A 72089-nucleotide genomic window follows, 5' to 3' on the forward strand; every position below is an offset into this window, starting at 1 on the left:
AAGAAGGGCCAGAAAATACCCCAAACCCTAAAACTGAGGCTCTAAAGAAGAATAAAAGGGAAGAGATAGCTCCTTGCTGCTTCTTTTTTTTAACTGTATAGTTTCAATGACCAATCAGCAGAATTACTTTTTGCCTTATCCTCTATTGGATTTGCACAATCCTGGTTCATGTACAACTTACAGATATCTGATTTAGCAGGCTGCAATTCTGTAGTGTACACAATACATTCAGAAATGTGTGTCAAGTGTCATTAACTCTGGATTGTTGAGGTAAAATAAATAAATAAATACAAAGTAGGAAATGATCATAAAGATGTCTGTCTGAAGAAAAATGTTTCCAATATAGTTCTGACTGTGAATGCGTGTGTGCACGCATGTGTGAGGAAGAAAATTTTCCTGCTTTTAAGAATTTTAACTTTATAGACTTTCATATGAAACTTATGTGATAATAAGCAAAAAATCCCCAAATTATAATAATAGCGAGCATGACTGCAATACTATTAATGGACACTGGAAGAAGAAACATTGCAGTCTGGTCTTCTATCAAAGACTGCTAATACAAAAATAATAGCCCTCGCTGAACAAAGCCTGAACCCAATAAGGTTTTGTAACATACTAGCAGGATCTACTACAGTAAAGAGGAACAAAATGGAAACAGTTTAAGCCGATACTGACAGATCCTTCTGTTTCTTTTCAAGACACTCCACCTGTTTCAAAAGCATTTCAGACTCTTTTCTTAAAGCCAAATTATTCAGAGTCCATTTTAATATAGAAGTTAAAAAATAGGAAAATAGTATGATAGGAAGCTGCCACAAGTAGAAAGAGAATGATTTTTAAAAGGATTAAAGATAGCAAAATAGTATGCTAGTTCTTTATTAGAGTGACAGACATCTACTCTGAATATGAACTTTAGCATTGACCATTAAAAGTGAGAATCACATGGTTAGCTAACACTTGCAACCAAGACATGCATTTGTGTCTGAAAAGAGAATATTGCACTATAAGAATCACCCTGCAGGCTTTGAACTTTTCCTTCACTGACCTAAAAAAGTAACTAACCATTTTCGATATGCAGTAGCAAATCTGATTTGATCCACGTCTCTACAAGTTGACAAAACTTTGTCAATGAACCTGTATTCCATTTCTGGGCCAAGGGAGTCCTGCATAGGGGCACGCTTCAGACGTTTTGTTTCTTGGGTATAACCTTGCTTGCTGCTGGATTCATTCAAACCATCAACATCCATAGCATGTGCCAGGTGACTGGTCGCAGGACTGGGTTGTGAACTATTCAAAGTTTCATCACTGCTGTCCACAGATGACACCACCACATTTAGAAGAGGAATTTTGTTGTGTAGGTGGTGCTGAAGGTAGAATACACGCCTTCTTCAGAGAAAAAGAAAGGAAGAAAGAAAGAAAAAGTCATACACTGAATATAATCTACTGCCATTGCTGAACATATTTATATTAAATGTCAGTTTGCCATACCAGCAGATTTTCCCACAAACACAGTAAATTCCAGCTGACTGAAAGCAGATAGAGAGTGTGCTAGCTTCAAGTTTAACAAACAGAAATGAATCCTTGCATTTCTCTACGTCTAGCTCAGAAGTAAAAATTACACCACTATCCAACCAACGGTATCTCAAACATCTTTTAAGGAACTGCGAAGTTTACTATTTTCCTTCCAAACGGCTATTACTGCACAAAATCCACTAGCACAGTTCACATGCTACAGACAAGCTCAGAGGCACCATGCACTCAGTTACTTGATGCCAAGGTGAAGATAAGCAGCATAGGCAAAGGTGAGAAACATGTGCTGTTGCTGTCTATGCTAAAATGGTTCCAAAGCCATTCCTTCCAAACAGGAAGGCTTTTTTTTTTCTCTATTTCCAGAACAGATTTAATCTAGGATCGTCAAAAGCATTATGTATCATGTACAGATTCCTGCTATCTCAATGCGCCTGTAATCCTATGATGTCTGATCTCTGACTGAAACCTGACTGAAAACTGTATCAAAAAATATCTATATTTTTGGCATCAGAAGTCATCAGTGCAGTTTCTCTGTTCAGCATAGAAAACATCTGTCAAAGAAATGGATTTAACTGTGAAAGCAACCGTTGCATGTGTATCACAGCAGTTTCTCCCTCAGCCTCTTTCTGTATTTACCACACAGTTGAAATGTGATCCTATAAATGACGAGTCCTGAATTTAAGAAACAGAACAGATTTTGTACTTGGAAAAGGTACAAAACTACTTAATGCAACATACACTTTTCGTAGAAGGTTTGGGTAACATATCAGCACACATCCAAAAGCATAACTAGAGTGAGCCAGGTAACAAAACACTACGCTGAGAGAGAGAATCAAACACAAAAATATGTTATGTATTCATTCATTTGAATGGAATGAAGCAAAAAAAAGAAAAAAAAAGGGGGGGGCTTAGACAATGCTGCTACTACCTATCCAGGGATGAATACCCAGCTGGCAATATGGAGGTTTTCTGCAGTTGATGCATCTTTTGTCTATCTTTTGTCCTTTTAAATATTAAGTGTGAGGAGGTTGATTAACAGTAAGGATGTCTCTGGCACCAGCTGCCCTCTAGAGGGAGGGACACAAGGAGCTTAAGCCTACAAGGTGCTTAAGCTCAATCAAATTATCCATTCAATAGCTCTGGAAAAGGTTCAAGAGAAAAATAAAAGGCTCAGAATACATTAGATTAGAAGTCTGTTAATGAGCAGTACATTTTAAGTTCAGAACAACTATATTTCTGAAAACATTAGGCAAAGAACAATCCAATAATCAGAACAACACTCTTCTGACAAAATCCTCTTACCTATGACACCACAAAGTTTCATGCCCTGGATAAGTATCAATTAAATCAGTGCAGAGTTCTAACTCTTCGTTTAAATGATGGGGGAGATCCATGCTCTGTTCTTCTGCACAGGCAGCCTCTGCCACTTCACCTTCCTCCTCCTTTTGAAGGCTAGGGGTTTGCTCATTTATCATTTGTTTTTGTACTAGCATATTATTGTCAGGCATAGTTCTGCCTATCAAGGACTTCAGCAAGAACTGGCGGTAATGAAATCCGCTATGGTCTGAAACATGTGTGGATACCCAATATTTAGTGGAAGAAAGTTCATCAAGAAGAACCTGAAATAAAAAGCAGTAACAGTAGCCAATCAGTATACAGGAGTAATTTATCAATACATTCCCAGACTGAGGTTCTCTCTCCACTGAATTTCTCAGAACTTACAGTCACTGTGATAATGGTTTTAGAACAGACACAAAGAAAATAAATAATCCATCATCCTTGTCCACTATGCCCTGACAGACACGTAGGCATCCCTGAACAAAAGCACTTGCACTTTCTCCAAACCTTGAAAAGTAGGAGTCTCAGAAATGTTCCCACAGGATCAATTAGAAAAAAAAAGAAAAAGAAAGAAAAAGAAGAATAGAAGGAGAAATAGATATTGATTTAAAATCTCAAAGTGGCTAGGAATAAAGATCATTTTAAGAGAAGTAAAAGGTTCACCAAACTACACTGAAGATACCAGGTAAAGGATTTTAAATTTTTCCTAGCGAATGATATGTCAGAGAACAGGGACTGTTTAAAAAATAAAATAAAATAAAAAAGAGGAGGGAGAAATTTAAAATAATTTATACCTTCATTTTCCAATAAATAATTTATAATATAAGTCCTAGAACCTGTGGAACACAAGACTATGTCTATAATTGCATTGCTTGACTTAAAATAGCTAATGAGTTAACTCCCAGAAAGGCTTTCAGATGAACTGTGATGAATTCCTACAGTGTTGCTGCACACGCATTTATAAAGTATTTGTTACCAAATAATTTTCATTAGGATTTTTTTAAGCCTTCAGAATAACTAGAATTTATTTCTAGGAAGACACAAAAGCCTAGTTACTGGACAAAGCTTACTTTACTTTTTTTTCTCTTCTTACTAGAGCTAATGGATATACTATCTAAAAGACTTAATCTCTTTCTTCATATTGCTCCTGCTTTTCATTTACTTCTATGGACTCTAGAAATAACCTTACTGGCATTTTCTCCCTTTTCATCACTTTTTCTAAGCTGCCTCCTTCACTTAATAGTTTTGATACAAAGAATGTTTCACAGGCAGAATACAGGTCAAAGTACTTCTTTTTTTCTCCTGAGCACAACAGAGACAGCCTCCTGGAAATAAACCATGTCTGTTCTAAAAGGTATTAGAGCAAATACAAGCAGTATAAACAGCATCTGAGACACTCAGTAGCCTTTCTTTGTCTTGACAAGAGATCACCACCATCTTCCTTTTTCATATCAGCAAACTGCTGTGCGCTATAAAGTAAGATACCACATATCTCTCTCAAGGAAGCAAAAACTCTCCATTTTCAGTCCTGCACTTTAAGTCATGTGACCAGCTTCTCTCTTCCCAAAAGACCTGAAGTTACTATCTTAAGTTACTGAACACTACTATTTTAAGATTCTACTAAAAACAACTGAAAACTGAAGAAGTATATGACAAAAATCAAACCAACCTTTACTCAGCTACTAAACACATAATGCGCAACTTAGTTCTTCGAATTACCTGATTTATTTGACTGATATGTTTTAAGCTACAATGTTAGAGGGGTGCATTGTGATTATGCATTTTAATTACTTCTATAAAATAGGGTAAAGGATTCCCAGCACTAAAACACCACTTTTAGAAAAGCAAGACAGAAAAATTCCATCAAATCTTTGGAGATCTACTAATAAAACAAAAAGGCTCTCCTCTAGGAATCTCAGAGGTTCAGTAATGGTGAAGGATGCTCTGAAGAACTAGAGGACTGAAAAATTGTTCTTAAAAAGAATTACTAATGTCTGACTTTAAATTAAAATATCTTTTTTTAAAAAAAAAGTCAACAGTTATCTTCATTTTAACAATAAATAGAACAAGTCCTTTATTATTTTTCCACGAATCAAACAGGAAATATCATGAATAACATGATTCTCTTTCTCTATTACTGACATCTCTTTCAAAGACTTTCTTTTATTTGAGGTGCTAAATAGAGTATAATGGAATCCATATCCTGCTGCAAAGTGCACTCTGTGAACTTCTCTCTCAAACTTCTGGATTTTTGTTCCCTCTTAGACCCTTCCTCTCTCTACCCCTTTCTTTTTTAAGATGGTAACCACCACAAACTTCCTCTTCAATCTTGGACAATAAATGAAAAGGGAGCCCAGTTAGGGAAAAATGTTCATATAATGAGATAAATAAGTCAGCCTCCTCTCATATAAAAAAATCAGGAAGCTGTGGTGGTCCAGTTACTCCAGCAAAAGTCGAAGACTTTCTGGGAATGACTACAGGAAAAAAACTTACTTTGTATCTTATGGCATACTTATGTGTTCAGGGAAGCTCACAAGACTAAGTTGTCTTAGTTTAAAACAGACAAATCTTAACTTAGATTAAAGAAAATGCTTTTTTCACATTCTTTTTGAAGTACACCCTGTTTTTTGCTGAAATACTTCTCCAGCATGTCAAGATGCACTTGAATTTTCACAGACTATACTGATACTACTAATTCTGGTTCTCCAGCTAATTATGTGTTTACGTATTTGTAGGTTCTTCCAGCCCATGTCTCCCCCATTAGCTAACAGCACTGTCATGTGAAAGAACATAAAAATTTAACTAAAGTGTTTTAGCCTTTTATGATGCATGTACTCCAACAATAGAAGGATTAGATTGATTAAGAATAATCCATTCTTGATAAACACAAAACGAATATTAATATTATTCAAAAACTAAACCTGGTAAAATGATTCAAATATTGCAGAAAAAACAAGTTGAGATGTCTATATTTAAACAAGACAGAATACTTTACTATCTAGTGTAAGAGTCAGAAAACAGTATTTTGTAAGAAAATCTTCATATAGGGCCTAACTTTCCACTCCTTTATTTCACATATTTTTCCTAGAGGAAGAGTCCCACCCAGTTTGAACTGAGTTTCAAACTGCTTTGGTTCTAGAAGTAGGATTACACACTAGGATTACAAAAACAAACAAACAAACAAAAAACCTCAATCCTTCCAAAACCAAACAAGCAATCCCCCTCCCCCCCCAACTTCAGGCAACCTTCAGAAATAAACTCAAAAGCAAAAAGTCTTCCCTCTGAGGCAGTTTGACAACTTTGTAATTGGTAAACCTATTTTAGAAGTTTCTATGATTGTACAACATATCCACTATTTTGGCAGGCACCTATTCTCTTGTACACATGTAATAAAAATGCCTAAAAGAAAAAAGAAATCAGGCAAGGTTCATATGCTAACAACAACATGGACTTAAATAATAAAGGTTCTTCCAATCTGAGGCAAACTTCACAGAACTAAATGACTGAAGAGTCGCAGTAATTGTTTTATTGGTCTTTTTTTCATCGTAGGTCTATTTTTCATCTCAATGACATTTACAGTTCTTTTCAGATGTTTAGACACAAAACTGGCTGATGATGCAAAATGAAACACTAAGCAAGAAGAAATCTTTATATATTTGTGAAAATCAGTTATGTTCTTTTTCCTTATTTTCCTTAATTCCTTTTTCTTCCACTGTTTCTGCCCCCATACCAAATCATGCAAATACTCACTTTCTGTCTTTTAAAAACTCCCTAGAAAAATACTGGATCTAAAAGTTATCAACAAAACTATCATCTTTTATGTTCCACACTGTTCCCTAGTTTTCCTGCAATCCAAGCATGTAATACAAGGTTATTTGAGAAGATGCATCAGTGTTGTGGAAAAGTATGTAATCGACATGGGGAATCTGCCCAATGGGTTAAACACATTATTCCATGAGCAGTGATAATAGTGAAATATTGCCAAGGGCTATGAAAGCCAGTTGGATGAAAATAGACAGAACATTCACTTCCTTAGTAACGAGGACAAAGGAGAGATCAGTAGGGGAACTGAGACAGCTGCCAAGGCACACAGTCTTGTGAGTGATCTAATAAATCTACAACATTTCCTACATAGCCATGCTTGTAACCTGTCATTATACAAAGCATTCACAATTGCCAATGAATAAAATCAGACAAATTCTGAGTCTAAAAAGAGTTACTTCTATCAAGTTGCTATTCTTTCCTTTATTCAAATCATTAAAGAATAACAGATGCAAAAAGCACTCGAGATGTTGTCCTTACCTTCAACCTACTGTCAACTAGAGGATAAAGCAATTGAACTTAATTAAAAGTGCTAACATTTTTTCTGTTCCCTCTTTCTTTTTCCTTTTTAATAGAGATATCGAAGATTAACGCAAAAGTCCTTATTTCATATAAACAGATCTCTAACCTCTGATCTATCCTGATCCAGTAATTCTTCTGAATTTTCCATAACTACCTTTCATACAAACTTACTTCGCTGATAAGACCTGATTCTGGGCTGTCTCTGTCAGAACCTAGAACATTCTTTCCATTTACCACTCAGCTCAAAGCATTACTTTTAATATTTGCCAGTTAACAATTAATAGGAAACATCAGCAAAACAACTGCCATCCCTAGTAGTGACCAGTCAGTAACACATGAAAAGAATGGCTCTGCAGACTCAACAACTGCCTAAAAATTCCTTCCTTAATCCCACACTATATTTATATATAGTGGCAATATATAGGCTAAAAGCCACGATTTCTGGTCAAAGTGAGAGTAACGGCCCAGTGAATTCTCCTAACAGCTTAGGAACCACAATATTATCAAACTGCCTAGATCATGTCACATCAATTAATTCCACTTAAAACAGGTGTCTGAATGTTTTAGATGTTACCATGTGACTTGAAATTTTTCCCATTGCATAATACATCCCTGCTGAAGCTGAAATAGCACTCATGCATAAGCTCTGCCAAAAGATGCTCTTGGAGCTAAAGAAACCAGTTATAAACACAATTATGCTTTCTCTAAAATTCCAACTGTTTTCCTAACATTCAATATTCTGACACCATAAGGAAGTAGAATAAAGGAAGCACAACAAGAAATCACATTACACAATGAAAACAGTATCTGTCACATATTATTTTTCTGTTAGGAACTTCAAGTTCAGCACTAGAGATTTAATGTTCAGCTGTCCCTTCTTCTTTTTTTTTTTTTTTTTTTTTTTCAGCTCCTATAGTCCTATCTACCATCTACCAATTAATTAAAACTAACAGCTGGGCAGAAGCTGCACTGGCAAGAAAAATCCAAAATAGCACTCACTGCTGCAGTATTTTGCCCAGTCTTTTAAAAAATCCTATCTGCCTGTACTAGCTTGAAACGATACTCTCCCTCCACGTCATAGACCTGCTTGGCAAACCACTTAAAAAAAAAAAAAACTTAATACTTTATTCATTATTGTATTATACCTTCACAGTCAGTTTTCCCAAGTGCTGCAAAACCCAGATGCGATGGGACCAGGCATTGTAGTTGCTTGGGTATCTCCCAGCAGCTTCAGAGCAGACATCCATTTCTTCCTGCACTATTCGGTGAATTCTCTCCACAGGTGCTGCTCCCAAATTTCCTTTAGTCACAAGAGTGGGTAAGCAGTTTTCCTGAATTAGCTGTTGCAGCACCCATCGTCTGGTTAAATGGTGTACAGCGTTAATGATATGAGCAGAATTTTAAGGGGGAAAAAAAAAGTTTTCATTTATATTGATCAAGCAAGCTTTACTGAGATTTTTTTCTTTATTTGAGCTAAGTTGTAACTACAGGCTGAATAAAAAAGAAGTAAACAATCATCTGAGCTATTCTCATACTGCAAGCTATTGCTTTACAAACACAGTCCACAGTAACCTACATTTCCAGCTGTATTTCTACTTGTTCACCCACTCTAAGTTGTCACAGTTACTTATAGCATACCAAAAGAAAAGGAAATAGCATATTTAGGAAAAATACTGCTAGAACTGGCTGCATGTGATTTCTGGAAAGCACCCTCTTCAGTCACTTATGTAACGTTATAACCAAGTTTAAAAAAAAAAAAAGTCAGAAAAAGTGGTTCAAAAACTATTTATCTGCACTTCATGTTTACTTTTAATATATGTCAGTACTACTCAGAGCAAGCAAAATTAACTTCTGTACATTAAGAGGAGAAAGAAAATGCAACAAGATTGAAGTCTTTAAGGATTATGGTATAAATGAAACATTTTTACTACTGACTCATATACATCTGATTTGAAGTCACTGAGACAAATAGTGATTCCTATAAGGCTTTTTATTTTGGATTTATTTTTAGTTGTTTTTTTTTTAATGAAAAATGCATTTTGAGAGGTGTCTTCAATACTGAGCAAAATGTGTATTGGCAAAATCCTCACAAAACTAGAAAGGATCATAGTCATTAAGACTTTCAGACAGTAGCATGGTGTAAAGAAAATGGCTATGGGACCCCCCCCAGGAAGCCTCTGGAAAGCTGGACATCCTTTGGATAGTGAATCCTTCCCCCTTCCCCTATTTTGTACTGGTTCACAGCAATTTCAGAAATAGCAACAGATACTTTCAGAAAGATTGCAACTTTTAGGCAAAAAAAAAAAAACTTAAAATTACGATAAATTAAATTTAAAAGAATTCTGGCAATCCATCTGCTTTTTCTCCTGTTTGAAAGCATTTACAATATTCCTGTTCTTTAGCATTATTATATGCTTTTTTATAATGTGTTCTTTTTTAAAATTCAGTTAATCATTAGCACAATTTAAATTGAAAGACAATAGTGAGAATAATTTACTGGGATGCAATTTTTGAATTGATCGCTAGCCTCAGCAGAAGCGAAAAGCAGTGGATTCAACCAGCATTCACGCACTAGATTCCTGTATAGTATTCACTTGAACTAAAGATAGAGAGCCAAACAAATCATGCTCTTTGACTGTTACATGATTTTATTTTTTGAAATGAACCGTAATTTTGCAGACTTATTGTTTCTCCTTTAAAAATGTTTTTAATCCAAACTTGACCACTTCGTATTTCTGAACTTCAATTAGCAGATATACAAGAAATGAGAAATTCTAAAAACATTTAAGCTGGAGAATTGAATAGAAAGTCCTTCTTTTTTTAAAAAAAGGATAAATATTATTTAATTAATACCAATTTTTGGAAGATCATAAACTAAAAGAGATAATGAAAGACAGTTTATTTTAATCCTAAAATTATTTGTTTCTTAAACTAAGGACTGTTTATAAAACAAGGAATTTGGATAAATGAGAAATACAGATTTTTTTAAAAAAACAGAAGACTTCACTGTCTCTGATTATAACAAAAATACAAAGCCAAGTCCAAGCTACTTTCTAGACTTTTCCATGGAAAAAAAGAACGCCAAGATCTATCTCAGAATATTTTTAATATATCTCTTTGGTATCTGTTATATATCATTGTGTTATTTCAGAGGTTTTAAAGACATTTTTTGCTCTAACAAATTTGGAGAAAAGAAATGTTTTTTTTCTTTCTCTGCACGTATGTTCCCATTACTATTACTTAAGATATAGCATGCTTCAGAAATGTCTTGGTTTAGGCAAAATGTATCTGAGAAGTTCAGTTTCTGGAATTACAGTAAATGAATGCAGGATTATTTGATGACAATTGTGCAATCAGTAAATACACTGACCATTTATGCACAAGATCTACATAAAACTTCAAAACAGTAATGAGTTGCAAAATGCAGTGCACAACGTATATGGCAAACTAACAGATGCTTGGACAGTGATATTGAGTGTACGTGCCATGTATAAGAAAAGGGATTTGAATATATGTTACTGTATTTAATTGCTCAATTCAATTCTTTTGCAGTTCTGTTTGCAATTTGGTAGCATATGGTAATACAAAATACTAAATAGACCACTACAATGATGCAGAAAATATTCTTGCACAGTGTGTTTTCTAACATGTACTATTAATCATGTTCAGGATAACCAAATCTGAACCAAGTACTTGTAAAATCCATTCTCAAATCCCCTTTTTTGTTTTGATCAATTACGAGAAAGAGCAACTAATTACAACAGGAGTAAAAATATTCCCATTTTAGGATTGTATAGAACTTATAGGCAGAAGTTTTTATTATTTTTAAGATATAAGGATACATTAAGAACTTACAATTCTGATTAATTTAACAAGAATGTATTGTTGATCAAAATATACACACTGCACCAGGTTCAGCATGAGTTACATGCTGAAATTCATTTTCCAATGTTGGGTACGACATAGGTAGGGCTAAATGATGGTAAAGTGCATAGTTTTTCTCCTCTCATTATTTCTACATGCTCCTTTTGCTCCACACAATGCAGTCAGGCAGCATGAATAAGTTGGATATGATAAAAAGCAGTTGGAGAGCAACAAAATGAAAAGTCAAGAGTGCAAAAATTCATTAACTTTGTTGCTATATCAACACTATTAAGAAAAAATAAACATAAATTATACAGGTGCTTGTAAGGTAAATAGAATGTAATGCATTTTACATTACTAAGTTTTATGTTAAAATTCAGAATTATGTCCCTGCACACATAAGAGTTTACCAGTAACTCACACTTCCAAAAATTTGTATGTTATGAGTAAGACTGAAGCTTTATTTAATTCTCAATAAAACCTGAATCCATTGATGAGCTACCAACTTATTGTTGTTCTAACACTGGACACAGTGTAAACTGTGTTTCTAATGTATTACATTCAAATCTCTTGAAAGCTGTCTATGAAAGGATGAATTATTATGTTGAAATATATAAAAAATATGCAGATAGCAAGAATTTTTATAACAAAGTTGAACAATATAGATATACTTTACTCATTTGTGGTACAGGTATTTTATATACAGTCAATCGCAACTGAGATAACTCCATTATTGCTCAAATGCATGAAGCTATCTTTTCAAAAAAGATGTTTTGTTATTTCAATGCTCATTTTGACTTAATGATATTTCATATGTTAGACATGACAAAAATAAATTCACCACACCAAAAAGACCATAATGGAATAGAAAAGAGTCCAACTTCAGTTACAAAAATTAACCGTTTATTGTATTTCTGGAATGTCTGTAAGCAATCAATATGATACTAAATTGATATATGTTGGGGAGGGAACAACAATGCTCAAATGGTCATTCTTACGTGAGTCAGAATTCTCAAACTGAGAATTTTAGGTGCTGCAAGAAATGACAAACCATTAGGAAAAGAGCAATCCTCCCCCTCCAAAGTTGTATTAAAAATATGCAACATAAAAGAATGCATATTATTTTAGCCAAAGTACAAAATACAGAAAGGTATCTTCAAAAGCCAAAACACACAATTTTATGGCTGGATCAAAGAATCTGCTCTATTTCTAGATGTCCTTCGTCTATCACTCTCCCCGACAGAAGGAAAGCTGAGGAAAAAGGTTTGTATTTTGGGAATAGTACAAGGCAACAAAAACAAACCTATGAATCCACGTTTCTGGACTTTTTGGAAACTTGGTTAACGCCAGTTTTCCAAGATGCAAATCTTTAAGTGGATTTAAAGTGCCAGACAGTATTAATTCTTTCCTACAAAAGATAAAATAAATTTGTATGAATAAAAAATGTAACCCAAAACCAAAAGACAAATCCCAGTTACAAACAGAATGGCATTTCCTTTGTAGTATAATACTACTTTACTATTAAACTACAAGATAAAGAGCCCTCAGTGGATTAATCCATTCCATTATATCAATTACACCCTATTCAACTAGTCTCAACAAAAATAAACTCAAATAAAAAAACTGTATCTTAACGTAAACACACACAATCTTTTGATTCCCAAATCTAAGCAAAGATTGAGAGAGTAAACTGTATTTGAGTATTTGTATATTATCTGCATACTCAAAAAGCATCTCAGTAACACAAGCTATCTTTCTTGGATAAACAACTTCAATATAGGGTTGTATATGTGATTAAATATTATTTGAAAGTAGGCCCTTAAGTCACTCTGTACACCTGAAACACAGTCATTCTTCCATGTAGCCTCCTCTTTTCCTCCTTTTTTCTCTCTATGCACACTTTTAAGTACGATTCAAGGTATGATATCAAGGATACTTAAATTTAGAGGAAGGGAAAAATATGTTAAATGTCTGTACTATGTTTTAAGCCTTACCAAAAAAGCAAATGTACTCAAATGTGTAATTTGTAAATCTGCTTAAAAATAATAATAATAGTAATTCAAAGTGAAAAGTCCAAATTTTCTTTTCTTTCTTTCTTTTTTTTTCTTTTCTTTTTTTTTTTTTTTAATGAAACTCCTTGCCCTAAATCCTTTGTCTTTCTAGGTTAATATAAACTCTTATTGCCCTTCCTAAGTGTATTTTAGACACTTTCCTGTCATCCTGCACTCCAAAGAAATTACTCTCCATATCCCATTTTCCAATCTAGCAGATAGCTACTGTGAAGTGAAGATGAGAACTGGTACAGTGAATTTCAAAGCTTCCACACATAGGCAACACAGAATTCCCAGAACCTCCAAGTCAAAATAAAACACGTAATATGGTTTTAAAGTTATGGACGTAGCTGCACAAATAATTTGAAATAGTCTTTTGATGTGAATATTTACTGCCATTATCTGCTTTGGATAGCCGTGCAGGGTTCATTCATTTGTTTTCAATAGGATCTAAATAGTCACAGACCCACTCTGTTAGGTTTGGCTATGCATTGCTTTAATTGAACTGCTACTCACCCATAGACCTAGAAGCTAACGGTGGCAACAGTAAGATTAAGCAAAGCATTATTTCAACGCAAGGAAAATGATTATGTTTGTACAATGCTGTTATTGACTAAAAGATGATTCCAGAGAACACAATGGGGGTGGTAGCCTAGACACATTTGTAGCTTCTGAATGAATGGTTGAACAAATTCATAAGTAGGTTTTGCTCCTGATTTCTAGTGAAGTCAGTAGAGAACTGCCGGAAGAGATCAGAAAATATAGTTACTGGGACATTCATTTTTATCTGAATCAAGAACCAGCAGACTGATGTTTTTATTAGGTGCAAAGTAGAAAATCCTGGTATCAGCCAGGAATGGCAGATTGACCAGACTCTTCAGGCACTACACAGTTTCAGTGCTTTGCCATTGTGAAACAGTCTAGAGAACAACTCAGGGAACAGAAGTACTAAGAGAGGAAGAAAGAACTGGCCTAATTCTGTAATAAAAAAAGGTGACATTTTGCTAAAAATCATCAACCGCATAAATGAAGAAAAAGTGGCTTACATTATCCTAAAATTTAAAACAAATATAGGCACACATTTAACACAGATGGAGATAACCAGGCAGCTACCTCTCAAGATGTAAACTCTTGGTGGAAATATTGTTCTTCCTATACGAAAGTATAATCTGATAATAGGCTCACACATATTTATTCTTCAACTTTCCAAAACTTAGAGCAAATTTAAGAATATTATAAACAAGATTCAGTTTCACTGCTGCAGCAGAGAAGTAGTTTTTAGTTTAACAGGTCTTTATACATGAGCTCCTCCTATACACAAATAAGCTGTTTCAGGCACAGGTATGACTAAAGTATTACATACCCCAAAGAGCACAGGCTCCTTAAGTGAACATCTAACGCAGGATATACAATTTCCATCTCACTTTTTGCCATGTGAACCATGGTTAATTCTTCAGCCTTCAGAATTATAGCTCTCATAGAAAATAATCTGAACTGCTTTTCAATTGCCTCAAGTTTTCACTGATATCTTTTAAGCCATTGATATCTTATGGGAAAATGTTTGACTCTCAGAGCTTCTTGTTATCCGATGTCCATTAACCTTTGATCAATTGTATCTTTCAGCAAGTGTATCAGCAAGAAAAATCATATACGCAGTACTCTGCACACATTTCTGTGACAATTCCTTCAGTAACTTACATACGGATTTTAGTCATTTTAGCTTGGAATATTTTTCAACTTTCAAAAACTGAACATAACTGAAATAATGATAAATGGTTGCAAATGTTTGTTCCTCTTGTTGCCTATTCAGTATAAACAGATTATTTTGTTGATTAGCAAGATTTTGTCTCTCTTTTTTCCAAGTGGCTTTTAAATTTCGTTTGAGTTCTACAAAAAATTACATGTCTTACACTCCCCAGCATGCTTTGCTATGCTATATAATTAGTTCTTGCTCAGTTCTCATGGTTCCAGTTATATTTGCTGCCCTCCTATGTCTTCCTAATTATTTTTAATTAAAATAAATAAATAATACACAAACCTTTACAGGCAAGTTTTAAGTGTTTAGAATATCACCAAAGTCAAGACAGGTTATCTGTTCCTAGCAGGCAACAGAATCTAAGTTTTACCTTCTGCTGCGCATCATTAACCAGGCAAAATCTCTTTAATAGTTAGTTGGGTCCAAGTGTTCATTAGCCTTCACCTCTATTACATTAGAGTCCCTCGCTCTGCTGAGTCCCGTCTGCATTCCTACAAAGAGATTTCCTTTTCCTACTTTCAAACAACTCTTTTCCTGTCTCTCTAGATTCAATGCTGTTGGGTCTTTTGTGACCTGTGAAGTTCTCAGTTACAAAAATCTAGTAGAGAATTGAACACAGGAAACAGGGATTATCTCAGCCTAAAATGAAACAATACTATACTCTACAGGCAGCACTCTACAGGAAGGGTTGCTGTTACAGAATTTTGGTAAATAATTGCATTTTTGGGTTTTTAGGGTTCCTAGAGTCCATTACCCTTCCTCCACTCCAGATAAAATGAGGAATTTGAATGTGGAGAATGTAAGAAAGATCTGATACAACAAAGACCTGTTGAGTAAATTTAAAACATTCTACTGCAAGCAGAGTGCAAATTGCAAACAATTATGCTCCCAGCTTATTCCTACTCACTGTAAGGTCATACCTTGCACATCTGTCTGGAACACAGTCTATCTTCCACACTGTGACTCAATATACCAGACACATCTGGCTAGCTTGATCTGTAATCTGGTGACAATTTAGTAGGTATTTCATAGAACAGAAGACAGGATGCAGTGTTTCAGCTGAGGTCATGCCACTTAATGGTACCTAGCTTTTAAAAGAGCCAACTCCCAGCAGCAGCCTAAATCAGTATAGTTTTAGATTCAGTGTAGGTTTAGATTCAGCTACCCTAACTTTGGGTAGGGTAGACTAAACAGTATATTCCACAACTGTTAATGGATGGCTGATACAACACCAGGTTCTCTCTGAACACTACACAGCTGCTTCAAAGATTTAAATGTCACAGAACAGAAAACAATCCTTACTCATATCCCAAAATACTTGTATTCAGTGTGCAACTTTAGACTACTCATCTGATGTATGTCCTACTAAACTCTTTCAGTTGTCATACAGAAAAAAAGCACTGACTAATAAGGATGGACAATACAGTGGATGCATTTTCAAAAAAAAAAAAAAACACTAAAATAAAAACCTAGATTCAGTTCTAAGTACCAACAAGATAACATTTACACATGCTGTTGATTTCATTTCATCACTCTATATCTATATGGCAGCATATCAAGGGTACACTTTTTCATGATAGTAAGGTCTGTGTTATCACCTTCACACCCCTTTCCTTAGACCTGAGACAACGGAAGAATAAGGTCACAGTGCAATCCTTGGGAACTATACCAGCCTTGAAAGAAGAGCTGAATTTGCTCTTTTTTGCTAGGGCTGATAGCTTTCCAAAGATAATACCTTTCTAGCTTGTTTTTCCTACTGTAATAGAGTATCTTAACTGCAAGAAGTCTATTTTTAATACTGAAAACCCTCCCAGATACCAAGAAATAATCTCCTGCCAACCCTCCCATCCCTCTAAAATTATTCTTTTAAGACTGTCCCTAGTCTAGCCTATGCAGGAGAAAGTGAGTATTTCCCTACCTGTGCTCTCTATACAAAAATAAGATGCTGTCACTGGGACTGTTGTCACTCTTGCATAGACAAGAGCAAGAAAGCAAATTCCTTCTTCTCTTCCACAAAGCTAGGTCCTAAATAGCAAGGTACTACAGCATGAGCAATACTGAAGCCAGACTAATCGCAACAGGTACAGAAAAAAAAGGAGAGAGGCAGGTGCAAAATGTGTCCAGGATAAAGCATTGTATCTTCCTACCCTTCTTTCATAGCCCATCTACATGGCAGAGTACTATTGAGCACTATTTAGCATTCATGAGCTACATGGATAAGGGCAGTAAATAGAACAGTTATCTCAAAATGACTCAGGTAAAGAGAGCTAAAATGAGAACAGTGAGAAAACACAACAGACATCATTTGGGTGCTATACAATTTAGGGAAAAGAGTATGCCCAGGTAAAGGTTACTGATTGCCTTCCTTAACTGACATGAGAAGAGTGGCAGCTCTACGCAACATATCCAAAAAGCATGAACCAATTGTGTTTTCACATGCAGTGATATAATCTTTAGTCTGCACTTAGGGAGGAAAAAACAAACAAAAAAAAAAAAACAGTTTGAAATATCTGATAGAGATAGAGAACAGATTTTTTAATTTCAGCACTTCTAGTAGAAAAGCTGTTGCTGAGTCACCCAGTACCTCTTAAAACAAAGCTTATGGCTGACTCACACGTAAGGTTGCTGGCCAAAGTCTTTATGATGCCATCCGCCGAGTGCAACATACCTTACATTCCAAGCAGTGGTGAAATCTGGGTTCAGTAGCAGCAGTGTACATGTGATATCTATCAGTTCTAAGGGATTAAACAAACAAACAAAACACAACAATTAATACCAATTCACATATAACAATAGTGTTCTCATTGCATTCCTGCAATCCCTGCACTTCCTGAAAGTCTCTTTTCCACTGCCTCCCTTACCTAGGATGCCCAGTCTGTAAAGTACTGCTAAGTTTCATTCCAAAAGAAATACTAGCTTAAATTAAGAGAAACATATGGCCAGTTTAGCTCCCCTTTCCTTGTCCTAATGAACTTCTATCACATCAAAGAAGTCATATCTAAGAAGTTAGGAGTTGGAAGTTTATGATCTTTACCTGTAATGCTATAATCAAAAATACAGTATGTTCTCAGAGTGGGACAGAGACTACACAGAATCTTTGAGAATTTAGTGATTTAAATTGCAGACATGCAACATAAGTCATAAACAAAGAACTACTCAAAGAAAATTCAACAACTTTGGGATGACAGTGACATAAAAATATACATTACTATTTCAGTACAACTCTGAGCTGTAGCTGCTTCTCTATACTGTACTCTATAAAAAGTATATATACTATAAAAACTACATCTAGGCAAATGAAACACTAACTATGAATCAGGATCACGGATCAAATTCAGCTATCTGGCTGCATAGCTATGTAACAGACAATATTTCCAATTCACTCTGAACTGACTACCTTGCTTTGCATTGCGACACTATGACTAATTCACTAAAGAACAAACAAAAGTGTCTATAATTTTGTTTATACCCTTTGTTTGTACAGTACAGACTGCAGATACATATTACACAAACTTTAACAGTGGCTTAAAAACCAAGAATGAGGCATGTGGTGGCTGATAATGGACCTAGTCTCTCCTTTTCCCTTTTTATTCCACCGCACCAATCAAGCAGTTTGATTTAGAAAGTAAAAAGCACAGAACATGAAGCTTTTCAACATAAAACATGCTGACAGTCTTCAATATATCAAGTTCATTGCCTTAATCTCTACTCTCGGGAGACAAAAGATCAGCTCAGTTAATCCATCTCTGCAGTTGCAATTCTTAAATTTATATGGTAATTTTATGATTAAACAATCATAAATGGAACAAAATTATCCAGGTTTCTACTGTCGAGAATGGTTGGTCAGATTCCATCTCGCTATGGAGAGCTACTTATGATACTAAATAGACCACACTAAATTCCATGCGATTTCCAGCAAATGAGAATCACTGCACTACTTTTTAAAGGAAAAAAGATGAAAAGGAAAAGGAAAAAGGAGGATGTCTCATTAAACTATCTCTCTTGTTGCTCAGTTAATGTGACTGAAAAATCAAAGTTAAAACAAAAATCCACTGATGATACAAAACAATTATGGAATACAATAATGCAAAATGCACATAAAATTGACACCATGTATCTTTCAAGTGAGATGGTCTTCAGAAAAATAAGTTGTTAGCCAACATTTAAGAAACTGGCCAAAAAGTGGAACACCTCCCCAGTTAATATACTTACAGTATATTACTGTATGACTTATTGTTCGTTTATGTCAAACAAAATACTCATGTATTTCTCACGATGCTTAGGAGCATCACTAAGTTCACTTAGGAAAATGTGTTATGTTATATAGTACCGTAGTGAAAAAAAAATCTTCAGGGTGCTGGGCAAATTTTCCTCTTAGGTGTTATGGTGATACTTGAAAAAATTACTTGAAAGAATGAATTCAACTTTGTAGTTCATGTTTTGTAGTTAAGGGCTTTTTTTCTTCCCCTGTAATAGAACATTCCCCTTTGAAAATCTCTTTCTTGCCAGGGCACGAACATTTCTAACATGATGCAATGCTTGTAATTCCTGATATGCTGCCTAAACATATAATGAAAATTCTTTGACTTATCCATCCCTGAACCAGCAAAGTACCTAAACACCTACTAAATAAATACCTATTTAAACAGATAAATTGACCAAATGAAAGTTCCAATATTACTCACATATTTAATTTAATCATCTATTAAGTGTTTTGCCAGCTACTGTTTCAATTTTGTATATAAAAAAAAAAAAAAGTCTGAGGGGAAACATTTAACAAAGCAGCACTAGTTTTAGAATGAGAAAAATACACTACATGGTGAGCTCTAGTTGTTTTGTGTACATTTTCCATTTTATCTTCTCAAAGTATTAGTGATTATTCCATCTTTTTAAGAGCTCTCAATTGGAGATACCATGCATATATATAATCAAATTGTCTGAGTATTTCATTATTATTACCTAGTGTCACAAACAAGATACACACATAGAAAGCATTCTGCCTTTCAAAATGCAATGAGACAAGAATTAATAACAACTCTTCCAAGGTAATACAAATTTTTCCTCTTTACATCAAATTCACAATATCTACAATATGGCAACTGTCAGTTTCTTTTAGGGAAAAAATTAGGAATTATAATCTTTGTTGCTAAGTGGAAAGAAAGGCTAAACATTTTGGGCTATTCCATTTTTACCCCATTCAGCCAATCGTCTCTCCAACAGGTGATTATTTAAAAAACAAAAACAAACAAAAAAAACTTTAATGTTATCTTTTCCCCAAGACAAAAGTTGCATACATCTTAAGTTAATCTAAACTACCAGCAAATTGCTGTCTTAGTATAATTTAAAGCAAATAATAAAGCATTCAGAGCACCAAATCTACCTTCATTAACACCTTCCATTATTGAACGATATACTGAACTATATTTTCAGTTAATTTTTACTTTGCCAAAAAGTTTGTAGGCTGCTCCTAAATGCTCCAATGCTTCTGCTCAACCATGGATGTACCTACCCAACAGGACAGTAAAATAAAGGAGATCTGTCTGCAGGATCTTTTTCATTTATTACAGTTGGAAGGTATGCAGTCAATGAAACAACAAAATGTATGACAACAAAGAAAAAAAAATAGAGAGCATCAGAATGCTGAGAAGAATGAGATCATAGTATAGAGATTCTGATATAAAAAAAAAATCTTAGCTTTTGAGTGTCTGATTTTGTAATTTTAATAATGTTTTTAGTAATTATTAGGTAACATTAATATCTATCCTGTGACAGACAAGCTATGTTAAGCAAAACATTATTACAGTCTAGTTCAATCTGTCTTTCAAATACTTTTAAAAAATAATTTTGATAGCTTGCATGACTCTACTTCAAAGGGTATAGTTTGTTTATCCTACTGCATCACAATTCCCAGTTTACATGGTTATTCTGGTAATGTCAAAGGTCAGCAAAAGCATTAAACAGACCTCAATTTAAATAGAAGCATGTCTACCATCTTTTCTATTTTCCCACTACAGAAGTGTTGGAAAGAAATTCACCGTATCCTGAATGTTATTAAAGGAAGGAAGAGGACAAACGGAAAAACTCAAAACAATACCTGTTCTTTCAGTTTCATCATCTTTGACATTATCTGTAACAAACAACATATGATGATTTCATAAAGTGTGAATTCTGAGCCAGAGATGTCACAATGACACAATTCTAGTAACCTCTGTATCTCTGTTGTAACTTTTTCAGTAGAAAGTTGTCAGATATGACACACAATAGTAGCAGCTGCCAGCTATTTCCTCCTGCGACAATCACAAAAAAAGGCACGCATCTTCTAATTACCAAAGCACCTTCTGCCGGATCGAGTTTAAGCAAAATACAGCATCACAGGTGCTCACAGCATAGGGATTCTTTAGAAGACCAAAATTTCACCAACCACAAAAGGACACATATGCCAGTATGCTTTTAACTCATTTTATTTTTAAATACAGCTATACTCAAATTTTGGTTTTGTAGGGGTATTTCAGGTGCTTTTCAGAGGAATGCTATAAAAACAGAACTACAGATTTACAGAGAGTAAGGATATTTAGTTGCTCAGGGGGACAAAAAGGCTGTAACACTTTTGCTGTAATATCACAAGGTAATGAATCTAGTGTAGTTCTGCAAGAACAGGAATCTTCAATGATTTACAAGGTAGCTCATGGGCATATAGAATCTGGGTCAAGGCCATTAGGCTGCCATTATACTGTTCCTCTGCTATAACCATTTATTTCATTTGTTCCTTGAACAACTGGCACTTGTAGATCCCCAACCGAACCATATTAGCAGCTGACTCATATGTTTATCTTGAAATTGTTTTTTTACATACTAGCACTTCCATTTTCAAAATCAAATTATATTCATGCTTTCAGAGAATAAAACAAATTAAAAATAATGTGGCAGTGAAATATGTAATTTTCACAATATGCACAACAGAATACTTTACATCAAAAAATGAAAATATCTGTACTGATTTCAGACAACAGACAAAACTTGTGATAATACTACAGATAATGTATATGCATACATTTAAAAATGTTGAAGAAAGGATGAAAAAATCATTGTGGAATTAGGATTTTGAAGAATCTTCAGTTTAGGCTGATAGGAACAATAGCAAGAGGAATTAGTTATGATTCTGGATTCCAAGACACCTTCTTATTCAAGTATACAAAAAAATCATGACTAGATTAAACATCTGTCATGGTAAGCTATCAATGGAAGACTATAAACCACTTGCTTGAGCTAGGACCCTAGTTTTCCTCTCTTTTTTATTTAAATCAGTTTATAGTAATTCAAATTACCCACAAGAGTTAACAGTAGAGCACAGTTATAATCATTGGTAGTTACAAATATCAATAGAATATCACTGCTGCCAAACTCAGTTGCATAATCAAATCCATCTTCTCATTATATTCAGAAAAAAAAACAACTACCTTGTAAAATTCCAAGTACACATGAGTTATGTCTGTGAAAAGAAATACTGAGGAAAATTCTTGAGGATATTATATTCCAAATATATGAAAAGGCAATATCTCTTAGCAGACTACACATATTTAAACTACATTACAAACAATTCTGCAACCCGACCTTTAAAAAACTTATGTCCTCATTCCTTCCACCACTACAGTTAAGTTTCTGCTAAAACTTTCTATTAAATGTGGAATTCGTTTAAGGCTATAGCATACTAAATGTATGTAGCTTATAGCTATACATTGCCTTACAAAAAGGCTTCCAACTCTGTGATATCCTTATAATAGTTTATGGTAGTGACACACAAAAATGTCAAGCTTGAAATGTATTAAATTTTGTATTAAAGTAACACATGAGAAAGCAGTTTCTCTTTAAAAGAAGAAGGCCAAACAGTTCTCCACAAATCAACCAGAAATCTGAACTTTACATCACTCCTGTATCTATTTGACACAGTTCTGTGATCTGCATTTTGACAGAAAAGTCTCTGAGAGAGTCTCTGGTGGGTGTAAGAGGAGTGAAAAATCTTCCAAATAGTTAAAGCACACTTGTCATTCTGGCAGCGCTGTTTTCTGCAGTCATTGCTAGTGTCACCACAACAAAGTACCCCTACCTGCATAAACAGAGCAGGGTGCCAGGGAATTAAATTAAATCCTGCTTCCTTTTTACTAAATGAGAACTAGTAGTTTCCTCCTTCCTTTAAATGCAAGAATGAAACAAACCTTGACTTTAAGTTTAACTGAAGTTTAAACTTCACCCCCCCCAAGAAAAAAAAAAAAAAAAAAAAAAAAAAAAAAAAGGTTTGGGCTGTATGGCAACTTCTAAGCCAGGACACTTCTGTAACAGTTCATACTTGAAAAGAAAATTTTCCATGCAGATCTGCAGCACAACCAGAATATATCTTGCAAGGTTCTCTATTCTACTTCAGATGTTCAAAAACCACTGCATGAGAAAAATGCTGTTCTGACTGCCTGTCTGTGCAAGTTTCGCTTTGTAAACGTTAAGTAGTCAGAAGCAAATTTTATCAGTCAATATCATTTTTACGCCCTATATTAAAGGTTTTATTGAATTTTATAATTGTATGCATTACAAACTCTGAATTTGCAATTAGAGTGTAATTACTGGTTTCTATCAGAACTGAGTACATCAGCAGCTACCTGATGATAACAGTAACTTGGTAGCATTTATCAAAGAGATTCAGTTCTCACTATGTCTACACACAAACCACTGTACCTAGACCAAGTAACAAGCAGGATTTGCTTACATTAGAAATACACAGATTAAAGAACAAAGACTTCTGAAAAAGTAAAATTTTTATAATGATAAAAAATGTGCAATAAAATAAATAATATGAAAACAAGAGACACACATGTAACATTTACAAAGTCCAAAAAAACATTTTCCCTAAGCAACCACATAAATGGCATGATGTAAACCTTCTCTTGCGCAAAACACAAGAAAAGTATTTTGTTAGGCATAAAGAAAAATCAGACAATCAATAGGTCGGTCATATAAAATACAACATGAAAATAAACTACTTTTTGAATACAAAATCAATTCTAAGTATCAGGCCAGACCCCCGTTGCTCCAGCAACTCTCAGGCACTAAGTACCCAGCAGGCAATGGTAAACTGTCCATCACCAGCAATATGGGTTCCTCTGTATCATAACCTGGCTTGCAGTCAGGTTACAGATTTCCAGTGTACAACCTCTCCCTGCCCACAAGAAAGCAAGCATGCTTATACTTATATTCTGAGCCTTCTCTGCCATTTAATGCTATTCTTTGCAAAATGCTTGAGTTGTATATCCTAGCATCTGTAATAAGGAATTAAAGTCAGTTTAGTAACTGTAGGCCTTGCTCTCAGGCAAACTAAAGAGGGCAACATTCATTACCTTAAGAATGCTCACCTGCCAAGATTTACTGAAAAGCTTTACCTTCTTCCTCTATGTTGTCCAGAATATATAAGATGCTCAAGTATACAAGAAGCCTCTAGCAAAGTTTATGTCTGCAAATAAATTAACATTTCCAGAGTAGACTTAACACCATTTGACTGCCCCTTATACTACACTTCAGTATTGGAAAGTGCATAATTAGCTTTATCCACTTAAAGATAAGTAGAAGAGTACACAAAAGTAAAGCACATGGCATTTATATCAAGAAAAAAATGTTACCAACCAGCACTCTTTTCCTAACCTACACAGAGCTCTTCTCTCAAAACTCATCTATTCAACTACAGCATGTTAGTTGTATGACGACTAGATTCATATTATCAGTGTTCTCAAATTTACATCGGGTATCTGCTAGCATTCCATTATTTAAACACTATTTAACCTATGAATTCCTCAAGACCTCAGAATCCAGCAACTAAGGAGGCTGCTTTCGGGCCAATACCATTTACCACAGTTGCAATCAACATGACCTAATATACGACAGCTGTTGAGCACATTCCAAGAGGAGAATTAGAAAAAAAATTAGTGCAAGTCTGGCATCTTAAATTCACACAGCATTTACATTTTCCAAGCTTTTAGAAAACACACACAAAAAAACATAAACACTGTTGGCAAAATGGTGCGCTGTGCAGTTAAGATTTTCAGTTTCAGTACGTGCATAATGCAAGCAAAACTTAAATAGTCTGAGATAGACATTTTAACATACAATGTACACATCCAGTGTTTTATGCATTAATTTCATGCAAACAGAAAAGAATGAAGATATGTTAACAGCCTCTAGCTAAAATCCAAGTGCATGTAATATACTAAGAGCAGAACTGCAGGCGTGTTACTGAATATTCTTTGACATAACCGATGTCTCTATTTGTGGGACACAAAAACAGCACAAATGCTCTAGCAGCTGAAAGACACTAGAAAGACGCCTCAGAAGAAGCATGAACAAACACTAGAAACACAAACCTCAGAAGTCTAAAGTAAGAATTTTTTTTTAGGTTGAGTGCTGCTTAGAAGAGACCTGTAGCCATGAGCTAAGAAACTACACTTTCTTAAACTACAGTTAGCCTTTTTCATTCCTACCTTAAACAAAAAGAATACCTTGTAAGCAGTCAAATATACCTGAGGTCACATTTGCTTATAATCACCTTTTTCTGCAAATGCTATGTCCCAGCAAGTAAGGTTTACATTTGCTTCCACTTAGCTACCTCAGGTGCCTCACAAATAAGTTTGGTCACTGCTACACTAATTTCTGTTTTTCTTGTAGATTATTGTTTGAACACCTATGCAAATGCCTGCAGTGCTGAGGTTCTCTTCCTCTAAGCACCATTAGATTTTTTTTGTTTGTTTTTTAAAATAATCAGGCCACCAGTCTGCTTAATTACTTTACTTTCATGAAGCAAATATTATATGCCTCAGTGATGAATCAAAACTAAAATTTCTCCATGTTAATTTTTTTCCTGGTTCTCATTTGCAAGCAGTCAGCATGAACTTACAACTTCATGAAAAACTTTCCAGATAAACTATTAAACTGTTTTTATTTTTACCCACAGAAGAAATTCTAATAAATGATCTATCAATTCCTACTGAGAAAAGCCTTCCAGCTTTCTTGTGATGTTCTGCAAATGAAGCAGAACTCTGCAACATTTTTCATTAAATAACTTTCAAAATAAAAAGCATATGCAGAAGTTTTTTCCTTTTTGTTTGTTTTACTTGCATGAAAAAAAAGACAAAAAGGGGCAGAGAGCTTTACAATTACCAAATTACCAACTGATCAGACACATGATTTCTGGGACTCCTAAATCTGATAAATGTCACGCTTGTTGCTACTTTAGATTCATACATCACCAGAGCAGTCTTTCTGACTTAGGAAAGTAGGACAAAATTCCTGCTTTAGACAGGAACATTATTTTCCTAAACCACTCAAGGGAAAAATCTCCCTTTAACTATTCTAATTTGGGCAAGGGAGAGTGAATTTGCATTTTCAGCACTGCAACATGCTTAGGTCACCATGATGTCCTGCACAACAGGTTAAACTGACCTTAAGAAAGCCTAGTGTAAAGCCACAAAAAGTAAAAAATATTGTGTATGCAGAACCACATAAGACTTTGCAACTGAGTAACTTACCATCCTTGTTCAGCCATTGTTTTCTTTGTCTGTAGAGGACAAGTTTATTGTGGACATATGGCAAAAGAAACTTGACACACCAGCTCTCCACACCAAGCTTGTTGTCTACCAGGACTATAGGGCTCCGGTTATACCTGGCTTCAGGGCAGGGTATTAATCCAATTTCATCTCTTTAAAAACAAAGAAATATAGTTAAACTTACTTGCAGCAGTTACCAAATATTCCTCCCAACATAACAAAGTGCCAGTTCTTCCCACCTCATTGGCCCATCACTTTTTCCTTGCCTTTACCTAAGGTTTACTGATTATCCTCAATTCACTCTTGATTCTTACTAGACTACAGGTGCTATAAAATACATTTTCAAAAAAGCCTTCTTCTGCAAAACTTATGCAACAAATTAATTTGGCAAATAATTCACACATTTTTAAGGATGAATAGATTTAAATTGAACAGAAAAAAATGTGTTTTATATCTGCATGATTTATTCAGATACAATATAAAAGCTAATTGTGGTTTTCTGTTAAGAGCCATTAGGACACCTTATATTAGTTTCCCAACGCTCTGCTTAAAGAAAAAAACAGGAATATTTTAAGATATGCTGAAAACTCTGAAAGTAATTGCCACAATAGATAAGCACACATGAATTTACATCCTTTACATGTTATCTAAAAAGACTGCTTCTGCTGTTTCTGACTCTTACCTTAAAATTAACTAGAAAAGTTATATCACATTTCCTAAAAGACCCTGCCAGGGAAACCCCCTCTTTTTTTTTTTTTTTTTTTTTTTAGTTTATCATTTAACTACTTTAAAACAGCTGAAATAATATGAATGACTCATTTTTCAAAGGAGATGTGATGGAGCTGTAACAACTGCTACCACAAGGGAAACTGAGCACATTAATTGGTACAGTCACCTGACTGAGCGGAAGCTATGAAGATGTGTTCAATGAAGCAGAGGATGTGTGACAAATTGCTCTGAAACCAAAGACCATGCAAAAGAAAATCACATTCTGTCTTTCATACTGTTAACAATACACAAAGCAAGGTGTACATTCCCACATGTACACATTTCAACTCCCATTCTTCCTTTTCCTAGGCAGTCAAACAAGTGAAAGATTTGAGTCAGAGAAGCCAGTCTGACTACATTATTTTACCTTAGTAAAAGGTTCTTTAACCAAGCCTCCACATAAGAGACAACAATGGCCACAGAAATTCATACAAGCAAACACATCAAAAGAAACTCAAGTTCCAAAGTTTCCCTAGTTTCAAAGGGACATGATTTTTTTTATATACTTTTTCCTTGTCTTTCTCTAATATGTGTGAATGTTTCAACGGAGGCTTTTAATAGCTTCTTAAAACAAGAGACTGTCAGTTATTTACATTCATTTGCATGAAATGTAATACTATTCTGTACTTTCTATTATGCATGATTTCACCATCACCTCTTGTCTATTGGAAAATTCTGTTGCTGAGGAGGGAGATTATCAGCTCTCAATTAGAAAAGAAAGTAATTTATCACCTCAGAAATACACCTAATCCTCCACCTTAAAATTTTCTTTGTACAAGGTCTAGAAATACACTCCAAGTGTCAACCCCATAATCTGAATTCGATTTTATGTTGTTACTGGATAATCTAGATGTACTGATTGAATTTTGTGTCCTCATTAAGCTAATTAAAAGTATAGTGACTCCATGCGCTTGTTTAAGAACATACCTGCCTGTTCAGAAAACTGATTTATTCTGTCAAGACTGAAGTATAAATCCTAAACCATGAAAAGCAAAAGTAATTTCAAGTGAGGTACATACAAACCACTGAGCCCTTTCTCCAAATGCCTATTAATTCCCTTAGCCATCTCTTGTCATCTCAGATTAGAAAGAAGAAAGCAAACAGTTAGCTACTCCTCCAATTATAAGCAAATAGTAAAAGCAAGACCATCACTGTTGCAGCTTGCTCTACTCATAATAGTTTAGGTTCTTCAGAAGGCTAGTCAATTCAGACCTAAAATGACATTCCAGACTGCTTTTTTCAAGATGACATCTTATGTCGTGAGGTTTGTGCTCACTGCTCACTCCATTTTTATTTAGGAATGTTAAATCTGCTCCTTAGATAAACTATGTCTGCTGTTGCATACAAGAATACAGAGGTTTTCAGCTGTAATGAAGATGGTTACCCACAACTTTGCTAATCAGCTTGTAAATGATCATGAAAGTTCATCAGACCATGCTCATACACAGACACACTAGAGGTAAACAGTGGGAGGGGGGGCAGACACCCAAACCAAAAGCTATATACCCACACCTTCACTTCTTTCCAAATGCAAGAAGTCTGACTCAGCAGAACTAGCTTTCACAAGACCACTTTATCTATGCCATAATGACAAGCAGGTAAGGTTTGTATAGAGCTGACAAGTCAGTCCAAAACATTCCAATTCATTCAGTAAATCCAAATGGGCAGAGGATGCAGATGGCTGGACAATGAAATTCATGATGATAAACTATTTTCTGCATTGATAACTATTCAGTTTATCTCAAGATGCAAACACGACTTGACTTTAGGCAGACATTGTCTAAAATATTTAGTATTCTTTTTGATGATATGGGTAGATCAGAAACCATTTGCTGCATTCATTTCCTGAGAAAGAAGAAAATTTGTGATTTAAAATACTCAAGGAAGAACAGAATTACCTAAGGTGGGGTGCCTAATTTATGGCTTACCAGAACAATTCATCCAAACTACCCCCTATTCCCAGCTGGCTGCTCCTGAAGGGGCCTCAGTCCTGCAAAAGGTCTGAGTAATGGAGTAGGTCATTCATTTTTTCAGCTTAGCAGCCACAGTACCTGCAGTCTCTCCTCCATCATGCACCCAAAAATGTTCTGCAGCAATATTGGTATACAGGCATCACCAGTCACATAGCTAGTGTGACTGTCACTCTGTTTCCTGAAGGAAGTCAAAACTAAGAGGAAGATTTTAACTAAGGTTATCCTCAGAAGAACCAGCTTGTTAATGTGACTACAATAGTCACAGAGTCTTTTCAACCTCTGCTAAGACTGAGAAAGATATCCAGGAATGTGGAGTCCATAAACCCCGGAGCTGCAGAATCCAGACCTCGTTCACAGTTACTGTCTTAACCATGGCAGATCAATACTGGTCAGTTGTTGCAGGACATACTTGAAGAGCCCCAGCCTGATGACCCAGCCATTCAAAAGTCCACACCAAACTAAACTCTGACCAACCTACTTCGAACTTTTAAAACTCTGATGACCCAAAAAGTTCCCTCTTTCACAATAAACATAATACTACAGTATTGTTAGGGAAGGAGGTATTTCTAGTAGTTATCATGACAAGTCTTCAACTTTTGGTATCTCAACATTAAGGGACTCAGCTGATTTTTCCAGAAGATCATCTTTAACCCAACTTCCCCTCGAAGAATAGGCAAGAGGATATTAATGAATGGTCAGGATAGAGTTAAAATTTGAATGAAGTATAATCAGTTAATATGGTTCAAATATTATTGTACTGATAAAGATGACTGGATCTAGGCAGTTAAATATTCCTGTAATTATAAAAATCTTCTAATACTGGAATACAATTCAAAGCATGAACATTTAAGAGGTTTATTTTTTTAATTTTAAGTAAGTCTCATGACAAAACTATTCCCCTTTGGAATTTTCAACACTTGAAAGAGGTAGCCTAAATCCAAACTCTGAAACCCCTTTTTCCAATTACTGTATAGTGCTTCACGTAATAAATGAATTTGCAAATTATAATTAGTGACTGTCTTAGTGGAACAACCAAAAATCTCTTCCACAAATGGAATAGTCAGATATTATTCAAATCCAAAGTACTCTTTGCTACTATTTGTTTCTAAAGAAGCTGTAGCTATTAGTTCTTCAATCTCTAAAAGATTATTATTGTTTGCTGCAATATTGATCTTCCTTTAATTCTCAAACTTTTGCTGTAATAACAAAGCTCTACACTGGCACACACTATCCCTAAGTATTATAAGCAAATCATTTTTACTTGGAATATTTCTTAGCAGCAACACATTACAAAGCTACTGAACAGTCTCTAAAAAGTTAATTGGCAAGAAGAATTTCATATCGGCTACAATAAGAACTTGAAGTAGTTACAGTATTTTTCTTTCTGAGTCCCCAGCAGAGATGCTTGTAATCACACCAGGAGACACGCCGATTCACAGTTTCAAATCTAACCAAATGAAGTGGGGTATTTTTACCACATTAAGAATATGGTGAATTGAGACAGAAAAACTGAACTGAGCTAACCTGACATTAATAATTTTTGGCAAACTAGAAATAGCTTTGATCTCAAATGCCAGGCTATCATCTAAGAGATTATCTTTCCAATTACATGTATCAAATTCATATGCTTTTATGACAGTCTGTATCTCTATTTGATTTCACGTGTAAACAAAGGAAGTTTAAAAATAAAACCAAGAACCTCCCAACAAAAATTTTTTTTCTTTTACAACTGAAGATATCCGCAGTTTCCTGGGACAATAATGACATTCTGTAATTTCTACAATTGTGGCCCCATTTGCTAGAGGCGGTTCTGCTCTTGAGAACATACGTAAGCATTGATCTGCTCATTGTTGGCAATCCATTTAGTTCCAGTGGGACAGCTCATGTAAACGGTTTTAATCAAGATCTACATTTGTACAACTGAGTAAAAACATCTTGCAATAAATTTCACAACCTTACAAAATTGAAAACTAGCATGCTGACATTACTGTTCCTCTGAAGAAGATGGAGCTATCAGTGAGACAAGGCAAAATGAATTTTGTATTTTATGTTTAACTAGAAATAAACTTGCCTCAAGAAGATGCATATTCTTGCTCCAACTTTAATTAAAAACAAAAAATGAGAAACAACTCAATACTCTATTTAGCCTAAAACTGTATTTTTAACTTACTTTTTAGTGTTTACAAAAGACCACACTCATTTTAAACCCTAGAAAACTGAGAAAGAAGAAAAAGTCCATTCACTCAGATGTAAAGGCAGTAAATGAACAAGGAATGAAGACTAGAGACCACAAATGCTGTAACAGAGAGGAGAGCAGCAGACAGAAGTAAGAGAATTTAATAGGAGCATCATGCACCTGACAGACCACTCATTTTCACTGGAGTTAGAGGCATGCCACATAAAAGAACTCAAATTTGGATCTATGACACAAACTGGCCACTCAAGAGGGTAACAACTGACATGAACTGCACCAGTTATGGCTATCATGGCCAACAACAGGAAGATAAGATGTCTCTTACATGAAAAAAAAAAAAAAAAAAAAAAAAAAGTCTCATCAGCAGGGCTGCAACCTAGGACCCAAGGGGCATAATAGCAGAGGGGCCTGTATATGAGCTGTATATGGACCATACCAGCCATGCATGATTTCAATTCAAAGCCTCAGTTCAGTAACCTAGCAGAGAGAATTTCCCTATTTTTTCTGAGAGATAAACTAACAGTAGTACATACTTCCTCACTCTAAGCATGACACAGTTAATCAGCCTCAGAGCACATTACTCTTGCAACCTACTTTTCAGCATATTCTTCAAAAACACAAACTCAAAATCTGCTGTCAGTGAACAGTGTTTGCAACTGAGTAGGAACTAAAAAGAATCAGGACGTTCATTCACAAATTCTGGCTCTTTACAGAGCATTATGCCTCACAACCTAAAACTGAAACTCCACGGCAAAATGTAGTTCCTTTTTGACAACTTCCATATGCTGTATTTTAAAACCTGATCATCATCCCAAGTTGCTAGCAACATTTATAGAAACTTGAGGATATTTGTTCCAGTCCTCTGCTTCACACAAAGTGTTAAATTAAAAAAATGCAAGTAAAAATTCCCTAAATAATTGCTTAGCACTTCATTTTATGGAACAGATAATAGGCTATCACCTCAGACACTGCAGCTTTTTTGCCCAATACAAATATTCTACATTTATATTATGAAGTTATTATCCGCTCTCATTTGCCATAACCAGTAGGGAATCTACATAAACAGAAAGTTGCTTCTCCAAACAGTTTATGTCTTGAAACAAAGGATGTGAACAGACACAGAAATAAGGGAGGTACCTAAATAAAGGACTCAAAGCTGGTCAATAATAGAATTGAAAATAAAATGCAGACTTTCTGACTTCTAGGTTGTTAGATAAACCTGATTCTCAAGGACAGTAATAGCAGCTCCTATTTACACAGTCATCTCAACTCTTCAAAACAATCCACAGTGAAAAGCACCAGAATCCTCATTAAGAGACATGCACAAAGCTACAGCAAATTTCACAGCATTAGTCAAGAAAGTGCACTGTTTGTACAAAGATGCAATTGAGTGGGTTTGAATTTTGAGATTTGCTTCCATCAGCTCTAATGCTGTGACATATAACACACATGGATTCCCGCCGTCTTCAGGGAGCTTTGCATGCTTGATTGATCTATATGCAACATCAGCCCACTCTCAGTTGCATTATGAACTGAAGAGAGGTAGACCTCATAATCAAATAAAGTTCATTTAAGGATTTGTGTTTAAAAAGATCCTTATCACTTCCAAATTTTACAGACTTTGCAGGTTTCCATGACTAAGAACAATAAGTATTCATTTTCCTGCTTTATGAACTTCATTTTTACAGCATAGTGATCAAACTATTTTAGATCTTTTAAGAACAATTGACTAGAAACACCAGCACAGTTACGCTTTGCACGAAGTGCCTGTCGTATCAGCGTCTAAGAGTTACATAAAATCCCAGGACAAGTATCTGCTTTTATTTAGAATAAAAACGACAGCGAAGAGCACATTAGCGGTTAACAACTTGCTCTGTTTGGGCACACACGTTAAGGAAGATATCTGAAATTGAAAGCAACGTTCATTTAACCCCCGCCTTCCCAAAACGTGCCTTAAATCATGCAGCGGGCTGAGGCGTGTACGCGCGACCAGCTCCCGCCCCGGAGGGTCCGACCCCTGGCCGCAGCGGGGCCCCGAGGTAACGGCCGCTGGCGGGGCAGGGCGGCCCCGACCGGGGCCCGGTAACGGCCGGTGCAACCGGGACTCCCCCTCCCTGGGCCTCCGCGCCCATTACCGGCGCCCCGGGCGGGGCCACCGCGCCCCTCCCCCCGCCGCGCGGCCCTTGAGGCGCCAACGGCCGTTACCGGCAGCCCGGGCGGCTCGACGGGCCGACAGGGCTCCCGCCGGCCCGGCCCCCCGCACTCACATGTGGGGGTTGCGCTTGAAGGCGTTGCGGATGTCCTTCACCACCCGCTGCACCAGCACTGCCACCTCCTCGGGGGACTCGGCCATCTTCCGCGCCGCGCCGCGCCGAGCCAGGCGGGGCGGGGCGGGGCCGGCCGGGAGGGGCGGGGCCGGCCGGGAGGGGCGGGGCAGAGCGCTTCCGGGTCAGCGGCCTCGCGGAGGAGCGAGCCGCGCGCGGCACGCCGGCGGCGGCCCAGGGCCGCGCGGAAGGGCGGGGCCGGAGGGGCGGGGCCTGGGGGGCGGGACTCGGAGCCTGGGGGCGGGGCCGGGGGCTGAGGGGCGGGGCCTGGGGCGGGGCGTGGTCGCTGCCCCGGGGGGCGCGGGCGCGCCCCGGCTTTGGGGCTTCGTCGCGCGGGGGAAACGCGCCTCTTGCGCGGTGCCTTTGGGGTTTGGTGTTCCCGCTGTAAACAAGAAGAAGCCATGGCGGTCCGTACGTCACGTATGCAAGCAGCAGCTCACAGTTTTATTATGCTAATGTTCGCAAGAGGTGCGAAGGCGCCTAGCTTTGAAAGACAAACACGCATTTATATCCACCCCGGAGAGAGAAACAGGCATTTATATCCACCCCGGAGGAGTTTGGAGAGAGGTGGGCGCGCCTGTCTGCAGGCAGAACGCAAAGAGCAGCTTTTACTTCTGAATACAGGGATTCTCCTGCATTTAGTTATGATTTAAAATATATTATTCTAAAATGCTTTTCCTAAAAAAAAAAAAAAAAAAAAAAAGCAAGCTCTAACTTTGCTTAAGTTGTCTCTGATTTGAAAGCTTGCAGTTTCATCATCATTATCTCCACCACGAAGGCTTGGTAGACCCACTATATATTCCCCTTCAGAGAAAAAGACAACGAATCTGGAGAGAAAAAGGGCTCCATCTTAGAGACGAATAACCGAACAAATAGGAAGGTGGATGTCCCTTAGAGAAACAATGTATTCTCACATGCTCAAGTTGCCATGTTTTTATTGGATTTGCAAGTAAACTAAACATCTTTATCTAAAGCAAAGGTGTGTTTCATGGTGATTCTGATTTTCATCTTTTTTATAGTTCAACTTTGTCATATACTTTTAGATACTGCAACTATGACCACCAAGATGATGTGTGCAGGGAACCACAAGTGAAGCAATAAGCTGGTGGAAGCCCAGAGTTAAAAGCTTGAATAAGATGTGCCAGAGACATCTTCATCAGTGACTACTGAAAGGTAACCTCCTGTTTTTTATGTTGTTTTCAGCATGGTATCTGAAATAATAATTTTAGATGTTGGTGGATTTCTGCTTAAGCCTGCTGCAGATTTTTTCTGCATGTATGTTTTATTTTTTATTATGAATGCAAATTTAAGGTCGTATTTTCCTCTGACTTGAAATCACATAGAGCATGTATCCTGGGACTAGAATCAAGGATTTCCTGATTTCCCATTCCTGTGATCTCTCTCTCTCTTTTTTTCCTCCTCCATTATGTTGTCCTTTGTTATAAGACTGATCTAGGTGAATCGTCTGAGTCAGGATCTCTTGCCAAATGGTAAGCCATCATAATTGCAGAGTTCAGAACATCTAAATTCCTTTGCAAGGAATCCCAGAATTCCATTGTGCTAGCAGCTCTAGTTGCCTCCACTGCCAAAATTCCTTTGGGATTCTGAAGATCATTATTACATAAAAGCTTGGTTGAAGTTTTCTTTTTCCTTTCAGTTGTTCTCATTCTTCCAGTGCATGCCCAGAAAAATGACAACATAATGTCAACAGATAGGCATCAGTGTCATTGTCTATGTGTTTAACAATTAGCCTGTTCTGATGCATTTTTGAGAAAATGGATGCTGTTTTAATTCTTCTGGTTTGGGCTTCAGTTCAATAACATTTTTGTAATTATTTTGTATAAATGAAAAGACAAAGACTTTTAAAGTCATGTGGCATTCAGAATGTTTTTGTTATATTAAAAGTTTTATTATTTCACAAATCTGGACTTCTACAGAATCATTTTAATGTTCATCATGTTAAACTGCAGTTAGAAAAGTAAATCTACATGAGAAATTGTAAGAGCCCTTCTAAACAATACTAGTTTCAGATGACAGGATTATAATTTATGTGCTGCCTTACATACTGTTAAAGACCCAGTCTTACTTTCCCTACCAGCTTCAGCAGTTCACACACCGTGTAAGAGACAAAGCCAAAAGCATGTCATAACTTGTGTGAGTTTATAGTATAAATAGCAGAGACCTAAGGTTGTCTGGTAGAAGTTAAAGTACTATTTTGTCTTTTGACTCCACTAGCTTGATATATTCCTGTTAATCTTTTACCTTCATAACATTTTGAGTCTTTGGTTGATTGCTGATGAAGAGTCTTAGAAATGTTATTTATGTATACGGAAATACTGCATTAAATGTTTTGTCTTTTGGCTGATTTACCAGGTTTTAACTTGTGAAGACGAAGAGGAAGAATCTACAGGCAATTAAGGGGAAGAGTTAATCAATGATTAAGAATTTGATCTTTGTAAAAGGTAAATTGATATGCTACATGAGTTTTTAAATGTATGTAAAATTATAGTCTGTTAGAGACTGTAATTTTCATTATACAGAAGCTCTAATAACTTATTTACGTATATGTGTAAAATCATAAATCTGTTAGTTTTGTTCTAAGAGGTAAATTTAAAGTATTCTGTTAAAATAATTTTCTTAGGATATAAATATTTTAGGTTTAAATTGCTTAGTAAATTTTGTTTTGTTTATTTGTTTAGTTTTTCCAATTAAACATTTGAAGAATGTGACAACAGCAGAGGATATATTGGGTATCACAGATGAATGTGATGATGGGTCACTGAATGATTTTATGGAAAGCTTTGGGGAAACATATTCTAGTATAACTTTAAGCCCACAATGTTGCTCATGAAAAAACTCATATGGTCACTGCCTTCTCCAGCTAGCCAAAAAAACTGTTATTCAAAAACTTTGTGCTGGCGGGCGAAGTTTTTGTTTCTATACAGCTTATCTCCTTCTGCGTGCGTTTGAGAGGGGTGAATGATATTCGTTATTAACATCTTTGTTACATTACTCTGCTAATTTGTCACTGAATTTTAAGTGACTTTATTTGATGCAAAGAATCATCCCGAAACCTTGCAGAAACTTAGAAGTTTAAATGAGGCTCTGCCAAGTGTTTTATTCCCACGGAAAAACCTACTGAGACCAATTCAACACTAAAACCTCACCAAATAGGTGTAACCTCAAAACTGAAATTTGAATGTTTATATTTAGTAAGTTATGGTTATATAGAAAGCCTCAAACACACATATGTATTTTCTTATTTCATATTTATTTACTAAATAATCTGGTTAATCCAGGGTGACTGATTAATTGAACAGCAGTTACAATGAGGTGTACCTGTCTGTATTAAATCCTAATACATTTGTGTATATCAGTATCTTCAAGTGCTGCATTACTGAAAGGATGCTGTCTATTTGAGGCCTACTTAAACTGGTACCTTGTATTAATCTTCGCAAACTTGATTTTACTCTATTCGTAGTTTAAAACAGTTATTTCCCTTTCAATCTTTAAAACTCAGACCTACGAATCCAAAACATGAAAGTAAGAGTAGCTATTAACAAAAGAGAAAATAGATTTTAATTAAAATTTCCCCATTCCAGTTGAGAAAACTGCAAATAGTGAAGACATATCAAACAGGCATGAGTTTCCTTGGTTTCCTTGAATTGCTTTATTTTGAAGGATTTAACAGTAGGACAGGTAATATAGTTGGTTTTCAGTGTATAACATTACTTTTAACTTAAAATGTACCTTAATATTTTTATGTTTCTGAATCTTGCTAGTTTTACTGTTTATTAATAACCACTCACTTTTTTCTTCCTTCCCCCCATCCTTGTTTTTTTGTTTGTTTGTTTTTAATCTTGAAATATGTCCAGAAATGTGGTGCAGTATCTGTGTCATTTGAGTGGTCATCCCAGGCTTTGACAAAAGGAGATGCATATGCAGAGGAGCTTGCATTATTTGCTGGAGTAATGCTGTCAGGAAACAATTTTGGAAAAATCTCTCAAATGGCAAACTTTATGAAGCTGACGTGCATGAGTGAAAATACTTTCTTCAGAATGCAGCATCATTTTAATGATGAATTTTAAGGAAAGGAAGTTCTAAAAAACTAAAAAGTTATCATCTTTCAGTTTAGATCCAATTCACCATGTGCAAAATATAATTGTTAATGCCATAGCCAACTTTGTTAAATTTACGTGATGATTTTAGCTAGTTTATGTGCCCCTCAACAATTGTAATTTGTTACAGCTTCTTGAACAGGTTCAATCAATAGGACCACTATGGTCAGTTAAATATGATGTTTTGCACAAAAATCTCACTCAGCTGGAACTAACTGACATTTTGGCAGTCTGGAAACAAGTCCGCAGAGAAACGGGCATGGTAATCTTACTGGTTTTCTATAGCTTAAGATAATTCCTCTGAATACATTATAATGAACAGCCAATAGGAGGAGAACTGCATAACCACTGCCTTTGCTTTGATATTATAACGATGTTTGAGAATTTAAAAGCCATGTTACAAGTGCAGGAAGAAAAAGTGTGCTTGACTAGCATTTTTCTTTTTTTCCTCAGAAAACTGGAGAAACCATCACTCTTCAGATTTTTCAATTAAATTTCCTTAACATCAAAAAAAAAAAAAAGGTATGTATATGTAGTTGTATACTTAGTAGTTATGCATACATTTGCTTTTCAGGCCAGCAGACAGAAAGATTATCACCTTCTGTTACAGTGATGCTCAGATACTGTCCATTATTTCTGGGTTTGCTGCAGGGAATCAAATACATATGAAAAATTCATTGTAAGTTATCATTAAGAGTCACAATTTAATATTCCAACAAAATGTTTTTACTGCATTAAATTACCTTGTCTTATCATGGTTTCTTTACATTGTAGGGAATGTTCATCATGTGGTCAGTGAATGTCAGTGGGCTAATGAAAGCAGCATCACTGAGGGACCGTGCAAACATGGTCTTCAGATAGATGAAAGGGAAAAGGAACAGCTAGAAAATGGAAGCAGACCTCACACTGAAATGCATAGAATAATTTTGGATAAAAAAATTCTGACAAACATCCCATACTTTATACAGTTCAGGTATAATGAACTTGAATTGTGAATGTTAGGTTGTCTGTGCTTCTCCAAATTTATTCTCTTTCCTTTCATTTAAATGTAATCTGTGTGTCAGGAAAAAAGTAATCATCCACCTACTAAATCAATCATTCGCTCTTGTTTAATAGTATTAAGCCACATAACAGTTGAAGCTAAATTGATTTTAACTTTAGTATAAGGTTAAGAGGGGAAAAGTATTAAATTGATAAAAAATATTTACTTGTGTTTGCTTGATACATTTAATATGTTGACTGTGCTCCTGTTATTTTAAGTAACCTAAAAATGTTTCTGAAAACCAAATTATGTATTTATTTTCATTAAAATCTACATTTTGTCTGGAGCAGTTCCAGCAACACTTGCATATGTATGCTACCAAGAGGTTTTGAGTACACCTAGCTTGTCTACAAAGCAAATTTTTTTGGCAGTAATTAATTACAACATACACTTAAATCAGCAAAATATGCACAGTCAGCAAAGTCAGTTGATTTGTCACTTTATTCTTCCTGTTTTTAAATATAAGTGATTTATTGTAATTTCTCTAAAAGAAAAAAAGAGAATTTAGCACTAGGTGCGTGTTACTGGGTACACTGTCATTCCAGTATTATTTCAGAGAAAGCCAAGAATTTGTTACAAATTCCTAATTGGCAGATACATATTTTAACTGTTTCCCTATGTAGATAGGCAGCTTACCGTTACTTGAGCTTAGTATCATGATGTGATCATTAAGAGCTAATATGAAAATTAAAATGATATTTTGTTTTTCTTCTTATTGTACTATGAAGGTGGGATTTTTTTTTTTGTTTGGTAAATCAGTATATGTTGTATTTTGTAAATACGTACTTTGTATGTATTACAATATATGTATGTTGTAAAGACAACATACTTTATGTTGTCTTTAGATTATATTCACACTCTTATGCTTTTGCTAAGTTCTTCCTTTAGCTACTTTGTAGAATGTTTTGTCATTTTTTAAAAACAGGTCAGTTTTAGAGTATGTTGCAGGGTTGCTGCTAATGTTCTATCAAGTTTTAAGTTTCATTTTAACAGGAAGACAAAATAAACAATTATTTTGGGGGGGGAATAGTAACAAAAGTTGTTTGAAATCCTACTGGTATGTAGCATGTTATTGTCTCTTTTAGTTGTTAACTGCTCTTTTACTAAAACCTCAGAATCAAAGAATATAAACATCAATTGAAGACTTAATTACAATTGTAAAGAAGCATAATTAGGCAGCTGACTTCAGTCATCCATAAAACTACAGACATGCTGAAACTGATCATCAGCTTAAAAAAAACCATTTAACAGGTTAGGTGCAGCAAACTAAATTTTAATTAACACAGTTAAAGCGTGTCCATGTATTTTAAAGTGCCATTCAAATCTGCAGAGTGACTGTTTAATAATAAATGCTGGTATTCTGCTCCAGATGTCTCATTCTAGAATGCAATTGTAGCTTTAGTCTAGCAGTTTTAAGGGGAAATTAGTTTTTCTCTCCACTACTTTTTCTGCCTGCTATCACTTTGAGACAAATGCAAGAAGTAAAAAGACTGAGCTAGATATATATACATACATGCATACATATATATGTGTATATATATATATATATTTGCCTAAGAATTATGATAACTTGAATCCTTCACAATATTTTAATATAGGTTATCTTCTTCCATGGCTAAGTCTGACCAGTTCTCAATGTGAGTTAGACTGTGAAGGCTGCAATTGGGCTTTCAATATCTGTATTACATATGCTATTACAATTAAAATCAAAGTGACTTTTGGCTGAGTTTGAATCAAGTAGACAACGTATAGATTTTAGAAAATATCCAGAGATATTTAGCAAATAAATCAGTAAATAGGCTTTGTTTGTTCGTTTTTGCTATAGCAGTGCAGGATACATTTAAGTAGACAGCAAAGTATTTCTGCCCTAAGGACTAGTCAAAGTTTTGAGGCAGAACTTTGCAGTACTGTGACTATTTCAAGTGAAAAGACATACGAACTTTAACTAAAGAATTAAATTACATAGGGGAAATTAAGCTGACTGTGTAGAGCTACTAAAGGAACAGGCTAGTGGGACTGATGCCTAAATAGCGTCGTATAACAGTGGGGATATGTTTCGTGGAGCTAGCCATCCCATTCGGTCAGCGTAACTGCGCGTACTGAGGACAACCGAAAGCCCGCAGTGTCCCGGCTCACGCACCTGCGCAGGGCGGCGAAGGCGGCGCGGGGCCGCCCGCGCAGCGCCGTGTCGGGCGCGGGGCGGGGCGCGCGCTGCGGCCGTTGGCAGCGGCCGTTGGCAGCGGCCGTTGGAGGCGGCGCGGCTCTGAGGGGCGTCCGTGTGCCGCCGTTTCTGCGTGCCGCTTTTTGAGAGGCTCTCTCTGGCAAGCCCGTGTTTAAAGAGCCGTGTTTAAAGGCTCTTTTCCCAGGAGGAGTGTGGTTAGGGAAGGGGTTAAAATGTGTCGGGGTGCGTGGATAGGGAAGGTTTCATCTCATCCCCCAACCCTATTTTCTGTGTCCAAACAACAGGAATTGCAGCGAAAAATCCAGGGCCTGCTTTTGCCTTGCTGACGGCTACTGTGTCTGGAGTGAGCAGAAGAGATGTGGCATCTGTAAAAGGGGGTGAGGTTGAGGTTCCTCAGAAAAATGGCTAATACATAACAGATCTTGTATGCGAACTTGCTGTCAAAATAGGACAAGATGAACTGTGGATGTTTGCAGGTGAAGTGAGACTGTGTGTTTAAGAGTGGGAAGTATACAGGTAAGTGAAACTCTAGCCCTATCAGATACAGTAGTTCAGCTTAGTCTTCAAACAGAGGTAGCAAATTTGTATTCTTGTGTTAACGGGCTGCCTATTCTGGTGTAAGTCTATACTATCTCTGGTTCGTGTTAATAAAACCCATCTAGTTATCAATTCCCTAGAGGGAACATACGCCTTTTAAATGAAGTCTGACCACAAAGAAGCTGATACTGGTCCTAACACTATAATTTATGATATTCTTATGCTTTTTCTGCTTTTAATCTTTTTTCCATATATTACAATTTTCTTTCAAGTCTGGACCTATTTCTTTATTAATTGAAAAACCTGCTTTAGATTTTCAGTGAGTTCTCCTCAATTGATGTTGATAGAGTTCTGCCTTTACAGAAAGCCTTGCTCATGCACAATGGCTGCATATGCTGAAAATAGTGATGTCTGGTTTTTGACTTTAACAAAATGAAAATTCTGCGAGAATGTTTTTAGTTACTTGATTCCAGTGAAACACAGAGAGATATGAAAAGAGAGAGGTGTAAAACAAAACAACATGAATTCATGCTTTAAAGATAATGAGTAAAAATCTCATAATCTTTACTAAAGTTGTTCCAAGTATCCTAATATATAACTGTCAGTTTCTCTTCTCTTTTTGTTCTGATGTGCTTAAAGAAGGAAGAAAGAACGCTTGCTACAGCTTTGTCCCTTGAAACATGACAAGCTGATTGCATTGGTATGTTCACTAAGCTCATGATGATGATGGGTTTTTGGAACAGTTACTGTCGAGTGTTGGTTCAAAAGCTGCGATGCTGTTCTTGTCCTAGAAGTACTGTTTGTGACCAATGCCCTCCTCCAGCAGTAGAAGGATAGCATCTTGTGTATATAAACAACTGTCTGCAATTCTTCATCTGTGCTACGTCTCTATTCTGTGGAGCTGGAGTTGTTGCTATGGATAGTAAGGACCACGCTGAGTTAGTTAAACCTTTTGGGTGCCCAAAACTGGACATGGCATTTGGTATTAAGTGCTGAAGAGAGATGAATAATAAAATTGTTTTAAAAAAATTCCTCTAACAGCTCCATTTTAAAATGCAAATGAAGTCTCCAGTTTAAGCAGTTGCCAGCCAGATTGAGGTTTTGAGGTATGTGTGTACCACCTGTCCTGTTTTTGTAAAAGATATTTTTTAATATCAAAGCTTAAACAAAACTTGTGAATCAACAGCTCTCAGAAGTCAGAGAGTGTCGGATAAAATGTCAATGATGAAAGAAAACTATTTTATCAGCTAAAAACTTGATCAGAAACTTACTTTCAGTGACTACGAATTAAGCTTTTTTTTTAAAAAAAAAAAAGCGTTTTCCTCACTTGTGCTAAGTTTTCCCCTCTTCATACTTTTTGCTCCTTCATACTATAGATTGTGAAAATACTGTTTTAATCAAGTTGATGGAAAAATACTGATGGATTTAATATGAATGGATCATGTTTGGATCATCTTTTACAGGCTGGGAAAAAAAGGAGAGATTCTTGGAATTTACATTCAGTTTTAGTATCTGCAACTGCAGTTGCAATTTACATCTTTTTCAGTTAGGCTGTTGTGCTGTTGATGACTCACATTCAAAATATCTCTTCTTAAGATGAAGTAGCTTTGAGGTGGTGATTGGGAAATGGCAACCATTAACTTGAAAAACGTTTAAGGGATGTTGTTGGGAAAGAACTCTTCTAGGTACACATTAACATAGATGAGAAAAGAATTTTTGCTATTTCCAGCAATATGCTATATTGGCCTACATCTCAACAAGTTCTTTTGCTGTAAAGTAGTTTCCAAACTATCACATGAAGCAGGGGAGGATTTAGATTGTAAGGGTATAATTGCTCAGGAATTTCTTTGTTTGTGATCCCTCTTTGGAGGGACCTAGCTTGAGCTGTAATTACTGTACATGTATTAAAACTTCCTTTGCTTTGATTTGGCTTTGAACTTCTGTCTCAGCGAGATCCTAGAGTCGAACCTTGTCATGGTGGCCAGGGAGCCTAATTTTCCGTAACGAAAGTTTTCCAAATACAGCAGGCTGCTGTATATTTTATGGATCTGATCTGCTGGCAAACACATGTCTGTAGAGCAAAATGAGAAATAGGTCTACGTCAGTCTATGCTGACTAAGCAGACTCCTCTGCTCAGAGGGTATGGTATGGAGAAAGGTATACTCAATAGTGCTAAATATTTTATTAAATGAACAAGGGTTATTGTACAGAAGTCCTACTCCAAAAACCTGTAGTTGGCCCTGCTGCAGTTTCCAAGACCACAGCTCTCTAAAAGTTTCTCCTGTTTTCCTGAGGTTATTTTGTTTTTTTGTTTATTTTTGTTTGAATTGCTCTGTGGATCTCTTAAGCTTAGTGAACGAAGAGGCAAAAGGTGGTACAGTTGTATTAGCCACCCTTTTAATAATGAAACCATATGACTTCAGCAGACTAAGGTAAAACATACTTTGATGCTATATAATCAGCTTTATATTTCTTGTTAGACATCTTTAAATAACCTAGCTGTGCACCTTTATTTGGTTAGCTTCAAGGTTATGTTATGTCATGACGTTTTTACTTATTAGAAACATTCTTGCATCTGAAATATATTAACATAAGAAATGTTAACACTTTTAACTATTTTCTGTAAGTAAAAAAAACTGAAAAGCACTCTAGCATAGAATCAGGGAGAACAGATTACAGTTTTACATGAATGATGTGGGAGATTTTATAACACTTCTTCCAACTTTTTTCCAGAAAAACAACTCCACACATGTACAGCTACATGTGTGAATAGGACTCTACCAATCCCTTAATTTGCAGTAATATGAATTAATATATTTGATTTGGCTTATGTTCACTTTATAGTTATCACATAAAATAGCTGTACAGTAAGTATGAAGAATACTGGTAAATCTGCAATAGGTGCAAGGTAAATCTTTCAAAGGTGCCAGATTCCATATTGCCCTACATTTGTATAATGTGGACATAAAACGCAACCATTCCTACTTGATGTGAAAAGGTTTCACATTTTAAATGCTGTAAATATGAATTACTTACAGTATTAGATAATACAAGCTTAAAATCACTTTCTACTGGTATAGCAGTGTTGTCATTCTTTACTGAAAACTAGCATTTAAATCACAAGATTATGGAGTTATCTTAGACTTTAAAACTTATCTGAAATATTTACTATCAGTTGATTATGTTAATACAATGGCATTCTACACTGTAAAACTTTACTGCTGCTGTGTGCTAAGAAAATGTTTGAATATGTAAATGACAGTAAAGTATAATGAAGGGGCTTTTTTTTTTTTCTTTCATCAGTAATGGAGACGTTGGCAATTTTTTGTGAATTTACTTCTCAGGTACTGGGACAAGGCCCCACTTCATGTCAAGTTATCTGCTTGCAGAAAGATTACTTGATGTTCTTTGCAGTGGGGAGAGATTAATATTGCTAAAGGCCAGTGCCAATAAAGATAGCACAAAAAATTTCTGTTGTATGACTTTTTCTATGCATTATATTATTTCTTCATTAAATTCCAGTAATGTGCTGCCATTCTAAACATGAAGAAGAAGAAACCATGTACCTGTTTTCTAGCAGGAATGGTTCTTACCACAACTGCAGAAAAACGATTTCTTTTAGATCTTAACCTCATTTTTCAAACCCTTTTGAACTTGACCTTAACTGTATTATGGGGCTTTCAGAGTAACTTGTTCTCTATACTTAGTTTCTGAAGTAGTCACTTTAGGCTTAGACCTTGTAGTGAGAGTACTAAAAGCTGTTTTAATGTTTTGAAGAAAAAAAGTGAAAATTGTAAGGTTTTTATGGTAAATACTTGGTATTTAAACACATACTGTAAAATTCTGAATTCATATGTGGCTACTGGAAAAGTGGTTTGCTGTAAGATAAGAATGATTACAAGAGAATCACTTTTAAACAACTCTCAATAATATTTTAAGATGTTGTGGAAGATGTTGTCCTCAGACACAAGGGGGTGCACTAATTCTTTATTGTTAGTATCTTAAGAGAATTCTAGCATGCCTTAATTTGAATTTTTTGTGGTAGATTGCAGGACTGTCCTTATGTAATTGTGACAACAGAGTGCTGTGACTATAATATACTCCTCTCAGTAAGAATTTTCTTATTGAAAATTTTGGCTTGCAACAGTGATGTTAGAATTCTAAAATTAAATCCTAAAGTTAAAATCCTTCTTCTAAACAGAACAAATAACATGAAAAAAACTAAGCCTTTCCCGTGTTGAAATCATTTGTTGCATACTTATCTGCACCAAAGGTATCTACCTAATATCTTTGATATCTCATTTACTAATGAATGAAGCAATGATGAAGATTGTAATTGAAATACTTCTTTCTCTGTCTTAAGGAACTGTGTGTTAGTTAGGGAATACTCACTTGTGTCTGAAACATAGGTCAGCTTTCAGTTAACAGTGAACAGTCCCCTGGAAGTCTTACTTGCAGTAACTACTGAGTTTGGTGCATAAATACAGAGATGGATCTTATAGAAGGAGAACATGAATGTGTAAAAAGCTCTTGAACAGACAGTACTTAATTGTGGAGGGATTGCACAGAAACAATGATTTTGCCAGAAGCAATGAGCTCACAACAGCCGCGTTGGCTAGGGTGAGATTGGTTGTTCTCGTACTCAGGCAAAGAAAAACCTTCTCTTCCTCAATATTAATGACAAACTTCTATAAGAAGATGCTCAGCTGTGACTTTTTTTTCTTATAGTCTTTGAAAAGTGTTGAGTGAAAAATTTCTAAATACTTTTGTAACTACCTGCTGTCTGATGTATATTTCTAGATTTTTGCATATTAATCAACAATACAGTATTATCCTGATTTGTGAGTTGTAAGGGGAAAAGGCTTTCTTGTGTCACGTTCAACTATAAACCAAAATTGATGTTATTTAATTTTTGTAAGTTTTAGCTAAGCTGTATGCTTTCAGAATGTATTGAGAATTGCTGTTGTATTTCTGTTGACTTTTTTTACTCTATGTTATGACTTCTATTTTGCCTTACCTTTTTGAAGATTGTCAGTGATGTTTGTTGCAATGGTTTGTTTTTCTGCTACTCTGTCTTTTGAACTTATGTTACAATAGATGGATAAGTTAGCATTTTTTTTCTAACTTCAGTTGATACTAGCGTATTGTTCTGCAGAGCATGTGTGACAGTAGAGGCTGACCTTGCCCCAACTCAGTTATTGTATTCTGTTCAGCTAAAGGATGGCAGCATCCATTATCATCAACTTACTATTATAATTTTAGTCAATACATAACTGAACATATATTGAAGTTCTGGCCTTTTTTTCATTTAGAGACAATGAATAAATAACATGATAATGAATAACAATGGTAATGAAAAGAATTCCATAGATAATGAAAGATAAATGAGTGTATCCTAGTAATACATTTTAAGGGCTAATTTGATACCACTATAACTTCTAAACTTCGCTCTGGTTAAATTAAATGTATACTATTGCTGAAATGCATAGTGTACTGTTGCTGAAAGATACTTAATGCTTTCTTAAGCACAGAAGCTTCCATTAGTGATCTCATGATTTGATAGCCAGATGCTAGCTGATATTTATAGAAAACATGGGTCATCTTGTTCAGGAAAGGTGATAAAATTACAAAAAGTAGTTATAGAGGCAAATAATACAGCCTTCCTCATAATAACCTCCCCTTAAATTTTGACTACTTCACTGGAAGATTATTGTGTGCATCTTCTTCTGCTCTTTTGCCGCCTTGGGTCATCACATACCAAGTTCATCTTTCTTAGTCCTTTTCAAATAAGGAATATAAGGAAGCAGAGTTCCTAAAGTCCATGCCTAACAAAGATAACTTCCAAGATGATATTTTTGATAGGCATAATAAGCATCTGTGTCTATGTATATTATAGAACTCTGAATTAGACTTATCAAACTATATAGTGAAGGATGACGAACCAAAATATCCCTTCCAGTCATGTTTGAAGGATTTTTTCATGTCTAGATTTTTCCCTTGATCAATCCAGACCTTTAACCCTGACCTAAAACCATTTTGTTATGTAGAGGTGTGGCTGGTGAGACTGATAATATGGACTGAAAATATGTGTACCATCATGTGATATAAGTATGGTTGAAGTTTAAACTGTGCATTCTAAGGCAGTGCTTCAGTATATTATTTGGGAATAACATCTTCAAACCTGAAAAACAAAAAAAGCTGTGTAAGTAGTAAATGAGGTAATGTATGCAGAAGATGGAACCTACTAATTTGTTTTTCTGATTTTTATACCATTTTTAACTATGGCATAAGAAGCAGAATTTTATGATAAACTCATGTTATTTTGTAAGTTTTTCAGCAAACATCTCCCTGATTGCAAGAATACATGCACATCTTTCATTTAACAAATTCTTGCAAATCTGTTTGACCCAGATCAGACATCTGTCATTAATTTGTTACTATTTAAACATTTCTTCAAATAGAATAGATAAGTCTGAGAACTTGAAATAATGGTGATTGTTTTTCAAGAAACCAACAGAATGTCCTTCAGAGGGATGAAGCTGCCTGCAACAAAAACTTGAGTTAATTTCTGAAGACATCATCCAAATAACTTTAAAATTCATGACTTCTATTTTTCTTTTCTAAAATGAAGAACTTCAGGGCTATGTATGGTGGCAGATACAGAGTGCAGAAAAAAGCTTGGAAAGATTCTGGCCAAGTTCTACTTAGTGCAATTCAGAGCTGCTTCTTGATCTGCTCTTGGTTGTCAGTATATATGAGTTTCACATCCAAGACTGGAAAAAAGCAGCAGAAGGTGTTTATTTCCAATCAGTGTTCCCTCAGATACTAGTTTCTTATACTAGGAAAGCATAGTTGAAATATAGAAAAGCAGTACCACCTTTATTAAATAATGTGTTTTGCTGAGGATATATTCTACTGCTGGCTGCTTGAGATGACCTTATAATGAATTTTACAGACCAGAGTAGGTTTTATTTATCTTCTTTAATTTGAAACAATATATCCCACTTAGGTAAGTTGTTGGCAGTGTGCTATTTGGATAACATATTCAATATTCAAATCTGTTCGCTGTGGAACATAACCGTACTGAAAAAGATTTCTACTAGTCTAAATATATGTATTAGCAGAACTACTACTATATTCTACTACTACAGTATAAAAAAGTAGATATAATAAGTAAATGTTGGCTGTAAATGTGAAAGGCGCTAAGTGTCATGACTTTGAAATAAAGAATGAACCTTTAAATAAAGAATGGACTTTGAAATAGAGAATGCTAATGGTGATGGCTGTTTAACTTTTGGTAGGAAATCTAGGATTTCTAACTTACTTGAAGGCATTTTTTTTTTTGTATCTTTTAAACTTTTGATTCAAGAACTTCATGCATCTACAATCGTGGAAACTAACTAGTTATACTTTAGTATTATTCTTTAACATTTTACTCTATCCTCAAATCCAAAATGTCGTTCTAAACATTTTAACTTAGCAACATAAAGCCCACTCTGGAGAACAGAAACAGTGCTTGAAATGTGATTGCAACATACTCACATGAGACACTTTTTTTATAGAGGAGAGTAGCTTTCTGGTGTCATTGATATAGGTACTACAAAACCTATTTAAGGTACCATTAAGCTGTTACTTAAAATATATACATATATAATCAAAATGAGTGGTTTAGGAGTTTTTGGTCTAAAAGATGTAGGTACATTTACTGAGGTTTTAAAAGGCTTTTTAATTGAAACTCTTTTTTACTTAGTTCAGGTGTCCTCACTGAAAAATTCTTAATCTCCCTCTCTTCTATGGCTGATGCCATATTGATGACTTACCTCTAGCACTTACCCCTTCTTTCTGCTCTTTTCACCATTCTGTGATCTCCAAATAATCAACACTTAAGAAATCCAGATTAAAAAAAACTTAGTAGCATTGCATAAATTCATCTTGACTTTGCATCTGAATGTGATGTTCTCTTCTAAAGGACTTAATGATTGTAAAAATGCACTCTGCCTTTCCAGATACTGTCGTGCTAATTTGCCTCTGATAAATAGGACACTCTCTCAAAAAATGTTTCTAGCTGATCATCATCCTGATCTACATAGTGATACAATGAGTTATAAAAAAGGGAAGCTTGGTCAAATGTCACTTTCTTATGGTATTTGGTAGTAACTAATGAGTATAATGTCCCCAAAAAACTGTGTTAATGACACAGCCTGATCACCACTTGCTTTTCCACAAGCATGGAAAGCTTTAAAGCAGCTCTGCAGCAGGTGTTAAACAGCCTTCTATCTGCTGTATTTGTCCTTAGATTAGATTAGATGTTATATTATTGAACCAATTTGTGTAATGATTAATTTTGAGATAAACAGTAGTGGATAATAAATCCAATGTTTGGATGAAGAAAAACAGAGGTGTGAAGCTGCAGTCCCTTGAGACTTAATTGTATTTATTAAAGCTGATCTTGATTTCTATGTCCCAGCAGAGAGAGTGTGTAGTTAATGAACTATGTGGAAATAGATCATCTATTTAAGATTTACCACAAAGACCATCCAGTTTAAAATCCAAGGGTCCCATTGCTGAGAGTTTTTCTTTTATATAATGAATCTTAAGCTTTAATGAGTGTAATTACATTGTTTCCTGTTTGCATTCATAAATGAGTGGCCAATGATTCTATATGCAATTGAAACCCCAAGAAAAACAGGATCTGTGCCCCCTCTCCTTCAGTGCAGATAGAGATATTGAAGGACAATTTTCAGGTGTTTCTGGAAATACATATTTAAATCATAGTACTTTAAAGAAAGGGCTGATAGGACAGAAAACATACAATTAATAGGCTTGCACACTTCTGAATGAAACCAGTTCTTCTGGTAGAACAAATGGTGGTAAATACGGCTTACTGACCTCATGGCACTAAGATCAAAGAGTATAAGACTGTTTAAAAAGTCAAGTCTTGTCCTCAGGTCAAGTTCCTCCCAGAGGAACTTTCTGTCTAACTAGATGTTCATCTCTGAGCAATTTGAGCATTATAGTTGTTCAGATTGCTTCATGTTGTTTTAAGTTACCTATCAAATTAAAAATAAAAAAGGAAAACTAAACCTGTCTGTGATTAAACTGGGACAATCAAGGTTTATGCAACTCAGAAGAGAATGTGCAAGGATAAAACCAGTAATACTATACCACATAAACAACAAACTATCTTAGAGACCTTTGGGGATTGAGAGTTTTGTCTGTTATTTGTAGGGAGAAAGGTTTCTCCTCCACTGTGTTCTGATACAATACCAAGGTCAACCCATACATACTCCAGCTACTCATATGAGATCACTAAATAGTTTGCTGATACCAGTTTGAAAGTTTTAAGTGGCCAATTTTTGGCCTAGCTGTTAATTTCTACTTAGGGTATCAAAGAACAAGTGAAAGCTGTATTTTATTCCTGTGCAGTGCTTTATTAACAAGAAAAGTCTCAAACTTCTCATGCTTGATCTAATGTGTTGAAGAGCGATAACTATTTGGAAAAATTGGTGTACTAGCAGCACCACCTTTTTAAAAAATTGCTATTTATGAAAAGTTCATCAAATAGATCTCTGGAAGTGATGTATACATATTTTCAAAAGTCAGTAACATAAAACAGGATGCTCTTTCTGGTTTAATTGATACTGTCAGCCTTTTAGGGAATTAACAGAGGCAAAATAAAGCTGAGTCACTGATTAGAATGAGCCAGAGTAGCTGTATTTGCCTGTTAACAAAAAGCATGAGTGACTAATTTTGATAGCTGTAAATTATTCTGTAGATCTTTCTTAATGGTCAGTGACTGTTAAAATAGCAAAAAAAAAAAAAAAAAAAAAAAAAAAAGGAAATATGATCTGTGATGTGCATTTTATCAACTGAAGTTAAAGTCTGTTGTCTTTTATTTGATGACTTTCCACAATCCGTGGGAAGGCAGAGCTCTGCTTCCTCACTCCTTCTTTAGGATGCGTTGAGAAAGCAACCCAAACACAAGCCTGATCTTGCTCTGTAGAGGTAGTAACACGAACAATTCTGGTCACTGCTAATCTGAGACATGCTATTACTTCTGACGTAATGCTTGTCCATGCATAAGTGCCAGGTACTTAGTCTTCAGTAGAAGACAGTGACCTGGAGCTTAACTGCAAGTCTGCGCAGGAGCATTTACCCTCCCAAGATGCCCAGTGAGTGTAACCATTAGGCACTTATTTTCCTGTGTACATCTTTACTGAAGTGAGGCATCAGTACATCCTGACACTAACTGAAGACAACTTATTAGAATGAGTGGTTTCGTAGAGGTCTGTAGTAGCCTAAGTTTGTGTGGTCTTGTGTTGCCTTTGGCTGCTTTGTTCTCTTAACTCTGTTCTAGTGGTAAAAGAAGCCAGTGTGACTTTAGGCACTCCTCCATACTGGGTGAAAAGTGGACAGCTCTGGGGAGAATTTTGCTTTTTTGATTTCCCAGTGTGGCTGGGAAATATTTGTACTATGATGACCTTTGCGTAGCGCACTGTGCACCATTCTATTAGTGGCCAGCTGTACTGCCTTGTGTTAAGAGAGCACAGGACCAGGAACCCAGCTTCTCCCTTCCTGTTTTTGTTACATTAATGCAAAGTAGTTATTTCTATCTCAGAATGCACCCTGGCTGGCTGCTGCAGAGGCGTTACCAGCACTTGATAATTCTCTTTGCTCTCTCTGTATCAAACTGTTTAGCAGTTGGCCACAGTCTGGCTTTTTAACATTTGGACTGGGGCATGTTGGTTTTCTTCATTAATCTCAGTTACAGCCATTAAACCTGGAGTATGCTGGCAGGTAGGGTGGTAAATACAGAGAGTAAAATACACAAGTCATGATGCATGTTCAGAACCTTAAAAAATGCATTATTAAAACCAGTTTTAAAATATTCTATTGGAAAGTGAGAAATTCCCATGGAATTTATCGTGTATTGGCTGCTCAGTGAGTTTCAGGCTATTCCACATTTGGATATGCTCTTGTCTTGATTGAAAATTAAAAGTGTTGCTGGGCAGTTTCACTGTATGTCGGTTTACCTGACATATGTAAGTTCTCTCTCTTTAAGATTAGTAGTCACCTCTGTTCTGACGTAAAACTGAAAATTTTGGCCACGTTCAATCTCCTGTAGTAAGTAGAGCCGTTGAGATAAGCTGAGTCATTTTCTTTTTTTATTAACTACAGCCAGAAGACAGACTAGATAGCAAAACAGTAAATGACCATTAAGCTGGAGAGGTTCCTCTTTTGATGCTTAAGAAGTTGTCTGAGTTGGTTTAAAAGCTTACTAAACTCTTGCTGAAGGTGTTAATCCAGTTCTCACTGTGCTACCAACTGAAGACCAACAAAAACAGGAACAGATTAATTACTAAATCACTCTTCACTCTCATGAGTAAAAATATGTATACATTTGTGCCTGCGATGAATATCTAATTCTATTCTACTTGTAAATTTATACTTCTGGGAGATTAGATGTTTATGAAGTGTGGTAATTTTTTTCAACAAATATCCTAAAGGAAAACAACAAGAAATGATATTCAGATCAATGTTTTATATGCTTAAAGAAATTGTATTTATATTTTTTTTGATGGCTGCCAATTCTCCATGTGGTCTTTATGTTACATTTTTTCTCTTTTTACTTTCAACTTGAGCCAGGCAGGTATGAATTTACTAGTGCAAAGAAGAAAACTAAGACAAATCTATAGTTTTCTCTTAGGTTGGAATTATGTCCACCTGTCTTGATGATCCCTTCTGACATCAGTTAGTAGTCGACATTTTTGTGACTCTTGGGGAGAAAAGCTGACAATACTTACTTACAAAGAATATGCTTGGCTTTTATTCCCTGCACACTGGTTTAAATACTGTTCAATAAAAAGGCATTTAACTGTTCCTTCACTTAAACTGAATGGAAAATGGAAAAGAGGTATTGTGCTCAGCTGTTTAAACATGATGATATAGTCATGTATATCCTGGTGCACATTTCAACTATGTGCAGTGATATGTTAAAATAACATGAGACAAGTTAAGGAATAGTGGATACTGAAAATATCTGCTTCCAGTTTTGAGACCCCAACATAAAGAAGATGTTGATAAATTTTAATACCTTGGAGGGTCACCAATATGGGGCAAGATGAGGAATGGAGTGCATGCCTTATTTTGAGACCCCAACATAAAGAAGATGTTGATAAATTTGAATACCTTGGAGGGTCACCAATACGGGGCAAGATGAGGAATGGAGTGCATGCCTTATGTGAGTGGGCTTGGTCAGCCTTGAAAAAAGGGGTTTGGGGGACTAAATTGCAGCCTACCAGTGCCTATGAGGAGCTTATTGAGAGAGACAGGCTTTTCACTGAGGTGCACAGCAAGAGACAGAGATCATAAACTGAAATGGGAGGTTCTGATGGGATATAAGGAAGAAGTCACATAAGGATAAAGAAGCAGTGGAACAAATTGCTCGGAGAGGTTGTAGCATCTCGATCTTAGGAAGTTTTCAAGACCTGATTGAACAAAGCCCTGAGCATTCTGGTCTGAATTCAAAGTTGAACTGCTTTGAGCAGGAGATTGGAGTAGGCATCTCCTGGGGTCCCTTCCAACCTGAGTGGTTGATTGTGTGTTCTCTATGATAAGTAAAGATTTACATAGACAGAAGTGTCTCACTCTCATTCTCCTCTTCCCACAGAAGAAAAAATTTTGAGTGGTCAGAAGAAGTTGTTATGAATGTTTTAGAAGGCTTTAGAAGTTTGATGTGTAATTCTGTGAACTAGATTCCAATCCATCTATAAAATTTAAACTTTGACATTAAAGTTGCATATGATTTAAAAGAAGCCATGAGAAACTTTAAAATCTGTGAAAACTTAAGTCATGGATGCCTGCTATAGCTGACATATTTTTATTTTTTACTTTTGCTAGTATTCTGGGATTTCTTCCACTACAATTGAGGTAGGTCCGTTTTCAGCCTTTTGTGTAAATCTGCTTTCAGAATTTCAAGGGTAAGAAAAAGTTGAACCATTTCTTATCACAGCTAAACCTCAAATCAGTTTATGATTCCATTGATAACTATACATAGACCACCAAGTTAAATCTGAGGAGTGTAAATCTGCTGCAAGTATTGATGGCTATGTCTTAAAACTATTATGACACACTGATAGTGTTTTCAAGTGGTATCACAGTAATTTCACTGAAGTCAAAAAGAACTACAAAATTCCTCTTAGCTATGCATCATCTGCAGACATAAATACACTTTGGTCTCATTTGACTCCTGCCAAGATTTCATGTTCCTGTTTACTAAAAGGAATGTCATAACTATGAATATACAAAACTTCACAAAACCCATGATGGTGCTGTCATTACCAAATGGATAGCTGTGAGTTCATGAGCGTGTACTCATCCATCTGTAAAAGTCAGCAAAAAAATTGCAAGAAAATTGCTTATTGGATTTCTTCAGCTGCAAGGAGCCACAAATCTAAGTATATTAGGAAGGAATTTTCAAAATGCTTTTTAGGGAAACTGTGTAGTCTTCTTCCTTTTCTTTCTTATCTCAGATTTTTTATAATGCACATCAAGAAACTAAATTCATAACTAAAGCCAGGTAAGGTTGATTTCTTTCTTTTCCCTTCTGTCTCACCTCAGAACTAGTGTTCAGAGTCAAAAAAGATAAACAATACAGTCTTTTCTCTTTCCTCCTCTCTGCCTTCCCCCCTCAACAAAATGGAATCTTTCCAGGATTCCAGAAAGGTTTTTCTCAGTGTTTTTAGTATTTTTAAAATCCAGATGGTTAAGCTCAGTTCTATAGAATTAAAATAACTGTATGCCTCATCCCAGACACAACCACTCTCAGTTACAAATTGTATGGTTTTAGGGGCCATTTTCATATAAACATTTTATTGTGTTGTTTGTTACTTGGTTTCTTTCTCTGCACTGAAACCTGAAAGAAGAAAAATAATTTTGCCATTAACAACTGGGATAAGGTAGCACTTGAACTGTGTGCTTATTTGGGGATTTAAAAGCATTTTGAATGTTCTTATGTCCTTTCATTGCAGTATTTTGTGTATGAGGCCAACGTGCAGCAATGCACCGTTGTGAAACCTTGAGAGCTCTAAATGTGATTATCTTAAATTACTGGAGCTCTTCCAGACATGGAACCTTTAAAACTCAAATGCAATTTAATCAGAGGCTTTCCATTTTATGTCACTACTGATGCTACTGTCCCTGAATGGAAAGAATATCATGCTGAGCTTGAATTAAGACCAGGCTGTTCCTGAAAGATAAAAAGACTAATTACTTTCAGTTTTTACAAAAACAGCATAACATTTTAAGTGGAAGACTTTTTAATCATTCCTGCTGCACTATGTCATCTCTCCAGTTACCATCAGATATGCCCCATATACAAAATATTTTGTATATTATGAACATAGCAAAACCAGGGTAACACTTCATTTTAAGCAGCTCATCTATATTAATTAGTTTGGGATTTCTTACAATTGAACCAGTTACAGTGAACTCAGTTGGTAAATTTCTGCATAGCGTGTATCTGTCTCAGGGTATTTTACTATTTTTTAGAGCTAGCTGATTTGTCATTAAAGCAAATTCTTACTGAAAGAAAAAAAGTAAGACTAGATGGAACACTTTTTGTTTCACTTACATTTATTTTCATGCTTCTTTCACAGTTTCTGTGTCTATGGAAAACAGATAGTGTTTGAATTATGCATTACTTTTAATAGATCAACTAGAGGTCATGATGAGACGTGCAAACAGTTTCTGTTGACTTAACTCATTAAGACACAACAAAGTGCTTACAAAGAGCTTGCAATGATTGTTTTATAATAACTAGATGTAGCAGAAAAGTCTTGGTAAACTAGCGTGGGGAGATAGGGGGACTTGTTTACCACCAGATGCTTCTCAAAAAGAAACTACCATCTCAAGAAAACCAAGGAATGTTAAGTGCCATGTACTTGTTATGAGCACACCAGAAAAAAAACTCTTAAACACCAAGTACCATTCTATGGCTGTTTCTTGGGTTTGTGTTTGTGGTGAAGAAACCCAAGAAGGGGAGAAAAAAATTCTGTGGGACCCAGTAGCAAAGGTATGTCTAGATCCAGAATTTAGAGTTTCAGAAGTTATTTTGAAGCTGTTAAGTATCAAGACTTTCTTGTTTTCATAAATGACTGTTCTTGGGTTATACTTGCATTTGATTCGTATTGTAGCAAGGACTATATTTTCATTGCTTTATCCTGTTTTTCAGATCATTTTGTAAGGTAAGCCGATCACACTCTCCTTTTTGAACATTATAGAGAAGGGAAAGTATGAAGGGAGTTTGCATTGTGTCTAAAGTATGCATCAAAATAAGGAGAGGGGAAATCATGTGCATATCTCCTTTTTCTACCCTTCCCTTTCTTCCCTCACAAACAGATGCAACAGCCTAATTCTTTCGGATCATGCTAGTAATAGAACTGCCATTCATAAGTCATGGGACTGGATCGAACACACTGGGAGGAATGGTTGATATTTCTGCTCTTTTAAAGTATTTTCTTGTAAAAATGTGAATATGTGTTGCATATTCATTGCTCAGCAATGACTGAGCGTGAAATCACACAGGGCAGTAGGGAGAAGGTTTATAGCTACTTGGGTACAACCCCTGAAAGTTACTACCTGGCATACTGAGGCATTTGATTTCAGTGGGAGTTAGGTATCAAAGGCCCAGATCTAAGATTTTTAGTATTGGCCTTATTTTTCTTCCTTTAAAATCAATGAATCTACAATAAGGCTTCAACAGTATCAGTTTTAGATCATCACTGAATACCTTTGACAATCATATAAGTATTTATTTCAAAAATTCACATCTGAAGAAGAAATCTAGCCATTAATGTTTTAAGTAATATAGCTGCACAAAATAGTTTATTTGTGGGAAAGATTGCTCTTCGAATGCTAATGGTTTAGTTGTGGTGATCTAAGTAAGGAGAAGAGGAGACAAAGGTTATATATAGACATCACATCTGTAATTAGACCAGGTAATTTAGCTGGAAAAAAATACACAAAATTCTGAGCATGTGACCCCTTCCTAAGGATCTTTTTAATAACAGAGCAAGATTTAGAGGAGCAGATGTTAAGTTTTACAGAATCACAGGATATAGCAATGAGGCAAAAACAAATTTTCAGACACTTAAGGGCTAATAAAGCAGTAGCAAATGCTGTTCTAAAATAATTTAGAAGAATAGCACTTAGGGTGATCTCTTTAAGCCTAGTGAAGAACATGCTGCTTCTGAAAAGGACATGTATTCCTTGTTCATGTGACTGCAGTTTTGACAGGTTCATGACGAAGGCCGTGAAGCTTAAGTTATAAATTTCATTAATTGACTCTCAACAGATTCCAGTAGAAAAAGTAAAATGAAATCTCTAGAATGTGCAGTGCCCCGAGGGAAAGAGATGAAGCTTCTTAGTCTTGGTGTAGAAAGAAATATGCGATTAGAATCTGTGACACAGAAGTTGGCAGAGGATGGATAAGATACAGGAAATACTGTAAAATACTTTAAAATAAACCTGTGCCTTGGCTGAGTTGGTGTGTTCTGTTTCAGGAGATTTGTCCATTTTGTTTAGCTGGCTTGTTCTTTAAAGGGAAACCCCCTTCCTTGAAAACCTGAAATATGTCTTCCTTGAAAATCAGTCTGAGAGATAAAAAATTGAGTGCTTATTTTGATAGAATATAGGTTTATAATATAATTATTTAAGCCTTCCCTTCAGTTGCCAATGAAGAGTGTGTTGCTAAAGGCACTGTAGCTGCAGATGTATTATTGTTGTTACCATTATAGGTTTAGTTTTTCTTTGGCTAGTGAGGGGAAAGGGCTTAAAGAGGACTGGATGGATCCTGTGGATCAGCAATTGCTTGTGCAGCTGATATCAGCAATAACCTTTCCATTTTAACAATCATGGGATGCCTTTTGAGGATTGACAACTGCTTATAGGAGATGACATCCACCAGAAAATGTGGGGCAAAGTATCTCTGCCAGCAGGCCAGCTAATCTAGTAAGGAGGGATTTACACTAGAAATGATAGGGGAGGGAGAGAATGACCAATGATCAAGTATGGAAGTGGAGGATGGGACTGGCAGCAAAGTGTCTGAGGTGATGGAAATACCAGTGTTTGGGAACATTTAAACAACTGGATATACTGACAGGCCCTATCAGGATGCACCCATGAATGCTGAGGGCACTGGCCAATGTAAGATCACTCTTGATGATCTTTGAATGATCTTGCTGATCAGAGAAGGTTCTTGGAAACTGGAATGAGGCTAATATCACTCCTATCTTAAAGGAGGGCAGAAGATCTGGGAAGCCTGGTCAGCTTCACCCTAATCCCTGGGAATGTGATGGAGCAACTAATTCTGGATATCATTTCCAGATATGTGAAGGACAAGAAGGTGATCAGGAGTAGTCAGTACAGACTTACAAAGTGGAAATTATGCTTGACCAACCTGACAGCGTTCTACGATGAGATTTCTGTCTTGGTAGATGAGAACAGTGGATGTTAATCCTAATCCTACTGTTTATCACTTTTTACTTGAGAGAGAATTGTGCTTTAAAAGCTTCTTGTTCAAAGGGTTATGCCAGAGTTATTGAGCTACAGTGCATCACATTGGAACAGACAGTAAAATACTTGAGTGGTGAAGGGTCTACCTTCTTCTGCGTTTCCCGATTAATTTCCACCTCCTAATTCAATGGTTTGAGGAAAGGTTAAAGGGAAGTGTTGTTCTTTCAGTAACCTATTTTTAAACAAATTTTAAACAACTTGCTAATAGTTTTTAATTTGCTGGGAAAATGATAACAAAGGAACAAGCCATAAAAATGTTTTCTTCAAATCAATGTAGTTTGTGTGTAAAGTCATTTTATTGTTCTGATGTTCTACTGAGTCATGCCCGAGTTTTTCAGGTCCTGGTAGATTCTTTAGAGAGTTACAAGTACAATTAGAAGCCAATAAAGAGTTACTACATGTGAGAGTTATCTGCTAAAAAGGCTCATCTAAAGTCACAGACCACAAAAATGTGAACTGAGATTTTTAATGGGTGTCACTGTAACCTCACTGCAGGCATATCTGACACATCTGATATCTAAGATAATACTTATTTTGACGTTTGAAACTAGTGATGAATAAAGCTCTTGAAACACTGTTATCTGATATTTTAACATCTGCATCAATTAGCATAATAGGGCTGGAATAGCTCTGCTAGTGATTAATGTTACTGCTGGCTGAGGAGAAAGCACCTCTGACTGCAACTCCATGCACAAAGACCATCATAGACTGTAGCGCAATAGAAGGCTTTTCTTCCACTGGAGCACAACAGCCTAAGCAGCAGGCATGCGCAGTGTAGTTATACTGGCATTGTACCCCTCCCAGCACAGGTGCACAAAATAGCACAGAAATAGCAAGATCTGCATCTGAATAGGAAAAAGTGTTGTTGCCTGGATACCTTTGTTTTGCTGAGGAAATTGTTTATGTGCGTGAGGTGTCCTCACAGCCAGTGACCCTTCAAGATGGACAGATCCTCTCGATGTTCATTGATAATTCAAGTTTTGTTGCAGAAAGTCAGCTAGAGGAATTGCTCTGCCTGGTGGGCCATGGGCCTGCAGCATGTCCCTCTACCCAGGTGAAGCTAGAACATCAACAGCTCTGAACTCCCGAGGTGTACAGTGGTCATATGGTGCTGTTCATTGGAGAAGACTATGCCTCCAACAGAGTGGGATATTATAAAGCTACAGCTTTTGGGATATTTCACTGGTAGTAGGATCATGAATCCCCATTCACTGCATAGCCAAAGTTTCATGTATGAAAAAGCAGGGATTTGCTCCATCTTTGTTCTTTGGCTTATCTGTATGTTGGTTTTGCCTAATGTTTAAATGTTATCTTCTGATGTTTTGAAAGACCTTCACACAGATTGCCCTAAAACTTTCAGAGTTTCTTTTGAAGAGTTTCTCCTGTCTGCCTAAATCTTCCCCTGTTTCTTTTGCAACAATTTAATTTCTGCCTGAGACACAGGAGTCTGAATTGACTTGAGGATCAGGAGAAAAAAAAAACACTTTGGGGGAGCTAGTTACAGAGCAGACTAGTGGGAGGGAAACAAAGGCACATAGATGATATTCTTCTTCACGGCAATATTCGTAGATAGGCATGGCTTCCTCTACCATTTGAGATTGTACAGGTGCATCTGTGCTGCCAGTTTGTCTTAATGCCTACTTTGCTGCAAGACTATATCCCATAATCAGTTAGGTTGTACATGTGCTAGTTTACTCTGAGATAGAATAAACCATCGAGTTTCTTCCAGAGGAAACCTGAGCAAAGCTAGCAGGATATTTCTCTCAAGATTTTTGCAAACAGGCAGTACAAGTATGTGCTGCACCAAATGTGGCTTCTCTTACCACATGCAATCTCAGGAGATCAGTGTATGACTTTATGCCCAATGCCAGAACATGAAAAGCCCATTACTAGTGTGATGTTTCAGTAATACTGCAGTGGCTGGCTGTGCCCTGTGTCTCTCAGTTTTGTGAGGTCTTAGAACTAATAATAATGATTATTAATTACTATAATAATAAAAACAAATAATAATAATCATCTCCAGGACCACAGGATTGGCCCAGAGCAGGTTCAGGCTGGCTGTTGCAGACTGTGGACATAGCTCTGCCCTACCTTAAGATGCTGGCACTGAGTAGGGTGGATAAAAGCCAGTTCTCACCAAATTGGCTTGGAGGTGTGGTTCTTTCCTTGATGCATGACCAAGGTCTGCAGACACAATCACTGCTGTGGCAGAGTTCTTACTATGTTGAGAAGGAAGTCTGTTTTAGCTCTGCTGTGGACTCTGACCCTGAGTAGGTGCATGGGGTAAAAGTCTCTGGCTTGTGGGAGAGAACCATGTTCCTACCCGTATCTCTTAACTGCTGGATGCAGTCATGCCACAGTCCAGAGTAAAATCCTCTTTTCTTTCCTTTGTTCTCTTCACTTTTGGAGTCAGAGTCAGAGTAGGAAAAAAAAAAAAAAAAAAAAAAAAAAAGAAGCTTTTTGCTATTATCTCCCAAGATGTTTTCTTGCTAGAATGTTCAGCAGTTTCTCTTAACACCAAAATAGTTGTTTTAGTTACTGCCCAGACCACTTCACTCCTTTTCAGCTGAATTTCAGTTGCAGGTAATCAGACCATCTATATCCTCTGACATGAGATTAATGCCTAGAAATACTATTTGTTTCCAAAATGATCCAGGAGAAGTCTCTGGAATAATGTGAAGTATCCACTTAGCCTCGTTTGTATTGTTGATATGACAGACAAAGCTGATCCTACTGATAAATCATCTGTGTAACACACAGGGAGATTAAGTGCTTGCCTAGTTAATTGAAAGAATATTATGAGCTTTTTACTTGAAAAATAAACTTGTTTGTTGATACTGCTGTTAAGGAAAATGAAAATCACAAATCTGGATGTCCTTTCAGTTAATACTAACCATCTGCCTGATTTAGCCTACTTACTTTTTGGCAGAGATTTTACTTCTGTGGTTCCTTTTCTTTTCTTTGTGATTATGAAGTAATCCTCAGTGGCATGTTAAAAATTGGTGGTGTAAAAGTGGACAATTGCTTGGGGTTAGCTTCAAAGGCTTATAAAACCCACAAAGTTAAATGTACGTCTGAAGCTGGCGTAGTAGTCACTCTCTCCAAATGACTAGTTTGTGCACAAGTTACCCTCAGTTGGGAACACTCTGCAAATTCTTTTAACACGGGAATGCTTGTTGAATACAAAGCAAAAGTCAGTCTTTAGTAGATCACTTCTAACAAGGGCTATTTACCCAAGACACAATTGAATATAGTGGGATTGGCTGAATTTCCGTAATTGCAGATGGTAAGGTAGAGGAACACAAAGTTTCTTTGTACCAATAAACAGTTCACCTGAAGATAATCAGCGGAAAAAATGGTAAATGGTCATATAGCTGTACAAGGAACTGATTGAGATGCAAAGGAGAAAATCTGCAAAGCTATTTTGTGGATGTAGTAGGGATACTGCCAAAAGGATCTGGCTTCATGTGGATGTTATTCTGCTGACCTTGATTGCATGAGAGTTTGCTGTAGTTTACCTCTGATTGATGAGACTAGAATCTGACCCATTGCCTCTTGTGAATACCTCTGAGTCACAAAGAACACTTAATACAGTATGTTTAGGAACAGGAATTGGACTTAAGTTTGCATTCCTGTGAACTAGCAGCTGCTTTGCCTACCACTGAAGTGATTCCATCAATGCAAATAAAGAAGAGAAAGGAAGAACATTTTTTATTCTAGTGTTATGTGTTTTAAAGTATATTAAAAAAAAAGAAAAGTGCACTAAGCCTAGTCAGACAATAATGCATTTTAAAAATACTGGTTTGATTCAGTTCTGAAACCAGAAATCTTTATCCATTGCTATAATGGGAAGGATGAACTAAGATGACTTTCATTCCTTATGCATCCTTTGCTGTATCTTGGGAAACAAATCCCACTATGCTGTTCAGAGCAGACTTTTAAAATAGAGGTTGTCTTATGTTACGAACATCTGTTGCTTTTTGGTTGCATTTTCAGTAGCTTCGTATCAATTTTATAAGTTTCTGTTCTGCCCTCAGGTAAAATAGTGGCATTGAGAGTGTAATTTTGAGACTTAAAGTCTCTGGACCTAGTTTTGATCTCATGCAAGTTTTCATTGATGTGGCTGTAATGATGTTAATGTTGCTGCTTCTGATCTATTATGGTAGATATCCTAAAAGTTTGGCACAATTCTTAAAGAAGAGAAGACAACCTTAAGCTATGTTTTCAAAACATAGCCCCTGGGTTATTCAGACCCAGACAGATTTTGTGATACTGAACAAGCAACATATTGAGCCAGGTTCTTTTTGGCATAGTTTTGCTGAGCTTCAAAGAAAGGAGAAATCTGGTCTTTTGAATGAATGGACAAATTAAGTTGATCTGAAAAGAGAGTGTGGTTTCTTAAAAGGCATCTACACTTTGTAATTTCCCCCACAAATGTTCCTTCCTAAATCTTGATCAGCTTTTCCATCAGAGATGTGGCAAATAATTCAGTGAGCTGTTCAGAGGTCCTGGCTGCTGTTACTTAAGACATGTCTCTTCTGGATGCCAGAGAAAAAATTGCTAAGCATTCTTATTACTGTGTTCAGATACTCTAGTGGCTGACTGAAAGTTTTTTATGCTATTGGGACTACCTTTCTATTTCTAGTACCAAATAGTGCAAACAAAGATATGATAAAATAAAATATATTTATCTTTCTGTTTCCCCAGTAGTCTTCAAGAATATAAACACTTCAGTCAGCAGCATTTCTGGGCAGCTGAAGTCTTTCTCCTGTTTCCTTTAATATCAGCAAAGCATCTCTTGCTTTCCTCAGTGAGAGCATAGCTGAATCATTAGGTGCAGCTTTTTGAAACCAATGTCTTACCCTATTTAGATTTTCTTTTGCCTTTTCCTCCTTATGGCTATTATTATGGAAATTAATGAGGAATTAGTACTATGCTGTTCCCTGGCCTTTTACTATCTCCATGTTCAATTTACAACATTTAATGTGTCTTTTTGTCACACTGGACCTGTCAGTGGAAAGATTTAGTTAATAATTCAGAGAAAGGGAATGTATCACTACAAGACAGACTGAAGTAGGCTGGGCAGAGTAGACTGATTCTGCCTGTGCCACCATCTTCAGGAGTTGCAAAAGTTGTCTATTGCAAAAGTGGAGCAATAGGTGATCTACAGAATCATCTGTTGCCTTGCCCCAGGTTTCATAAAGGTACCTGAAAGCAGCGTAGTTGTTAACTGTCGCTTTCTTGTCCATCCATCTGACCTGAATGCTAGTTGATGTAGCTACTGTGATCTAGGTATAGAATGGAAGGTTCTGTAGCTTCTAACTTAGAGCATACCAGAAAGCAGGAGTCTGCTACCTAGCATGCATCTCTTATAATTCATTATGTGTCCTTTAATGAGTTGCAAAGTCATTATTTTTAAAGTGCTGTAATAGGGTACTAAATCATAGTTTTATTCATTCATAACATAACAATTTTTTTATGGTTTTGCAGCTCTATGTGTAGCAGATTTGGTCTAGTTTAGTTAAAGCGTAATTTAAGCTTCAGGTGTAGATTTTATCAGTATCATATCCTGTAACTAGTATAAAAATTTCAGTTATACTTATTGAAGAACAGTTGTATATTCCCATTTTTAATATTTTTTAATCAATAAAAATGCCTCCGCAATAAGAATGTGGGACTCTTCATTTATATTAATATATTTTTAAGTAGAATGTGCAAATAGATAGCCTTAGACACGATATATGATCATAGCAAAGTTGAACATGACTCCATGTATTGCCTGACATGGTATAATAGGGTTTCTGTTATTTAAATAGGTCAAAGTTTCATTCCCAGTTTTAACAAAATCATATAGCTCTGGTTCTTCTTTGGATTAGCAGAAATCAGAGCTTTCGTTCCTAGTCTTTCTTGGTAATAGCACTGCCAGTTAAGATACAAGACACCAGGCACAAACAAAGAAGCAGTTCCTGCCTTAATGAATCTGTGGTGTAAATGCAACAGGCCTGATGTTCATCAGCTGTTTTACACCATTGCTTCTTTGTGGATCATGATCTCCTTGAATCTCTTGAACTTCTTCATGAACAGTAGTTCCACTAGCTTGGGTGGACTTCCTCCTAATTTTCGTGAGTATACTGGAGATCAGAATTAGGATCCTTGTGTTGTGTTGTATTTGTAAGCATTCGTGAATACCCAGTTATTCTATGGCTTCTGGACATCCTGTTTGTCTTTGAAATCAGATGCTTTTAGTTTTTCTGTCCAAGGAAGTTTTTGCTTTTGGTTGTTGTTTGGGAACTCCTTAATCTGAAGAAAATAAGTGTAGGTAGTTCTTGAATACAAATAATTCAAATAAGAATTTTGTAACATTTTGCATGAAGTCTTTCAAGAAAAAAGAAAACTATGTTCTGATGGGTACCATGACTCCCTGAGTGTCTGTAGAAAGGAGCAGTGGCTGTTTTCACACTCGTGTTTTGTATGAAGCTGTCCATAAAAGTAATGAATAACTTCTGGCAGGACTGAATCTTAAACTCCAAGCAGAAAGACTTTGTTGATCATGGCATATACCTTTTGGCGTAAGATTGCACATGTCTTTTCCACTGAGTTTTTGGCTTCTCAGAATGAGACAGCTTGTCTCAATAGTAATATACTCATTGTGTTGTAGCTTTTTGGAACCATTTTACTCTACTGCTGACACATCTACCTTCGTACTAAGCTGCTGGTGATCTGTTTGAACTCTGCACCACAGCTCAGTCTTGTCAGCTTCTTTACATAATATTATACATTTAAACACAGTTCATTTTTCTTCAGCTCACTGCTTATTTTGGAATACTGGACATTTTATCTCTGACTCTGTGGAACACTTATCTGATCCAAGCATGCAGGGGATTATTAGTGCTTATTACTATGGTGAAAAATAACTCATGTGTCTCCTTTAATATATTTATTTGTAACCTAATAGGAAATCACAAAGCATATTCATTCCATGACTTTAAAGAAAGGGAAGGAAGGGTAAGGAAAGTCTAGTGTCTTCAGAGCTTGGTGCAAACATGAACCACATGTCCCACGTTTTCTGTCCCTGTATTAATACCAGGAATGCACTCTAGTACTGCTTTCGGGTTGAGTGCGTGACCTTCAACCCAGCTAGCAGGTATATTATGGTACATGAAGGTACTCTAACATATCAGAATGTAAGGAATAATCTAAGCCTTTTTATTTTTAAAGGAATTATCTCCTTGAGCTTTTTGGTTACACTGAGACTGTTCTCCCAGTTTTTGTGTTCTCCCTTGCGCTTCTGCCCAGTGCCCCCTTCCCTGCCTTTTGGTCTACCTAATTTGCCAGGGCTGCTTTGCTGAGACTTCCCATTGAACAATGGTCATTGAACACCTAGTGCCTTCGATCTCTTGTCATGTCATGCTGTCAGTGCCCCCCCACCAAAGAAAACTCCTAGGGAAATAAGATGGTGATTGCTTGTATCTTAGAGTCAGCTTCTGCAGTCCTTGCTCAGGTCCTCACTAGCTTGCTCGTTCTTCTTGGATCTGTTCAGCTGGCTAGTATAAGCAAGAAGAAATGAAGTTCTAGCCCAATGGCCAGTGACACAAATGGGCCCTGAGTCTTTCTTTACTGCTTTGCGGCCAGGGGCAGAGTGGTTAATGCACTGCTCTAGGGTTTGGCTTTATGTGACAGTCCCTTTACAAGAGCCCAAGCAGTGAGTTGCAGTATAAAGCAACAGAGACACAGAGGCAAGTAATCACTGTTCCAGAAACACTGGAGCCCAGGGACATAAAGGTATATAAAGGACCTGAATGGGAAGTAGTCACCTAAAGTACCTTTTTGAGTTTCATCTTCAAGCCCTCAGTGTTTGCATTCAGATGCACAAATGTTAATGTGTTAAACGTGTTTTAAACCCACAAATCCTGTTACACTGTGTTTTTCCCCAAATTCCTAATGTTATTGGCCTGTTAGTCAGTTTCCATGAAAAATTACGCCTTTCTAAATTTGTAATGATCTTTGTTTTCATCAGTGTGAATGAAAATAGTGTTATACATAATGATAAACTTAATAAAAAATGCTTATTTAAACCTCATAAAAGATTAACTTCATTTTTGGAAAAAAGTACTGTGAAATACAAATGTAATCCTTGAATGGGATACACCTAATATAAAGAGAAAATAGGGATATCTCAAGTGTCATATCATTTTTTCTAGCAGTGGATAGTTTATTATCCTAAAGATGATAATGCAAACATGATCAGATGCAGAGAGACCTAATATTCTAAGCAGTTTAAAAATAAATAACATTGAGCTGTATACTGAAGTAACAGAGTATTATATATTTTCAATTTCACGGATATCCCTATAATAGTAAGAAGATAAGGCTGCCTCTGAAACTACTTTGAGAGAAGTAGTATCTTTTCCAGATCACAAGAATTTAGTAACTGGATTAAAGAACTTTCATGTGCAAAGAACCTTCTGTCAAATGACAGCAGGTTGCTCATCTGGTAGTGAACTCAATTCACTTCTGAACAGATGAAAATATCATTTGCTGTGTGAGTTTTTATTAGAATTTTGCAGTGTTGAGAAGGCTCAGGAGAAATACGTATTTTTCTCTTTTAACAATCTCACTGGTGATCAAGAGGCTGTTCCAGTCTTAAATTCCTTGTTGATCTATGATAATTGGAGCCGAAGGATTTATCAATAGGAATCCCTGAAAAGTGAAAGTACAAAGTTTATCCCTTGTTCTAACAGTCATTCTAGTGCTGTGTCCAAAAGCTGATCTTGAGCAAATGGACTGGTGCTTTGGCAGCAGCAGTTTAAGGACACAAGTAGGACAGTCACAGTTTTTTCAGCTATACCGGTTGGCCTAATGAGAGACAAAATCTCTACCTGCGTATCTTGCCCCTACAGAAATTCATGCTATCATAGTCTTAAAATTATATCAGATGTATATACCCAATGATTCTCCCTTTGATTTTAACTTCAGTCACAGAAGCATTTGCTGCACTTAAAAAATGAATAGCTTTAGCTTAGAATTTGCTAAATTTTGTCATTACTAAATATGTGGAAAACTGCAAATAATAATATTACAGATGATAAACATGTTTAAGCTAGGAGATGCCCTCAGTTATAAATGTAAAAAATAAAGCAGAAAATTCCTTCTATAGAAGCTAGCTTCCTTCCTAGGTTCTGTATCTGGAAATTTGCTGAACAGGAATTAACACAATACACTTTGTTTTGTGCCTTTTACCTCCTTTCCAGGATCTTCAGTGAAACAGAGCTTCAGTCATTGGCATTTTATTTATAGAATCAGTTTATAGAACTGTCTGTGACTGTCATTTACAAGTTTGAAGGGATGTCATAATATGTTATTAAATATATAAAACAAATTTCAAATGAGAAATGTAGAGATTGAAATTAGAGATTAACAAATTAGCAGAAAGGTGAATGATACAACATAATAGCAAACATACTAAACTGACAGGTGAGGTTGGCTGCAAAAACTTTGATGGATTAAGTCATTGTAAATATGAAGTTAGTACGTTATAGAAATAACCAGTGTGTTTTGATTTTTAAAACTTGGCATTGCCAAATGGTCCTTGCAGTTGTTCGGGGTAGTTTAACTTCTGTTGGATGCATGTAGGAAACATGTCTATCGGGGTTATTCTCCATCTGCTTTTGCTCACAGTTGCTAATGTTGTGCTGCAAGTTTATCTTGCAAGCTACAGCTTTTCCATCAAGGCAGAAGTATCTTAATTTTCATATTTGTCCAAAAACCAGCACGCTTCTGCAAGCACTATAATGTGCCAATTAATACAAAAAGGAAAAAAAAAAAAAAAAAAAAGATTCTACCTTGGATTCTTTGATTTTCTTCCTCCTGCAAGAAATGGATTCTTGGATTTCTTTCGTGCTGCAGCCAGCCTTGTCTTCCCCTTCTGTTGTCCATGGTGTCCTGTAAAGTAGACCTCCCTGCCCATCCTAGTAGTTCATATTCATCCCTTTTTCTAACACTTCTCTTTCAGTCTGGCTACTCCCTTTTAAATGCCATTTTACTAACGGCCTGCTAATGAACATTCTGCTGCTCAGACTTCCCACTGAAGAATATGTAGCTACCTGGAATATTTGCATATTTTGGGAGGATGTAGTACTCCCAAGCTTCCCCGTTTTCCAGGGAAAGGGCCTGAGGAGGAACAAACAGATCCTGCAGGTCAATGACTGGTTGTGTAGCTGGCGCTGATTGCAGTGGTTTAGCCCTTATATCTTTGTGGAACAAGGACTTCTGGAGAGATAAGGGGGTTATCCACCTGACCAAGTGAGACAAGTAATCCTTGCCTATATACTGGCCAACCTAATGAGGAGAGCTTTAAATTAGTAATAATGAGGGAGGGAGATGGCAATATGTAGTCAAGGGGGGAAGTGGAAGACTAAGTTGGCAAGCAGAGGGTGCAGGGAAATGCAGACAAGAGAGACCTTGTAATCAACCAAACAGGGCTGAAGGGGGCCCAGCTCAAAGTTCGCACACAAATAAGGAAGGGCCTGTGGGACAGCGTTAAAGGGGAATCACTCAGACTTTATTTTTCTGAAATCCGCATGGCTGGGTGCCTCTCTGAAGTGCCTATACACAGATGCATGCAGCATGGAGAACAAACAGGAGGAATGTTTGTTTGTATGTTCTGCATACAGCTGCAGAGCTATGGTTGCATTGGGATCACAGAGATGCTGGTGCGATAGCTCACACAACTGTGCCATTTCAATGGGTATCCATCCCAGCAACAGGCTTGTTAGGAAGAACAGGCTGAGACGGTGAGGAGGGGGAGTCGCCCTTTTTATGAGAGAGCAGTGGGAATGCCTGGAGTGCTACCTGGGGATAGTGAAGGGCTTGCTGAGAGCTTGTGGGTCAGCATAAGTGGGCAGCTGCATGAGTGACACTGTGGTGGGTGTCTGCTACAGATCACCTAATCAGGGAGAAGAAATAGATGAGGCCTTCTAAGGATACCTATAGACTCCTCACATTCACAGGTCCTGGTCTGAATGGGAGATTTTAATTGCTGGAAGGACAACACTGCCAAGCATACAGGAAGTTAGTGGAGTGCCTTGATGATAACTTCCTGATGCAAGTGATCAAGGAGCTTATGAGAGAAAGTACTTTTTTGAACCTCATATATACATGCAAGGAAAGGCTGGTTGGAGATGTGAAAGGTAGGGGCAGCCTTGGCTGCAGTGATCATGAGCTGATGGAGTTCAGGATCGTGTGAGGAGGGAGCAGGGCAAAATCAGGATCACAACCCTGGACTTCAGGAGAGCCTCTTCAGGGACCTGCTTGGAAGAATCCTATTGGAGACTGTCCTGGACAGAAGAGAAATCTAGGAGAGGTGGTTATTTCAAGGATGACCTCCTCCAAGCTTAAGAATGGTCTGTCCCCACAAGCAGAAAATGAAGCAAAGGTCAGGAGATCTGCATGGATGAAAAAGGAGTTCCTGACTAGACTCATATATATAGGCAGGTTTAGCTCGGTTGGTTAGAGTGTGGTGCTGCTGAAAGGAAGCATAGAGAAAGTCAAAGGAGGATCAGGTAACTCAGGAGGTATATAGAGATACTGGCCAAGCATGCAGGGGGCCAACGCCTGGAACCAAATATGGCAAGGGATGTGAAGGGCAAGACAAGGGATTTCTACAATAACACCAGCAGCAAAGGGAAGGCTAGGGAAAATGTGGACCTGCTGCTGAATGTGAGGCAGTGGTCCTGGTGACAAAGGACTTGATCCCTTACTTGATCCCTGGGAAGGATCAACAATCATGATATATAAAAGCTTTTCAAGAAGTCAGCATGGATTTACAAAGGAGAAATCACACTTGACCAACCTGATAGCCTTCTACAATGAGATGACTGGCTCTTGTATGAGGGGGGAGCAGTGGATGTTATTCATACGGACTTTACTAAAGCTTTTGACACTGTCTCTCAAAACATGCTCATAGACAAGCTTAGGAAGTACATGCCAGGAAAGTTGACAGTGCAGGCAGTAGACTGCACTGCTTGACTCAGAGGACAATGGCACAAAGTCCAGCTAGAGGCTAGTCACTGGTGGAGTATGCCAGTGGTCATTACAGTCTCCCTTACTGCTTAATATCTTCATTATTAATCTGGATGATGGTGAGAGTGTACCCTGAGGAAGTTTGCAGATGATACAAAATTGAGAGGACGGTGGTTGTATTGCCAGTCAGAGGAACGTTGACAGACTGGAGAGATGGGCCAAAGGAAACCTCATGAAGTTCAACAAAGGGAAATGCCAAGTCCTGCATGTGGGGAGGAATAACCCTATGCACCAGCACAGATTGGGGGCTGAGCAGCTAGATAGAGAACAGCTTTGCAGAAAAGGCTGTGGGGGTCTTTGTGGATACCGAGCTGAACATGACCCCGCAATGAGGTCTTGCAGCATAGAAGGCAATGGCATCACAGGCTACATCAAGAAGAACATTGGGAGCAGGTCGAGGGTGCTGATTCCTCCCCTTAGCACTGCTCAACACTGCTTAGCATTGGTAAGACCGTACCCGGCGTGCTAGGTCCAGCTCTGGGCTTCCAGTACAAGGTAGACATACTGGAGCAAGTCCAGCAAAGAGCCATGAAGATCTTGAAGAGACTGGAGCATCTGTTATACAAGGAGAGGCTAAGAGAGCTGGAACTGTTTAGTCTGGAGGAGAGAAGGCTCAGGGAGGATCTTGTCAATGTGTATAAATATTTTGCAGACTAGTGTAAAGAAGACAGAGCCAGACTCTTCTCAGTGGTGCCCAGTGACAGGAGTAGAGGTAATGGGCACACGTAAGAAAATACCTCTTGACTGTGAGAGTGATTGAACACTGTAACAGGTTGCCCAGAGGGGTTGTGGTGTCACCAGCCGTGGAGATATTCAAACCCTGACTGGACACAGCCT

At 36.5% G+C, this 72089-nt stretch overlaps 1 protein-coding gene across 1 annotated transcript; it reads right to left on the reverse strand.

The window, feature by feature from the left end:
• Positions 1-801: 801 nt before the first annotated feature.
• On the reverse strand, positions 802-33747 carry PTAR1 (protein prenyltransferase alpha subunit repeat containing 1). The gene is made up of 7 exons (XM_062599729.1): positions 33662-33747; positions 26442-26611; positions 17549-17615; positions 12377-12481; positions 8355-8568; positions 2830-3146; positions 802-1383 (listed from the first exon to the last, which is right to left on the reverse strand). Exons 1-7 carry the CDS (start codon positions 33745-33747, stop codon positions 1035-1037), a joined length of 1308 nt encoding a protein of 435 aa, XP_062455713.1. The 3' UTR covers positions 802-1034.
• Positions 33748-72089: the final 38342 nt, after the last annotated feature.

The sequence above is a fragment of the Rhea pennata genome, chromosome Z, assembly GCF_028389875.1.
Source record: "Rhea pennata isolate bPtePen1 chromosome Z, bPtePen1.pri, whole genome shotgun sequence".
Lineage (NCBI taxonomy): Eukaryota > Metazoa > Chordata > Aves > Rheiformes > Rheidae > Rhea > Rhea pennata.

What these genes read in the sequence shown, in the direction of transcription:
- PTAR1 (XM_062599729.1), bottom strand. Translation starts at nt 33,747, where the DNA reads ATGGCCGAGTCCCCCGAGGAGGTGGCAGTGCTGGTGCAGCGGGTGGTG. An exon ending in ACAATGGCTGAACAAGGATG is followed by an intron (nt 17,616 to 26,441) that starts GTAAGTTACTCA and finishes TTAATCCCTTAG; the next exon opens with AACTGATAGATATCACATGT. An exon ending in TGGGAAAACTGACTGTGAAG is followed by an intron (nt 3,147 to 8,354) that starts GTATAATACAAT and finishes TTTTTATTTCAG; the next exon opens with GTTCTTCTTGATGAACTTTC.